The 72,089-nt window shown below is 45.4% G+C and overlaps 1 protein-coding gene across 1 annotated transcript; it reads right to left on the bottom strand.

The window, feature by feature from the left end:
• Window positions 1–15,984: 15,984 nt before the first annotated feature.
• Window positions 15,985–68,195, bottom strand: LOC147230219 (vasoactive intestinal polypeptide receptor 2-like). Its single transcript, XM_086153466.1, has 13 exons — window positions 68,022–68,195; window positions 60,798–60,906; window positions 52,485–52,598; window positions 44,743–44,834; window positions 29,332–29,429; window positions 26,672–26,804; window positions 26,076–26,226; window positions 25,518–25,578; window positions 23,998–24,067; window positions 23,275–23,366; window positions 21,346–21,475; window positions 21,217–21,258; window positions 15,985–21,137 (listed from the first exon to the last, which is right to left on the bottom strand). Exons 1-13 carry the CDS (start codon window positions 68,073–68,075, stop codon window positions 20,964–20,966), a joined length of 1,320 nt encoding a protein of 439 aa, XP_086009592.1. The 5' UTR covers window positions 68,076–68,195; the 3' UTR covers window positions 15,985–20,963.
• Window positions 68,196–72,089: the final 3,894 nt, after the last annotated feature.

Genomic DNA, 72,089 nt, shown 5'->3' with positions numbered 1-72,089 from the left:
AGGAGGGAGGCTACCCCCTCGTCCACCTGGTTAAACTCCAAAGTGCAGGCACTGAAACGGGAGAAATCTACATGGCCACACCTGGCCGGCACCTCTCACTGGGGGCAACTCCAGACTAAAAGAGAGTCCAGCCCCTCTTGAGAGGCCTGGTTCTGGACCCCACGCTGTGTGTCGAGGTGAGTGCGACTATATCTAGTCAGAATCTCTCAGCCTCACGTACCAGCTTGAGCTCCTTCCCCGGCAGACACGTGGCATCCAATTTTCCAAGAGCCATCTTCTGCAGCTGAGGATCGGACCGCCAAAGTCCCCCGCTCTGGCTAGCGCCTGGCTCACACTACACCCGACCCCCTTGGCCTTTCCTCTGGGTAGTGAGCTCAAGGGAACCCATGTTGTTCCTTCGGGCTGCCCCAAAGGGTGAAGGCCCGGCCACCAGGCGCTTGCCACCAAGCCCCGCCCCTGAGCCTGGCTCCTGCAGGGGACCCTGGTGACCCGGGCAAGGGAGCGCTGGGTCCAATGATCATCTTCTTCATGGGGGTCTTCTGAGCCACACTTTGTCTGGTCCCTCACCTGGGACCTGTTTGCCTTGGGTGCCCTTTCCAGGGCATAAAGCCCCCCGACAGCAGCCCAGGACCACTAGGATGCGCAAACCTGTCCACCACAGTAAGGTGTCTGCTCACGGAGGGGTACCAATACCAATATTAATATTTATGATCCAGTGGGTTCTTCTTGAAGGTGCTGGTCAGTGGGACAGCATCTGAGGACCATAGGGTTCCCCTTCCAGAACAGTGAGGCTGCAATGCACCTTACTGTCACTAGAGGGCAGCAACACTCAGCTTAAATCCCCATGCTACTTAGGTGCGACCACCACTCAACCTTCATCCATCCATCCATCCATCCATCCATCCATCCATCCATTCATTCATTCATTCATTCATTCATTCATTCATTCATTCATTCATTCATTCATTCATTCATCCATCTATTAATTCGTTAAGCTGACCCTGGCTGGGAGGCGAGGCTTCAACTGCGACCGTCACCTGTCAGTTATTCAAACATCAGCTCGTGTATCTGCACACAACTCGTCCTGAAGTGAAGTTCCAGAAAGGCCTTGGCGTTTTCGCGCTCCTCAGCGGACGTGCACGTTGAACCTTCTCAAACGCCGCTCCCCCCCCAGAAGAACCATGGTCCACGTCGCAGATTGAAATGTGAAATAAACCTCGCATTGAAGAATTCATTGGAATGCCCTTTTATACTTTTACACACAACACAGAAATGGATGTGGTTATTTGCTCGTTTAACGTAATATTTACTCGACACTAATAATGATAAATATCTGTCACAGCAGGAAAGCAGCAGTGAGACTGAATCCTGCCTCCTTTCTTCACCTCTTCAACGAGTCTATGATGCCATGAATTCATGAGAGGTTCAACAGCCGTGGCAGCAGGTCTGGATCTGGTTTCATCTGGTATTTCAGAGGTTGCGTGGAAACGAGGACGTCATTCTTATTTAGGTACTTCATTTATTCATTCAGTATCTGTAGCAGTTATGATGCTGTCAGGGTCATGGTGGGGCTGGAGCCTATCCCGTCTGTGATTGGGCGGGACTTAACTTGTGCTTGAGAAACCATCAAGAGACATACGACCGTTCACCCTCTCATTCACGTTATAAAGAAATACCGTAATTTCCGGACTATAAACCGTTACTTTTTTCACACGCTTTGAACACCGAGGCTTAAACGAAAAATTGGAATAGGACAAAGTGGGGATGAAAAATGGACAGATGGATGGACTTTTCCTTATGTTCTTTATTATTAATCTTTTTCATCAGTCGTCTTAAAGGCGCTGTTCGGATTTTTTTTTTCCAGTATCGCGTATGTTACCGGAATGTATCTATTTAAAAGTTGAAAAAATATGTTTGTGTGTGAATATCTCATGTTACAGCGTGGACAGCTGTGGCTTATAGACAAGTGCGGCTTATATATGTACACATATGACATATGTTTAGTTAGTTATTTTTAGCCAGCGCAGCCTATATTCAGATGTGCTCAATAGTCTGTAAATTACAATACCAGCATTCACCCTTTCATTTACATGGCATATACAGGACTGTCTCAGAAAATTAGAACATTGTGATAAAGTTCTTCATCTTCTCTAATGCAATTAAAAAAAACAAAAATTCCTTTTTCATGATATTCTAATATTTTGAGATAGGATTTTTGACTTTTCTCAAGATGTAAGCCATAATCAGCAATATTAAAATAATAAAAGGCTTTCAATATTTCAGTTGATTTGTAATGAATCCAGAATGTATGACATTTTTGTTTTTGTAATTGCATAGCAGAAGATAAAGAACTTTATCACAATTTTTCTGAGACAGTCCTATAGATATTCAGCCATTCACCTTGTCATTCACGTAATAGTGACATAAAACCATTCACATGTCTGGACAATGTAGTGTCCGCAGTGGACCTCCTGCATGTGTTTGGACTGTGGGAGGAACCCGGAGAACCCTGAGGAACCCTACACGGACACGTGGAGAACGTGGAGACTCCAAAAAGAAAGGCCTCCTGTGGGAATCCAACCCTGGACCTTCTGGCTGTGAGGTAGAAGCGATAACATCCGTGCCGTCCTTGAGTTCTTCATGGCTGTACTATCACGCCATCGCACAGCCTCAGCTTCCTCTTAGCGCAGAATACGCTCCACTTTTGAAAGTGTTACTCGGCGACGGCAGCCATCGACCACCCGCCTCCGACTCTGAACCTGTCCTTCAGAGGCGCCTTCAGAGCTTTCAGCGGGAACATGTTCCAGCACGTCCTTCGCGCTCCGCTCGCCATGGCCGCCAGCGGGAAGAGTCAGACAGTGATGTAACACCGACCTCTGAAGTCCTCCTCCGAAACCGGAAGCTTCCGGGCCTCTCGTCATGAGATGATGAAGAAGAAAAAAAAGGAAAGCGTCTTCCTCACTTCTTGGCTTCCTCTCATCCAGAAGCTCTCCAGAAGCCCACAGACGGATCAGAATCCCTGTAATTGTGGCTCTGGGCGCTGGCTCTTCAGTTGGAACGATGATGAGCCGCTACACTAACGAGCCCCGTGAAATCTATCTCGCTAACTTTCCCACAAAACTTCCTCTCGCCTCGACCGTGGCGACGTTCCCTGACTTCCTGGTGGCCTCTGGTCTCATCTGCTTTGACCTTACGGGTGGAAGTAAGACGAAGAATGTGGGCAGCCCTCAACCTCCCGCTGATCTGTTATGTCCTCGAGCAGTGGTCCCCAACCTTTTTATCACTACGTCTATTACGCCTATAATAATAATAAACGTTTATTTCCCCTTCGAAAAGAAACTTTCCGCCCGACGTCTAATTTTTACTCATTTTGCTAGCTTGTGGGTTACATTTTTGGCGTTCAAGTGACCGGGATGTAACCGAGAGATTCCGGTCTTTTTCCAAATAACAGATTTTTTTATTTCTTGTGCGGCAATTGATCCACGGACTGGTACTGGCCCTTGGCCCGGGGGTTGGGGAACACTGTCCTCGAGGGCATCGGTTGAACTCACTGAGAATCCCATTGCCATGAGGACAGAGACATAAGGAGGTTGATCCACAAGAGGCAGGGGGCCCTGGAGAAGAACAGGAGGAGGTGATGGGATGATCTGGGCACCAGAGGGGGACTTGTATGTCCATTCGGTCGAGGCAGAAGGCTGCCTATGTGGAGTCGGGATCTGTCCAAAGGTTTCTATGCCAGTAAAAGGCAGTTGTATGCTTCCGCCTGGGGGTAACATTGGGTTTTTGGAGAACATCTCAAGGAGTATGGTCCACATGGAAATGGTTATCAGACAACTGGGTTGGGATGGACCTCCTGAGCAGGTGGAGAAGCTGCTCCCCTGAGGGTATCTGCTGATGAAGCCCTGGGTTGATCTTTTAACGCTTCAAGAAGAAGACAGCATTTCATGAAGGTCGGAGAGCCTTGTAGGGCAGGAGTGTCAAACATACGGCCCGCGGGCCGGAAGCGGTCCGCACAGAGGTTTGATCAGGCCCTCAGGATAATTTGAAAGTGAAAAAATGCATAAAAGACAAGGATTCATTTTTTTTTAATTAAACCCAATTCAAGCATTATTTTGCACTACTTTGGTCAGAATAGAAGACAAGCCGCATCACTGAGACGGACCAATCAGCAGACGTTATCAATGCGCCATCTGCTGCTTGTTGCGACGTTGTTTCTAACCTGTTCTCTACCTCCCCGCTACTCCCTCATTAGCCAAAATGTCGTTATCAAAACAGAGAAAAGTAGATAAAGAGTGTAGAATTTTCAAGGAACGCACAGGAAACCTTTGTACTTGGTGCGTTTGTTTCGGTATTTAAGGAATATAATATTCGGCGCCACTACGAGACTCATCAAAGCGAAAAATATGACAGCTTGCAAGGACAACTGAGAAGAGATAAGATCAACCAATTGCTGGCGGGTCTGAGGAAACAGCGGTCCACTTTCACCCATAGCCGAGAAATCAGTGATGCAGCGGTAAAAGCCAGCGACCTAATTGCTAGCGAAAATGTGTAATTTAATGTTAGTCACCAGCTTCACTACAAAAGAGTATGGTTGAATTCTACTGATCATGCAACTCCATACATTTTCAGAATGTGTATGCATGTTTCATGTATGAAGTTTATACATGTACAGGACAGGTGAATACTTTTTTCCTTACACATTTAATAGCACTTTCTTTAATTTGTAAGGTGTAGGTAGAGATTCGATTTAGATTTCATATGCACATGTGTAAATGCTTTAAAAATCCCCTTCTTTATAAGTTCTTTATAATAAAGTGCATTACTGTATTTTTCGATACCAATTACCAATGTTAAAGTTTTGTGCCTTTGTACGATCAGTGGGATCAGTTTTCAATGCATACATGTGAATAAGAAAAGTAAATGACACGTTTGTCTAAGGCAGGGGTCGGCAACTCGCGGCTCTTTCATTTTTACACTGCGGCTCCGAGTGGCTTGGGAAAATAAATTATAAATATTTAATTGAAGTACATTTCATTTGTGTTAATTCCTTTTTTTTAACTTTTAGTTCTAAGTTGGAAGATTATTGTGATCTTGAAATATTAAATAAAATTATATTTATTATTTTTCGCCGCTCAAAATAACGTCACCCTTGCGGAAGCCGGTATACCCGCCAGCCGGTAAAGTCCCGATTTGCAGATGCTGTGCGCAGAAGTTCAGGAGCAGAAGTCCCATATATCAGGTAAAATAAATATTTATGAAGATAATTTGCAAATATTTATTTTTTATTGTTTACTTACACAGTGATTTTTTTTCCCAATTTATTTTTAAAATTCAGGTCAAGGCTCCGCTGCACGCTCTGAAAGCCCAAAGCTCAAAATGAGTTCAATACATAAATAAAATGTAATTTTCTCTGTAATACTTTGTGAATTTCAGAAGCAACACACTACTCACTTATTTATACAAAGTGTATAGGTAATAAAAAGCAATATATACAGTGGTACCTTAATTTTAGACGTCAAAAAGTAATTGCGGCTCCCAGTGTTTTCTTTTCCGAGGAAACCGGGTCCAAATGGCTCTTTGGGTGTTACGGGTTGCCGAACCCCTGGTCGAAGGAAATATGAGGTGTTTCATGAAATGTTTTATAAAAGGATTGTTCATTAATTCTTCACACCGAAACAGAGGAAAGACATGATATTTTGGTCATTTATTGCTGAGTATGCTATCATTTTAATGGTCCGGCCCACTTGACATCTACTTAGGCCGTATGTGGCCCGCGATGAGAAATGAGTTTGACGGGTATCTGGACATGAAGGGTAACCCTGTTACCCTTGGCAACCAGCTACAGGAGGGGGGTCAGGGTAGCACGTGTCCGTCCACGTGAAATCCTGCCTCGCCTCTGCTCCAATCATCACGGCGGCCTGAATCAAGCCATCCTCTGGTTGCCTCCGAGGGCGCCAAACGCTACTCCTGCCCTGACTTTTCAACGTGACCTGACCCTTTTTTTTTCCTGTCCAAAGCCAAAAGACTGTGACTCGGTGGCCCGTCAGCACCCCGGTTTGCCAACAAACACAGCCTGGGCTCGCGGGTTCCCACAGGAGCTCCAGTGTTTGCCCTGGCACGCCCACGGAATCAGCTCGCCAGCCGGCGGGACAAAGCGAGTGGCTCCGGCGGCCATTAATTGCCGGGCCAGGGGCATCGTTTCCTAGAATATGTCCGTTAAGGTCGTGACCCGTGGGCTTAATGACCCCCGAACCGCCACCCAACCCCACTGATGTCGCCTTGTTTCTGAACCTTCCTCTGACGTGAAGCGGCGTCTGCTCGCCGGATGGGGGGCTCACAATGGACCACCTGGGGGTGCCGGGCATCAGGGGGCCCAGCTGGTCAGTGGGTTAGTCACTGTATTTGACCAGGAATGAGAGGCTGAATGGTAGTTTGTCTCTAAATATGACCTGGGAATGATTGATTGCCTGTTATGAATGATTTTATGAATGAATGAGTGGTTGTATGTCTGTGTGACGCGTGAATGAGAGGGTGAATAATTATCTATATAGTACATATTAAATGGATGAGTGAGCGGTTGTATGTTTCTATATGGCATCTAAATGATTGATTGCCTGTTATGAATGATTTTATGAACAAATGAGTGGTTGTATGTCTGTGTGACGCGTGAATGAGAGGGTGAATAATTATCTATATAGTACATATTAAATGGATGAGTGAGCGGTTGTATGTTTCTATATGGCATCTAAATGAGAGGGTGAATAGTTTGTCTATGTATGACCTAGGAATGATTGTTTGCCTCTATATAACATGTTATATGAATGAGTGAGCGGTTGTATGTCTATCTCTGATGCATGAATGAGAGGGTGAATGGGTTTGTCTCTATATATAAACTCTTAATGATTGTTTGCCTCTATATTACATGTCAAAGGAATGAGTGAGTGTGTCTCTATATGTCTGTGTATAATACGTGAATGAGAGGGTGAATATAGTTAGCCTCTGTATAACATGTTAAATGAATAAGTGAATGGTTGTATGTCTCTAGATAACATTTCAATGAGAAGGTGAATGGTTGTGTGTGTCTGCGAGGTGTGAATAAGAGGGTTGTTTTATGTGTCTCTACATGTGGCCCTGTGATGGATGGTGTGAACCCCTCCTTATCCGCAGGATAAGCAATGTAGATTATGAATGACTGAATGAATGAATGGATGTATAAACCCGCAGCAGCTTGTTGAATTATTACGTGGCAAAATAACAGCATCATCCATAATAGAAACAACAAATCCCGGGTAATCAGCATGTATAAAAGTTAGGTTTGACCCTCCAGGCCAAATATGGCATCTGATCTCCAGAACGTTCAACAACCCTCTGACGACGGCTCTTGAAAACACACCAGCCCACGTAGGACACGGGCTTCATGGGGTCGGGAGGAGGTCTCGGTGCCGGGGCCCCCTCGCCAGAATGCCGAAGGTAACACGTGTCGGCGGAACATCAAAACAGCTGTTCACCCTGGGAGCGCTTGTAGTGGCGGGCAGGAGCCACAGGAAGTCTGGCCAACGAAGGCGTCCTTTTTTTCTTCTCCCTGGAAGGCGCCTGTCTGAGGGCTGTTTATGTTGAACGTGCCCGAGCCAGCAGGTAATAGAAACAGTTTGTGTCTGGGTTCTGTTCCGAGGGGCGGAGGTACGTGAAGATATCTGGGGGAGGCGGCGGGTCCTTCACTGAAAAGTACCGTTTACTGTAAGAAGGAAGACGTTCCTGCTGCGACGCACAGAGCTGTCCAGGAAGCTCCCTGGAGAATCTCTCAGGAAACAAATCCATCCATCCATCCATCCATCTTCTCAGCCTCGGCAGAGAGTCCTGGACTTCCCCCTTCCTGGCCACTTGGTCCAGCTCTTCTGGGGGAATCCTGAGGTGTTTCCAGTCCAGCCGAGAGATAAACAGACTCCGGCTTGTCCTGGATGTGTCTTGGAGGCATCCTGACCAGATGCCTCCTCCCCTGGCCCCTCTGGATACTGAGGAGCAGGGGCTCTCCTCCCAGATGGCGGAGCTCCTCACCCTACGTCTGAGGGAGACCCTGGACACCCTGAGAAGAAAACTCAATTTGGCATCTCGTATCTCTGATCTGGTTCATTTGGTCCCTCAGCCCCTGACCGGATCTAGATCCTTTTTCTTCCCCATGACCAACAGACGCAGAGTCTCCATCACTGCTGATGCCGCACCGATCCACCTGTTGCTCCATCCTTCCCTCACTCCCGAACAAGACCCTGAGATACTTGATCTCCTCCCCTTGGAGCAGGGTCTGATCCCCTGCTCGGACAATGCTGAGGACACATCCGGCATGGAAAACCGCTTGGGTGAGAGCTGGAGATCCCGGTGGGATGAAGGTAACAGATAGAATCACATCGTCTGCGAACAGGCGGATTTACGGATGTAAATAAAAACATGTGAATATAAACCCACAACTGTGGAGCAAGACTATATTATGGCCAGCAGAAAGTGGATTACATAATCTGGATGACGTGAAAGAGACAATTACAGGATTCCTGGATCTGTACCCCTTTGTAGACCTGCTTGCCGAGATGAATTCGTCAGGTGTCGCTGACATCAGGTTTCACCCTGGGTTCGCTGGGTTGTGAAGAACTAATGGAAACTTGTAGCTTTGTGAAAATATGCGTATGAAGGACATCCTGCCAGGATGTTTGGATGGGTCATCAAGCCCGAGGCTGATGGGAAATGTAGTTCTTTTGGTGCGCATGAATCCACCTGCCTCGTGACTTCAGGTCAAGACAAGCGGATGTTGACCTGGATATTTCCAGTCCACCGACTGACCACCTGAAAGGAGAAACCAGGTAGATCTACATGCGCTGCTTCAGCTGGCGGGTGCCCTCTAGTGGCAGCTGCGGAAACAAACTCATGGAGCACGTTTGAGTTTGTGTCAGGTTTGTTTCAGGAGAACAACAAAGCAGAAGACCTTTTCACATCTTAACAACAAACCAGTGAAGTTGCTGATCTCTATCAGTTAATGCTACTTTGTGCTCCTCGCGGCTGCTTTTCTTTCATGAGCGAAAGGAGGCCACGAGAAGAACGGACGGATTGGAGGGAGGTTTCGCACTAGTCAGGTTCCGCAGGTCTTCAGGATGCCACCACACTTCGTCTCAAAGGCTATTCACCATTTCATCTCCTGGAGGCGCCTGTCTTCTCTGCACCCACAAGACCGCGATCCTTGATCGGCCCCAGACCCCACAGCTGATGAAAGTACGCTATGGAGTTCTTCCACGTGCCCGCTTTCATTAAGAACCCAGTTAAATCCTACTCTAATGAACTGTAGATGCGCTTTGCCCGGTAATACTTCACCACCGGGTGGTAGCAGCTACAATTGCGATGGGGTTGCCATCGGCTTGCTCCTCATTGGAGCAAGAGAAATGGTTGCAGGGATCAGACTACCATCTGGTCAGAGGTTACCCTCTGACCAGATGGAGGAGGAGCTACGTGGACAATGTCACCAGCCTGCACTAGACAGCGCCATGTACAGCTCCATTGCTGAAAAGGAGTTGATGGCTCGGACAAGGATGAAGATCAAGCCAACCAAGTCATGCGGCCTGTCACGTAGCCTGTCACTCAGATGGAGGATCAGAGACAACTCCACCACATTTGTCAGCGGGGGAAAGGAAATCCCCCCTCTGTTGCAACAACCCGTCAAAACTCTGGGGAGGCAGTATAACGCTGAGCTGTCTCACAATCAGATGGGGAGAATTGATATGAAACAGCTAACGGGCGGCCTGGCAAGGATCGGCCAACACCACCTCCTTGGGAAGTACAAGGTGTGGTTTCACCAGTTCAGCTGCTCCAAAAGGATAATGTGACCGCTGAAAATGAGTGCCCAAACCGAAGCGAACATGCTATTGGCAGGGGCAGACATCCAAGATTATCAGAGAGCAAAAGAGAACATGTAGAGATTTCAGGTAGAACTTGATGACGCCACAAAGAGAACCCAGTCTTACAACCTACTGACTGTTTTTTGGACTGGGAAGAAGAAGGAGAACATGGACAGAACCAAGGTAGGAGAACATCGAGAAACTCTGGAATCCTACAGGAACCTTCTGGAACCACCCGGGGTTTCCTCGAGTGGAATCTACTTCCAGAATTTTTTGGGACTAAAAATTGTCCCACTGATGAACCGGATCTGTGGTGCAGGAAAACCCCTCAAGTTTGGTTCCTTCTCAGTTCTCTGTCCACAGAAAACAGTCCATGTTAATGGATGAATGGATTACCTGGGTGTTTGTCGGGCGGACAGGTCGCCGTGCGGAGGCTCGGAGAGACTCACTGTCCTTAATCACAAGACAGGGAATGAAAAAGCCTGCGAGTGTGACGAGGACAGTGAGTGGTGATGTTGCCTCCAGGACAGCAGCCAGCCATGTGTGTGTGTGTGTGTGTGTGTGTGTGTGTGTTTGTCATCCGAAGAGGACTTGACTCTAACGCGGAGTGACGTTGAAATCCAAAACGCCTCGTCGCCGCTGCAATGTAGAACCCCACCAAGACGAGCGGTAATCATCAGTGAAGATCAGATTTTTTTTTTTTTATTCTATCGAGACAGACATGTAAGACCCTTTATCTCAGTCCTTAACTCGTCCACGACTAAGGTCACAGCAAAAACCTCCTTTTATGGTTCGCCATCTCCAGACCTTCAACAGATCCGTGTAGACTAGGATAAGCTGCAAGATGGTTCACCAGATTTCACCAGTCAGCACTAGTTGGAGACAGTAGACATTGATTTTTGCGGATATTGGGTTTGGCTAGATGGGGACAGCCCGTGTGGCTCGTTCTATACAGTAAGCATGTCCAGATGTAGGCTGTAGGTGTAGCTAGTTGGGGATTGTGGAGGTGGCTAGTCGGGTGCAGGTGGTATGGCTATTTTGGAGACAGTGGGCGTGGCTACCCGGAGACAGTGGACATTGGTTGTTAGGGACATTGAGTTTGGTTATTTGGGACAGTGGGTGCGGTTAGCTGGGAACAGTGGACTTGGTTAGTAGAGGACAGTGGGCATGGCTAGTTACAAGCTGTGGTTGTTGCTAGTTGTTGATTGTGGAGGTGGCTAGTTTGGTACAGGTGGAATAGCTCGTTGAAGACAGTGGACTGGGTTGGGGACAGTGAGTTTGGCTAGTTTTGGACTGTGGGTGCAGCTAGCTGGGAACAGTGGACACGAATAGTGGGGGACTGTGGTTGGTTGGTTGGTTGATGTGGCTTGTTGTGGCTTTTGGGCGCGGTCAGTTGGGGGCTGTAGAGGTGGTTAGTTGGATACAGGTGGATTGGTTAGTTGAGGACAGTGGGTGTGGCTAGCTGGAGGCTGTGGGCATGGCTTGTTGGGGACTGGAGGTGGCTAGTTGCTTAAGGGGGGGAATTGATAGCTTGGAATAGTGTGCATGGCGTGTGCGCACAGAAACCTGTCAGTGTGTGTGAGGAACATACACGGCCTCAGTCGTTGTCAATCACATCGGATTTGCTACGCTAATGCTGTGACATGTTTATGACTTGCACTTGTAAGATCGTAATGCCTTCCAAGATGACGATCGATGGAAACGAAGCGACCGCCGGCGGTGTATTTCAGCTCTTTAGTGGTGACCATTGATGCCGAATGCGCCGCTGCTATCTGGGGTGCCAGCAAGCGTATCATATCAAACCCATGGCGTTTTCCCCCTTGAGAGACAACATCGGATAAGGAAAGCGAGGGAACGGCGTCTGACTTACGTCTGAATCGACTTCCCGGAACTCCCTCCTGCGTGACCGAGATTTACCAATAGCCGCGGGATTTACATCAAATTAGCGTCTCCGCCAAAGCAGAGGGGGTTCAGCCTTGCAGGCCTCTTCACTTGACATCCAATAACGCGCTCTGCCGGCGACCTCTGAACCCCTGTAACATCCGCCTTGACCCCGTGATGGGGGGAGGGGATGTCAAGGGAGCCACCCGCTCTTGCAAATTCACCCCGAAACATCATCATGAGTTTTGTCACCAACAACATCAAATCCTAATTCCACCGTATGATTAGCCAAAGTAGCATGGACTGAGCTCAGATACCAGCACGCCACCTTTCACTGGATGGACTACAAGTACCACTACAACAGTTCCTGCCGCGTCGATCCGGGGAGAAGATCCAATTAGAACTGTTCATCTGCAGATGTCAAACCACCGGCCTTTAATTTCTCTCCGATAATAATCTGATTTATATCGTTAAAAAAGAGTCAGACCCCCAAAGTATTGACTTTTACTGTTCAGTTAGATGAAGGTAAGTGAAGCCAATCCCTGCTGACACAAGACAAAGGGGCGGAGTTAAACCCAGACCGGTCATCTGTCAATCAAAGGGTCCACACCAAAAGACATCCAACTGTTTACGATCTGATTCAACTTACTGAGATACTGTAGCCAATCACAGCTGACAGACTCATTCACACTGACAGACAGTTTAGTCTTCCATGAACCTGCTGACTGCTTCTGAATGTTTGGGGGAAACTGGAAAACCTGGAGACCCAGACAGGAGAACATGGAGGACCAAGCTTGCATGAAGACTCCACACAGTGAGAACGCAGGGATAAGAGTGAGAACATGGATAACACTCAGGCAGGAGGACATAGAGGGAACCCAGGCAGGTAAACATGAAGAGAATCTAGGTAGGAGAACATGGAGAGAATCCAGAACACGGAGTGAACCTGGGCAGGAGAACCAAGTCTCTGAACCTACTGACTGGATTTGGACTGTGGTAGGAGGAAGGGAAGAACCATGAGAAGACCCAGGAAGGAGAGCATTAAAAGAACGCGGACATAACCCAGACAGGAGAGCATGAGGAAAACCTTAGAAGGAGAACATGGAGAACCTGAGAGACAGCCCAGTGGGAATCTGCCACCTTCTACACGATCATCAGTTTGGAACTCTGGGGGCCGGCGGTTCCTGGATGGAAGTCCCCTCCATGCTGTGAGAATCAGACTTCCACCTGACCTTCTGCCCCCTTGCGAGAAGACCGAGGCTTCACCTCCACATCTACCAGTTCCATCATCCCCCTCCCTCCCAATTAGCAGCGTCTTTGCCCCGGGTCCCTCCATCAGCTCCCATCAAGCCGTCTCTTCTTCCTGGAGATGACAGAACATCCATCTCTCCACCTCCAGGCCTCCTCCGACCCGGAGGAGGACGCCGAGCGAGGACACCAGAAGAAGCAAAACCAGGGGAGAAAAAAAGAAACCGAGGAGATCACAAGATAACTTTTAAAGATCCATTTCCTGATGATGGAGCTTGGAGCCGCACGTCGCCATGGAAACTGAAACTGAGACGCCATCAGCGACCACTGGAGGTGTAGAGTTCACTTCCAACAAAAGTCCTTTTCACTCTGTAGGAACTTCTTACATTTTCTAGAATGCTTTTTAGGAACTGGGTGTTTCTTGGTGTATGGGAACAGCAGAGGAACCAGGGACAGTGGACCTCAGCTCCTAGAGCCACCTTAGCTCCTTCTCCAAGGCAGGGTCTTCTCATGGAACTCATAGGTGCTTGGTGATTGGTGGAGCCCATAAGCCATTGCCATCACTGGACACTTCTTGCGGACTGTGGAGTGTCATTTTTAAAAACTACAGTGGTCACTAGCGAGATGTTTTCTTTCGACAAAATGGACAGAACCAAGAAACAGAGTTGGGTTTCAAGGGATCACAGAGGGACATTGACATTTTGGCCAAAATAAGCCCAATGTTAGCTAATTGCTAATGGGGTTTTCAAAACTTGTTCACTGGTCAGATGCTTTCTTGGGACAACAGAAGCAACTAGAAATGGTCGAAGAGGACGAAGAGGTCCAAGCTCTGCCTGCTATGCCTCAGAGGGGTTTCCAGGGCTCACAGAGGAACATCAACATTTTGGCCAGAAATGCAAAGCTAGCTAACAGGCTATCAGTTACGTGCTGTCAGTAGAGGCAGGGGAAGCCGGGCCTCACCTGTCTTCACGGAAAGAAAAAAATGCAAAATGAAAAAATAAATTAAAGGGTTATATTTATTCAGTGATTTGTACTGTAAAGTTATTTTCCATGTAGCTTCACCATTTTTAGTATTTTTTTTTTCAAAATCACTAAAAACAAATTCACATTTACTGTTCAAATATGAGGAAGAAACGTGCGGCAATGACGTCAGTGCCTCACGAGCCATGAACCTCACCGCCCGTCACCGTAATCCATGGCTATTATTCCATGAGCGTTGTAGCAGCTTCCACCTCCATCTTGTCCGAGTTGTCTTCTTCTTCTTCTTCTTCTTCTTCCGTGGTTTGTTTTTGAGTGTGGCATAAGGTGCAAATCACAGACCAAGTTCCTTCCGTGGTTCCTCACTGCCTGCGTGAATCCAAAACTGTAAAGTTCACCTGGAGGAAGCTACTTCCCGGAAATCTGAGCTCGAGAGGCCTTAGAACCTCTCTGTTGGAAAGTGGCTAACACTAAACACGGTGGCCGCGTAGCCAACGAGCCTGTTAACCCTCATATTATGTTAAGGGTCAATTTCACCCATTGGGTCAATGGGTGAAATAGGTCAAACTGATCCTTAACATAATATGAGGGTTAACCACAGATAGCGGAATGTGGATGGAGAATTCACCATGTTGGCTTTTACTTCTTCTTCACTGTTCCTTTTATTGGTCGCTCTTAAGCATACCACTCACTGTTGCCCCTCCGGACGTGCCGCTCCGTTTGCATTTGGCCATAAGCTCACCAAGAACCGATAGGATTATGCAGGAAATGAAGGTAAATATCTCTGAATTTTCACTATCACTGAAAAAAAACTTCTTCCCTCACATTTGTACATCAATCATTTCCACGCAGAAATGTAGAAATGGTTTTTAAGTGATGATAAATTCATCCCTAATGAGTTTTTTTTTTTTCAAAACTTGATGCACATGATTCAGCGCAAGAGCGGAAACCTCCCTCAGGCTCCGGAGCTGGAATTCATTATGCTTTTGTTTCCATCAGCACACACGTCTGAGTGTGAGTGTGTGTGTGTGTGTGTGTGTGTGCTTGTGCATTCCCTCCTGCAGTGACAGTTGTATGAACAGACTGAACTAAAACAGATTGCGGTTTCATTGTTGCTCCGCCATGAATGAAATCAGCTTAATTAGAGGATGCGGGGAAGGACTGGGGGACATTTGACAGACTGGGAGATGGCGGTGGCACTGACTCGCTCCCAAAGTGTTTGATTTGACCCAGTTTGATCATTTACAGCTTTATATTTAAATTTGTCACCAGCGTTCAAAGGCCCCAGCTTATTTTCGTTTTTCTTCCAGGGATTTCGGTGAAATGTCGGTCTCTGTGTTTGTCCAAAGATGCCGGTATCTGCCAATTTTAGCGCTACGTGTCGGTTAGCATTGAAACCTCAGGAAGTCAGGTATCTGTGCTGAGTTTGGACCTCAAAAACTGAAGTTTTCCCATTTTCAATTTGGCTTCTGATGCTGAAGAAAGACAGAACTGGAGTACATACTTCTTCTTCTTCTTCTTCTTCCTTACAGTTGCTCGCTTCAGGGCTTGCCACAGCGAATCATCTTCCTCCATCGAACCCAATTTTCTGCTTCCATTCCGCATGCCAGAGTCTACTTGCTCTGGTCCCAGGCCCAGATAAAAGCAAAGGGTTGTGTCAGGAAGGGCGTGCGGCATAAGACTTGTGCCAAAAAAAAAAAAAAAAGCGGTATGTACAGTAATTATGTTCTTTAAAAGTAGCTGCTAATGTGAGAATGCTATATTTTAACAAGCTGCCCCAAAGTTTAAGATTGTGAAATACAGTTTGTCTAGTTTTAGGTGGCTGGATCAACACTCTTTCGCAGCGTCTTCATGACGTTCCAGTTCCTGGGGGCGTCACAACTGCCCACAAGAAGGCGCAGGCATACTTAAGGTAGAGTCCAGCTCATGGGATTCAAAATCCGAAGGAGACAACGTGGGAGTCATAATTTTCACAGACGTAAATCCACACAGTGCAAGCTTACAAAGGTAGTCTTTATATGACATTCATGGAGTCGCTGTACAAACACACAGGTTCAATAGGGACCACGATGCCCTGCATCATATCCGCCGACAGGAAACACCAAAGCTACTGACAAGTGGTTGATTGACATGACATGCAAGCGAGCGATATTAGCATACTGTTTTCAGCGCATGTGCTAACACTTCTCTTAAGGCATACAGCATTGAGCATCAGGGCGTCCCACATTGGTATGTTTCGGATGTTTTAATTGGTCATTTTAGCTGTAAGCCTACAGGTTTCGGAGCCGGTTACATCTCACATGTTCAGGTTGACTACGACTGGTACCTTCAGGAAAACCATCTAAACTCCTTGTTTGTCCTTCACTGAGATCTTTCAGCTGGTTGTCTTTCCTCATCAGGCTCCTGTTTCCTGAAAATGCCTCTGTTTGCCATTCAAAGCAGAAGATGAGGTTTGATAGGCGGAGCTAAAACCGGGTCGGAGTCTAGTTTATTTGTGTTTGTCGCTTCACTTCTAAACGCCTGGCATATTTGTTCCGCAGTTTTTCTCTTCGGGCTCAGAACTATTTCTTGATCACCGCACTTCCGTTTCCTTTCAACTCCAGCGATGCGACTCGGTTGAAGCCCGAAGCCAGGGATTTTGTACATTGTACATTCACCGCGGGATCCGAAAGGCACGGCGTGTTCTCTCTGTGGGCTGGCCAAGTCGCTGTCGCACCCCGAGAACCCTAACCTACGTACATCGTGGTGCTCAGAACCCTCTGCCAAACCGTCCCGGGTTCCATGCCCCGAGGTCAGGTGGAAACACGGGAACAAAACTAACCACTGTGTCGCAGGTACTTCCAGCAGAACACATGGAGTTCTTGAAGAGCGCATGAAATTTTGTGTTCCGCATAGAACAAGCCCTGGGACCTTTGGGTCTCCGTGCAGGTGAGTAGAGAGCCACCCTGTGCAAATGCTAAGTCAAAGCCCTCATCTCTTCCTCAAAGCATGACATAAAGGAAGTGACCAAAGCAAATCAAGAAGAGAAGAGGAACTCGGACGAGACCACTTTTTGAGCGCATCTGTCTCTGCACGAATTTTGAAATCGCTCGAAAGTAGAACCTGCGATTGACATGTATCGCCTGTATATACATTCATTTGGCAACAACTGAACTCACCCTTCAAGTATTCCAAATTTAGAGGATTCTCCTAGCCTTCTGAGAACTTTGCAACTCCTCAATTCGGAAAACGTCTGTCTGCCTTCTGGCCCCCTATTCCCTCCACCCTGTGATTGGTTTCGTTTCTTAAAAAATTCCAAAGCACAAATTCCCCAAACTCAAGAGTATCCCTTGTGTCGTAGATGATACCGTGCTGCTTCCACAGAAGTGATTTCTTCTCCTGGAGACCAAACCGATGTTTGTTAACGGCCTCTCTTTAAGGCACTGCAGTTTTGGGTTGATGCTGAATTTACTTCTAAACGCCTTTTCAAAACAAAGGAATTACGGCTCCCTCTCGGTTGAGGGCGAATAAACCGGTTCGTGTTTTCCAAAATGCGGTCGCAAAAATAAACAGGTTTCCTGTATGCCTTAAGTCAGGTGTCTTCACAGCCCTCCCGCCCTGATGGCGACACTCAAACACAACACGTGGAGAGAGGAAGCACAACACACCACAGACGGCTGAGGTTTTTCTGCAATCTTGGTGCCTCTCAACCGATTTTTACAACAGATTTCACAAAAAAGAAAAAAAAAAAATCTGACAACCATTGATCAACAGCAAGTACAAAAGGCAAACACTGAAAAAATACCATGCAACTGACAAAGTATCGATCACAGCGTTCTTACTCACATTTACTTGGAGGTAAATGTGATTCACTCTCTATTTACAGTAAAAATCACCTTGCACCAATCGGGGTCGAGATATTTGGAAGTGAAGATTTAACAATTCTCTCTGCGTTTGCTGTTGTCGCTGGCTTCTTTTCCTGCGTAGCTTACCGAAACCGGGCTAAGCTAAGACTAGCAGCCCCCACGTGACTTTGTTCCCGTCGGAAGCTTCCCGGCCATTTCAAGCTTCACCAGGAAACTCGGGGTGCGGAGCTTTTGGGAGTCCTCATAGGCCCTTCCCACAACTCACAAAGCATGGCGGTAGTTTCACTATGTTTACCGTGGGTACCGATTTATTTGGGGCCAACTTCCCCCCCTCGCTCTTCTTCGCTGGTTGATCTTTATAAATCCATGGTGAATGTGTCGCACTCACTGGCCACTAGCCACTTTGAAGGCCTGACTGGATATTACAAAGATCTTCATAGGTCATCCTTTCGTCCTCCAAACTATTCATCATTGTACATCAGCAAACCCTTCTGCTTTTCAGCTTTTGACACACCGACTTCAAATTGACAGTCGTTTTAGAACACCCTGTTAGAAGAGAAGGTCTCCCCGGATGACATATGGAATAACTGCTTCATTGTCTTCTTGCAGCCCTGCGAGTGAGAACAGGGTTCTTGCTTCTCGCGGGGATGGAGAGGCTTTTACGTGCTTCGGTTATGTTGCCTTTTGTAGCTTGGTGCTACCTGATTCAGAGGAACCAGGGAGCCAGAGAGAGGCGGATCGTCATGGTATCCACCAGTCGTTACTCAAGTCCCTTCTGGATTGTGGCGTGGTTTGCATGCCCTTTTCTCAGTTACAGCTCAGCATGTTGAGAACATGTACAAAAGCAACTTTTTTTTGCTCCACAGGTCAAGACAACGATACAAACGTGTCCAACGATTTCCTTTAAAGCTCTAAGAATCAGCCGGAACCGGGAGCCCCAGGCGTGTCAATCGCTACGGTAAGGGTTTACTCTAATTCATGGTTGATCGGTCGGTCTTTACAGGGAAATGTACCATCTGAAGCCCCTCCTGAGGCCTAAGACGCCTCAGTTCTGGTGGGTGAACCCAACATTAATTCCCCTGGACCGGCTCCGTTGACATCAAACACTACTGACAGGGTCTGGCTCAGACACCTGGGCGGGAGGGTTTACATGTAAATCTGTGACTCATGGCCATCGGACGCCGGGGGAGTGCAAAGAATGGCTCTTAGTAATGGAAATATTTACTTGGGAAAGGCGGAGGAGTGAAGGAAGCCATCAAGACCAAGATCCTCTTGCTCGCCTCCTCAAAGGGCACAGCTGCGGAGGAACCTGCCATGATGGCGAGGCAGGGAACGACTCCCGACCCTTGGAAATGCAACCCTTTGGCCAAGAGGGGTGGCGCTTATGGCTGAGCGGCAGAAGGTCTTTGGTTGTGTTTGACATGCACGTTTTATCTCATTTCCACCTGCCGAACAGCTGGAGTTGGAGTTTTTTAGGCGTACGTGACCCTAATATGATAGTTCCTTGTTGTCATTCTTATTCTCAACATGGGAACCAGACAGAACAGTGCATCGGTTAGTGCGAGTCTTAGTTCATAAAGTTTAATACTAGTCTGAGTTAACCTTGTTAACTTCACCGGGTTGCGCAGGAGAGTTAACTTACCCACGGGGAGGCTAGCATTAGCATCATCAAAAGCTAAAGTCCACATCTACCGTGGCCAGTGCTGTTTGATACTGGTCCTCCTCCTTGGCTTCATCCATTATGCAAGACAAAAAAAGAAGTGGGGTCAGGTTCCCCTGTGGTATTATGGGATGTATTTTGCCATTTGTATTTCAAACGGTGAAGATCAAAGGTTGGTTTTGGGGCCCGAAACATCTGACGTGGCTTCGTCAGGCGGTTCAATTGTGATTGAAGAATCTTTTATTCTGATTTCAAGCGGAGCGGCGTCTGATTGCTTCAGTTGACCGCAATCACCGCCGCCTCTGATTGGCTCCTGCAACACGGCACACGGGAAATTACTTTTTCTTTTTCCCTCGTTTCACACAGTTTCTAATAGAGATGCCGCAGCTGATTTGGCTCTAACATCTGCCTAACGGGGTTGTTTGGGAGGCTGGCGTCGCCGAGGCGCGTCAAATAGATACTGTAGAAAACGCCTTGAGGTTCTTGGGCCGAGCTGCAGGATCGGCCACTACAGGATCATCGAACAGAACTGAACTCTCCCTGCTCCCCCCGCCTCGCTTACTTATTTTATTTATTTGTCAGGCTGCTCCCAGGGTTTTGGACAAAACAGATTGATTTTTTTTTCAAATCCCAGAAAATCCTTAATTCAATGGCCAAAGCTAGCATGAAAGAGAAAGCTAGAAAAGAAAGGACGTCTATTTTGTGAGTTTTCTCCGTCCTTGCTTTTGAAGCGCCAAGACGTTGGTTGCTTTCAAAGCAACAACACGCCAAGTTCTTTGCACAAAAAGCTGAGAAAACACTTTTTGCCAAATGGGGGATTCTGACAGGAACACTGGTTTCACTTTCACTATCATTTGTTTTTTTTCACGCTTGCTAACCAACATCGCTAATGGCAACCTACTTCTGCTGGACAAGGTTTTTGTAAACTCTCCTCAGAAATGGAACAACTGCTTGAAACAGAGTCATCGATTTAAAATCTCATCATCGGCATGGAGGACATCGTTCATTAATAGAGCGGGCACGTTAAGCTTCCTGATTGAATGCAAGGGACGTCCTGGGACACAATCCGAGCAGACGCTTACCAGGCGAGTAGCTTTTAAAGTCGATTAGCTTCCTGGAATATATACTTTGTACTCTTTTTAAATACCGTACTTGGAGAAGAGATACGCAGCTCTGGGGGGCTTCTCAGGCCACATGTTTACCCAAAAAACAATGGATTCAAAGTTGCGGAGCGTACACTAGTCAGGATCACACCTTGATACCTCATGCCTTCAATGAAACCCAATCTGTCCCAGCAAGAATGGCTTCACTGACAAGAAACCCCTTTGGACGGAATCAGAACAACTCCAGGTTAATTCAAAGGACACTGGCAAGGCTCTCAAGGCGTGTCTGAAAATGGCCACCTGGTTGAAATGTCGAAAACTTCTTTTTTGCAGAACTTTTTAAACCAGGATCCGTGCTCGGAGTAGGGGGCCGTCACATCACGGTGGTCTCCGACTGCAGGATGGACTGGGTTCGGGAGTTGCGGTGAAACTGCACCGTGTGCTCGGAGCCGTTGCGGGAGGTGAGGGTGCTGTTGAGATGCTGGGCTTGACTCAAGCGGCAGTCCAGGCAGAAGCTGCGCCACTTCCTCTTCAGTTCGCCCTGCACCTGAAACAGAGAGGGGTTTTCATCCCGAGTCCGGCTACCGTTGCGCCAAGCTTCTGCATAAGCATTTGTCATTTCATACCTCGCTGTTGAGGAAACAGTAGAGGATGGCGACTACCAGACCCTGCCAGAATAAATCACACATATTAATCTGAAAATAAAACGTGCGACAAAGTGTGGGGCGACAGAGGAGAGAGGAGGAACATGGCACCTGGAAGGAACCGAGCGCCAGGTCGAAAAATATCTTGTAGTCCTCTGCGATCGACTCGCTGGGGGATACAAACACCACGTAGTGGATCCCAAAGAGCGGGATGAGCAGGAGGGTGGATTTGGCCAGCCTCCTGGAAGACACACACATTACATGAGCTGATGAGTATGAAATCCAGGACTAGATATTTTACGTGGAGATGTTTCCAAAAAAGTTACTCCATTGTGAAAGGGGGCTACCGATAGGGCTTTTGCACCCGATTGTCACCTGCCAGGCAAAAGTAGAGCCGTTTGTTGACTCCGCCCCTCAGGATGGCTCGGCGAATCACCGAAAGGCAAGGCGGACGGGATCCGGGACCGTTTGGCAAAGGCTGCGTCACAAGAACTCCTGTAGTCCCGGTGTTAGCCCAGCTCTTATCTTTGCTGACAGCGACCACGGAGGGAATTAAAACGTGTTTTGCTAGATTTCCGAGCGTTCTGCTGCGTCATGTGTTCACTGCAGCTCAGGGCGTCCCAGGAAGGGGAGGCTTTTGCATCAGGATGACAATGATGTTGAGTGAATAAGTCAAACTGTGTTTAGAAGTGAGCGGTGAGGCCATACCGGAAGGAGGAGGAGGAGGCTACCTAGAGAGAGATAAAGTGAGTGCGGGATAGGACGAGATCGGGCCCTTACATAAGAAGGTCAGGAAGATCACGTCTGATGAAATGAAGTGTCTCGTAAATGATCTGTCTGGATATTTTGACCTTCAGTCCATGGGCTGATGGGTGGTGCCAAAATTGCTGAGTAGGACGGATGACAGATGAACCTATATTGGCTTTTAGGTTTGTACCTTAGTAGCTTCTGTGCAAGGGGCTTGTTGGTGTGTATGATTGGCATGTTCTTCCCCATGGCAGGAGGAGCTCCTTCCAAACCACAATGTGAGTTGGTGATTTACAGACAAGGAACCAGGTGCTCCGACCTGGCGTTGAAGGTGGTGAAATTCGTCAGAAGAACAAAGTGCAGTCAAGTGTCCTGGAAGATGAAATCCATATCGTTGTGAGAGGTGAGATCATCGCCTGAAACTGGTCACCACGAGTTTGTGTGGTGAGGGGGAAGGTAGAAGGTAGTGGATCCTCCACCACCTTGGTTCACTTGGATGGGGAACATGTGAAGCATACACTCTATATATCCGCAGAGGAACAATGGGTGTATTGGTGTAAGAGGGTTTGCCAGCAGGCAAAGGTTTGAGCTTGAAGTCTTCCCTTTGAGTCTATCAAGACCATGAGGCTTATGGAAAGCCTGGAGAGTTGTAATCTTGATTCTAAGGAGAAGATGGTCTTCACCATGGGAAAGAGGGTCCACTAGAGGTGAAGTGTTTCTTGCTTCTTTGACTGCATTTTTCAAATCAGACGGGTTTTGCAGAGCATTTGTGTGATTGTATCCTGGATGGACGGGTGCACATCTTTGTCTTTGTCCCCTTTGAGGGTCAGCGACGACGCCTGCGCCCTTCCACACCACTGATTGGCTTTTTGTTGGGAAACCCAATGGATATGCTGAATTGAATGAAAAAAAAAAATTTGGCTGATCAAGCTCCCTTGATGATAGTGACTGGAGACATCTTGTTTATGAATCTCCCAATCTTTCACTTCTGTCCGCACCTGTGTCCCTTCATCGATGCATGATAATCACTTGCATCATCACACCAGGTGCCAAACATTATTTCTTTTGCAGATATTCGAGCTATCATTGTATCATGTCTGCTGCTAGCATGTTACCATTAGCACTATTGTACCCCAGCTGTCCATCTGGTAAAAGGCAGTACTTGCTCCAGGGGGAAATTTGGGGTTTCTGCATATGATTTTGTCCAGACCTGCTCTACATGGAAAGTGTCACCACACAACTCCGTTGTGATTTGGCGCTGTGTAGATAAAATCCCGACTTCGCTGGACTTACCTGTACTGTGATTGGTCAGTGCCGCCCACGTCAGGACACCGCAGCTTCTGAACCAGGATGCGGATGATGTTGATGAACAGGATAAAGTTCACCTTAGACACAAGAGAGGGGGAAATGACAGTCAGATCACGCTTCCCGGGACTTTGGGAAAACTTTGGATACTATGACCGCAACTTGGAGCAAATCCGGGTGTACAAACACCCGTCTGTGAAACTGCAAACAAATAAAAAACTGAATTTGATTTAGACTTCAATAGAGGATACCACTGGATGAACTTTGCAAAGTGTTGCAGGGCGTTTAATCCCTCAGACTTTTTATGTTACGTTTATGCGCCACTGGGCGACACGTTTAATTGCGCGTATCATATTTCTGCCCTTCGTCCACACGTCCTCCAGCAGAAAAACCATCTGAGGTTGGAACAAATTACGCTGGGATGTAGCTCAGTGGGAGACTTGGAACTACTGTGAAGCCAATAGCCTTTGTTGGTCACCGCGGAGGAACGTGGCTTCCCTGTTACCGGCAACTGAATGCCGGCAAGAAGGCTTTCATGTCAGAACACAATTAATGAGGATTTTTTCTAATGTTTGATCGTTTTGCTGCATTTTACTATCAAATTATTACCTTTGAATTTAACTTCCTTTAAAGCGGGGTGAAACTACAAATAAAAAAAAAACTTTTCTTCAAAGCAGAGGGAAACCTCTGTGGAAAGCTAGGAGGACCTACCATGATAGAGAATCCAATTGGCCCATTGATCACCCAGTTGGGGATTGGGTTGTCGTTTCTTTCCCAGCATCTGACAGGACAGCAGAAGCAAAACGGTGAAAAAAGTAGCATTGAACATTTCCCGCGACGAATGGGGAATCTTCTCGGAAATCGGACGCTGAATTGGGACGTTTGGCACCAGACATCGTATCTTCACGCCATCGCCATTATGCAATTCATTTTTCGACAATGTGGGCTGCTGTGAAACATCCTGCCTCTGCAGAGGACACAGTGCAGGGGAACGGAGAGGAATCCCTGATGCTATCGCTAACTAATGCGCCTTTTCGCATGAAATACTGCAGCTCAACACTTTCAGGCTGTATGTGGAGGTTTTCAATCCTCCAGGTCACAGGAATTCTTGCCAAAATCTTCTTGCCCTGGCAAATGGACTTGAATTTCTTTACTTGAGCATGTTTCACCCCTCATCCGAGAAGCTTCTTCACTTCTTTTTGTAGGGTGCGTCAACCAATTTTTCGGAGCAACATTCAAGAGGTGTTGGATTCATTCATTCATTCATTGTATGTACCGCTTATCCAGAAGTCAGGGTTGCAAGGGGGCAGAAGCCTATCCCAACTGTCATTTGGCATCAGATGGATTTTTGGCCTTCGATCACAAGGCCACATAATGAGACGTACAACCATTCACTCTCTCATTTACCCGTTCGAACAAGTAAGTGTCTTCAATAAATCTCCAGCACGTGTTTGGACAGTGGTGGAAACCCTAAAAACACGGAGGAGCCCCATGCAGACACCATCATGGAGACTGCACATTACCAATTCGCAGCTAAAGTTAAAATTAAAAAAGGAGAATCTGCATCACAACACTACTTGCTTTACATTAGTTTTCATGAGAATGTCCAAACAGAAGAAGTGGCGGGTCTTCTACTGGCTGTTCCTTCAGCACTTTGGAGAAATTTATTCTGGATTCACAACCAGTATCTTACAAAGTTCCAGGTTTTCTGCTGGTGTTTTCAAACCCAAATGGCTGTGGCGTTGCTTTCAGGAGGTGAGAGGGGAACAGCAGAAGGGAACTCCAGGCATCGCATCCTTTCGTACATATGGTCACCCCAACGCGCCGTCCATTTTTAGAAAATGCCCACATGCATAGATTCTCTGGGTAATGACTTCCCATGTCAACTGACCTCTGCCTCGTATGCTTTGACAACAAAGATCCCTTTAATGACTTGTATGCTCATGCGATTATTCCATTAACCGAGCCCCCGGATCCCCTACGGATTGGCTCTCACTAGCGGAGTATAATTTGTGAAGTTTATTAGATAAACGGAAGCCTGATGGTGCATGGAAACCCCCCTCTTTATCGAACAAAGGTGAGAGAAAACCCTTACTGGGGTGCCATAATATCCCAGAAGGAACAAGGCGCGGTTATTAACAGCATGTGGCGTGCACGCTTTTTTTACGTAATGGTGAGTTGATGTGTGTTGACAGCGTTCACACGTGCGCGGAGGCTCAGGTCTGACTCACCCCGTGTCCTCCAGATAGAGCCTTGTCACCGCCCAGATGGAGACGAAGACCGTGGGGATTCCTGCCAAGGACCAGAGAGAACAACAATTTCATTTCATGTCCACCTTGAGGTCAGGTACCCTGCTCCTTTCTGGAGGTCAGTCATCTCCAGGATTCTTCAAATGGAGTCCAGAAGGACTCTTAAAGGCCTTCATCTTGAACCAATAGTCCATAATCACTTCAAATTACAATGCTATTGGTTTTGAGGACTCTGGACAGTGTCAGTGTCAGCTCCTGCCTGGATTTGTGGAGTTTGGAAGTTCTGCCTGTGCTTGTCTGGGTTCTCACTTCCTGGAGTCTTTATGTTCTCCCTGGCTACCTGGTTTCTCTACATGTTTATCTTTATCTTCAGTCCAGACTTCAGAAGATAAATTGGAAAGCACCGAATGGTCTGCAGGTGTGAATGAGGAGTTGAACGGCTGGGTGTCTGCACCTGCTAGAAGCCTAAATATTTGAAAATGCTGCGCAAGAAGTTCCACTAGGATCTGAAATGTCTACAATGACACGGTGAAGTCCTACCCCAGCCGATGAACATGTAGACAACGAAATGCCGATTCTCCGAGAAGATGACCACGAGCAGAGTGTGCAGGTAGAGCCCCTCCACCAGCAGCCAGAAGAAGTTGGCCATGATGAAATACTGGAAGAACACCAGGCTGACCTTGCAGCCCACCTGAGGAGAAAGTGCACCATCTCAATGTTCCCTGAAATGTCAGACCATGACGAACGTTCAGCGGAAACACCACATTAACCTTTTTTCTCACACATCCCATTGTTCGGTGCAGACCACGCATCTTCTGGGACATTGTGAGCTAATCTGGCAATTATGCTAATTAGCATAGCGCGGATAAACAACCCTCCCCAAAGATGAGCTTCCACTGAAGGGTATCGCAAAGGGCAGGGTGTCCTAACACAGATCCTTCGGTCACAACGCTGATGCCTGATGTCTGCTTGGCTTGATTAGGTCCAGTTACCCACTTCTCAGGTCACGGTGATTTGCAATATTTAGGTTTCCCCACCCACATTCAAAACCAAAAATTAATCCTGTCGTTATAACGTGGGAAATACCCCACGAGATGTTGGGAAATTAAACACCGCCGACACTTTTGGAACCTCACCAGCGATGGCTGGTTGGAGCACTGCGAGGAGCGGTTGAAGAGGATGGCGTCCTTCACCAGCACGGCCACGGCTCTCAGGATGAAGGAGAAGAAGAGGTTGAGGTGGATGTAGTTTCTGGTGCAGTGGAGCTTCCTGTCACGCAGAAGGACGGCAGGAAAACTAAATTATAGAACACCGGGATTCAAAGTTCAATTTCTACTGTTGATATTCCCAAAACTCAACAATCATCGTAACCACTTCTCAACGTCGTTTTTGTGCTTTTGTCCAGCCACTGAAAGCCCGAGAAGTGCGTCTCCAGCCATCTTGAAAAGGCAGACGAGGCCATTCATGCAGTCGGGTCTCTTTGTGCTCCTGATTTGGGCCGAGAGGCCGTCACTCTCCACCAAAGTGGGCCTTTAGAGGCTGTTTGGTCCGCTGAGGTTTGTGACAACACACAGCGAAGCGAGTCAGTCAGCGATCATGTTGATTTCAGGGACGCGATTTCAAAGACAGGAAAGGAATGAGTCAACTCAGTGCTCATCATTATTTCGATTTTATTCACTTATTATTATTTTTCATTCATGATTTACTTTAAGATGATTACGATAAGCAGCAGGAAAATGGAGATTTGGACCCACTTCTCTTCGGTTGTGCAGCACAATGGTCGATAATTTTAGCTTTGTACAGAACGCAGGCTGCACATGTTAGCTTTCAACAGCCTGCAGGTTGATGCTTTTAGCTTTGTACGAGTGTGCAGGTTGGTAATGTTAGCTTTGTAATAGCTCGCAGGTCGATAATTTTAGCTTCATAAAGCATGCATTTATGTCATGTTAGCTTTGTACAGCACGCAAATAGGTAATGTTAGCCCTATACACCCCTCAGGTTGATGTCATCACCCCCTGCATGCCACACTGACACCCTGTCAGAGCTCTTTCAGTCGTAGATTGACACCACCGAGGAGCTCCACTGAACGCCACAGGAGGTCTTTCCTACCTGAGGCTATCAGACTTTTTAATTCCTTTCCCTTCAGGCGCAGGGAATCTCAAAATCTTTGTACTTAAGACCTTAAAACACTTTATAGCCTTGATTTTGACACTTTATAGTTTTATTTGTATTTCTTATTCCCCCCCCTTTTTTTTTTTTACTGTTTATACAATTTCCCACTATTATTTATTATTATTATGTTTACTTGAAACTCTGGCACAACAGTTTCCTTTGGGATAGATAAAGTTGTTCTTATTCTTATTCTTATTTGAGTGCGCAGGCTGGTAATATTAGCTTTGTATGAACTCGCAGGTCAGTAATGTTAGCTTTATAACAGCTAGCAGGGTTGTAATGTTAGTTGCAGAAGAGCAAGCAGGTGGGTGTTGCTAACTTTGTATGAACTCGCAGGTTGGTAATGTTAGCTTTGTACAGCTTGTAGGTTGGTAATGTTAGCTTTGTACAGCTCGTAGGTTGGTAATATTAGCTTTGCACGAGTGGGCATGATAATAATGTTCGCTTTGTACAGCATGCAGGTTGGTAATGTAAGTTGTATACAGCATGGAGGTTGGTAAAGTTGATTTTGTGCGAGCGCGCAGATGGAAAATGTTAGCTTTCTAACATTTTGTGAAAGTCAGCAATGCTAGCTTTTACAGAGCAAGCTGGTTAGTAATGCTAACTTTGCCCATAAGATAGCCGCACTGTTACTATGCTCGATCGGGGTGTCGACCATATGGAGGGGTTGAAATCCAGAGAAAACAAATGTCAGATTTTAGAATGCCAATGTCTGGAAGCTCAAGCTCAGGTTTGTTCATCCCTTCATCAAACCGACCCCTAGCCAGAAACTGATAAATTTAGAAATCTCAAGAGTTTGAAAATGTTTCTCCGCCTGCGTCTCGTGACGCTGTGATTAGCCATAGCAAAGCGCAGAGTGAAGCCCCATCACGCGGCAAGCGACTTACACCCTAAATAGAAAATATGTGAAATGTGAGCAGGGATATAATGAGCTTTCTATCAGAGCAATAAAAAAAAACAAAACAACGGAAAATGAGAGGGGTGTTTATGGACACCCACGTAATAGAGAAGCTTTCAAGTGTGTTTGTGTGTTTGTGTGTATGTGCGGGGGGTTGGTGGTGTCCACCATTACAGCTCACTGCTAATCATTGCTGTCGTTGAAGGAAGAGGAGGTGCTGACAGACGGTTTCTTCACTTTCACTCAGAATAACATCATAATTGAGCATCTCGCGGAGGAGCGTGTCTTGACTGAAACATCACAAACCTGTGTGTGTGTGTGTGTTCATGCATATTTATGCCAAGCGTTTGTCTCATTCTCAAGGAGTCAAACCCAAAAAGTGAAAAAAAAAAAAAAAAAAAAAAACATTCATTGGAATGATTTTAATTATTCCAAATGAATAAATCTCAATCCAATTTATTGGTAAACCGAGAGCCTGTCACATGGCACCGATGAAGCCGCGGGAGTGAAAACACCTCAGATTGCCGGAGCGCCTTCGTTTAAAACCCAATTAAACCGACGGCTTATCCTCGCGATTGTGCTGACTCGACAACTGGGACGGGGAGATTATAGAAAAAGACATGAACAAAGCCCAGCAAGAGCCGAAAAAAACGCCCAAAACAAAACAATGAAAAAATGAGAGGCCAATGGTCGGCTTGAGGAGGAGAACGCTTAGGCGGAACTCACCGAAAGAGGCAGAGGATGGCGCTCCCTGTGGTGAGGGCTATCAGGGACAGACTGTGACCCAGAGTGTACAACGTCTGCACCACCATGTAGAACACCAGCTGTGGACACACAGGGGAGAGGGTTACATTCCTGTCTTTGTCAAAGGAGGGCGGGAAAAACGTTTCAAAAATGTTTGAAATTCACTTTAGGCTGGTTTGCCCAACTTCTGCGCAGTGGAGAATCTATTTGTGTACGGCAGGAGAGGTTATAGGAAAGGGCCTCTCTTGGAAAGTAAGCATTTGTAATGAGTTTACTTGTTTGCAGACGGGACCATGATATGTAGACAAATTTGATTTTGGGTAAAGACAAGATGGCGGCGCATTTAGCCAATGCAGAAGAAGTGGTCAACTAGTGCCGGACATCAGAACAAGACCAGAATCCACATGCACTGAAGAGATGCAAGAACTTCTGTCACTCAGCAGATCCAGAGTAGTCTCTTTTCCTTCCTTTCCATCAGAAGTACCGCTCATGTAAGGATGTTCTGGAGATAAAATGAAGGTGGAGATCTGGTTAGAAGGACACTGAGGTTGGAAGTGCCTCGGAGAAGGTGTGAAGACCTGAGAAGATTTTTACGGATTGGAGGGGAAGAGGACAGGAAGTTAGGCAACAAGACAACAACCGAAAGAACATTGTCATACCATATGTACTGTAGATGGTGTTTCAGAGAAACTCCGAAGGGTGTTCAACAAACACCATATAACGGCACACCTCAAACCCTGCAACACCCTGAGACAAAAACTGGTGCGCCTCAAGGACAAGACACCCAGGCAGATAGAGAATCTGATGTCTGCTGCCACTGCACAAATGGATGGCCCAACACAGGAGAGTCACCACTTCTAGACAGGTCTCTGTGGTCCACCTACATCTAAAGGATAAGGGCCTAGCATTTGAAGAAAGCAATGTCTGTATTCTGGCCAGGGACGGCAGATGGTTTGAGAGTGGAGTCAAAGAAGCCTCAGGCACGACCTTTCACAAACAAATGACCAAGAGCTTCTGCAGCCTCCTATCAACCAGGAAAGACTGACCGCCAGAACCGAGTTTCTGCCCATCAACTTTTACTCTCACATAACAAGCCACCATAACCAAGACCTGCCCAAAACCCTGGCAGTTATATTGGGGAACTCCCAATAGGTCATTAGAACCGAAGAGGCCTCTGGGACGAGGGCTGAAAACTCTTCAGGTGAAGAAATTCAAGTCCAGCTGCCAAGACAAGAAGATTTTGTCAAAACAGGAAGTGAGAGGCATGAGAGAGGAGAGGATGGAAGAAGATGATTGGCTGTGGAGACCCTTGAAGGGAGCAGGAAAAGAAGATTCTCTTCTTAACTCCCATAGCTTTTAGAGAAGTCCAAAGCATACGCGTCAGTGAAATATGTAAACACAGCATACTAAGCAGTTAGTTCAGTCCAAGGGTGCCATGACAAAAAGGCCACGAGGAGCAGGAGGATATCTAAACAACGTGCACAGCTTTGCACTCCATAAAACGTCCAGCCGTTTATATGAAACTAAAACAGAGCCAGGTCAGTTCCAACAGCACTTAACCGCTTCTGGTAACTGACGGTCGAGGATGGACCGCACATGTTCCATACCTTTGCAGCTTCGGGGCGGCCCTTGTGTGGGTGCTTTTGGACAATTTGTTTCACATGCCGATGGCGGAACAGGGTGGACGGGGTAGGGGTGCTTAATTTTTTGTAATGTTCCTTGCTGTTGACGGGTCCCTTGGTGGAAAAAGGGTGCCGTCAAGGAAAAGGGAACATTTGCTGTGTTCTAGCCTTATTTGGGCCGTCATGGGGATGATGGAGATAGACTTGATCAATCCCTTTACACATCTTTTAATATCCTTGGTGGCAGGCTGCTGTTTAAGTATTACCATCATTTCCGGACTATAAGCCATTACTTTTTTCAGACGCTTTGAACAAAAGGGTCATGTGGCTCCTGGTGTTTTCTTTACTGCGGTGAAACGGGGCCAAATGACTCTTTGAGTGGTAAAGCTTGCCGACCCTAGTGTAGTCGTATGTCCGGGGGACAGTTGGTTTGTGGAGTATTTGTCCTCGCTGCCTACTTGTTCTCTGTTTATATCGGAGACTTAGCAAGTTTTGTTTTTGGAATATGGTTTGTTTGACCTGGGTTTTCTGGTAATAAAACATTTTATAGAAATCACTCCTCTGCATTTTTGGCCTGATCCACCATCGCCTCAGTGTTTTGCCCATCCCATCACAGTAACCCAGCGAAATGTTAACTTGCAGGGTAGTGATGGCAGACCGAACCATTGCTCTTCACCAGTAAGGAAGACGTTAGCGCTGGACCAGATGAATCCAACTGGGATATTTGGGGAGATGATGAACAGGTAGAAAGATTATTAGAAATATTGGGTCATTAGCTGCCAACAGACACAACCAGGTCACAGTTCAACAAGTACTCTTCTGGAAGCTCAGGGAGAAAGGGCAGGGTCTCAGATCATCGCAGCCAGACGGTAGGATCAAGACCAGGGCAGATGTTTCTACTCAAGATTCTGATATTATTTTGAAATTATTACGGGGCTGCTGGAGCCCATCCCAGCGAGTCACTCACAAGCAACTTGTAGAGACATACAACCATCCATGCCTATGTCATCGAAGCATACAACAGTCACCCTCTCATTCACACATCTGGACAATGTAGGTTCTCCTAGACCTCCTGCAGGTGTTTGGACTATGGGAGGAACCTGGAGAACCCCGAGGAACCCAACGCAGACACGTGGAGATCATGGAGGCTTCACACAGAAAGGCCCCCTGTGGGAATCCAACCAGCGACCCTCCTGCTCTGAGGCAAAAGCGCTAACTGCTGAAGTTCCTCTTTGCAAGGTGTGACCCTTTTGGATATCATGTCCACTGCTTGTTAAACCTGGAGATCCGATAACAAGACCCAAAGAGTTGTAGGAGACACGTTCAAGGGAGCTCTTCACGAATCACAACCAGGCCAGTAAGTTGAAATGAGGACCTCAGAGGATGAGAGATTGTGAGTCGTACATTCTGGAGAGAAACTTTGTTTTCGTATTATAATATCGGGCGTTAAGACAAGTTCCCTTTTTTCCCTCCCCTTGGATAAAAGGGTTTGATGGCACTTGAACAAGTCGGTCAACTGAGTGCATACTGTCGAACGGCCGCCGCTAATAACACAGAACCGGGCTGGGACGGCTTGAGAAGAATAGGGTTGAAAGGTCACGTTTGTTGGAGCCTGGCGAGGAAACAGGCAGGGAAACGGATAAAACGGTTCTGTTTGCATAATCTCACGAATCCCTCTGCTGCGTCTTCTGCAGTAGCAAAAGACAGGAAACAAAAACATGAAAGTACCGACCGTGGTCCTCCCCACCTCCACAGACATCTTTGAGATGGTCCTCTATATCACCTTTGTTGCAATTTTAGCAAATTGACCAGAACAAGTTAGCTTTTCAATAGCAAAGGAAAATGTTCCGGCACACTAACCTGCTGATGTTCAGTTGCTAACGTTCACAGAAGATGTCTGGTATCCACATTCTTGTCCAGTTTGACTTTAACTTACACAACAGCGTTTTGTTTGTTTAAAATATTGGCGGGCGTAGAGACACTTCCTGTCTTGGTGTCAAAACAAACGCCAGAACTACGGCGAATGTGAGGTGTACAAGATGATGGTGAGAGCAGCCATTTTGTCTGGTTTGGAGACACTGGGCAGAAGGAGGTGGTGGAGATGAAGACGTGAAGGTTCACTGAGGAGGTTTAGGGATGAGTCCATCGGAGGGAAAGCACATTAGATGTTAGAGTCGGAGTGAGGCAGTTTGGACATTGACAGAGGAGAGATGGGGAAGAGAAGGATGCTGAGGTTTGAGCTGTCAAGCAGGAGGAAGACCAGAGAGGAGGTTTATGGATGAAGGGCAAGATGACAAGAAGTTAGATGGTGTGGGAGAGGGGAATACATGGAATATGGTTGGATGGAGGAAAATGTTTGGATCTGGTGACCCCTGGAGGGAGCAGCCGAAGAGAAAAGAAGAAGACAACAAGTGTGAACATCCACAATGGCAAGCAGACAATGGAGCTGAGGGGAAGTTACAACTTAGAGGAACCCTAAACTACAAGGGGGGTCAACTCCAAGGTAGACTAGGAGTCATGGCAGTCCAAGTACTACGGAGTACTCTGGAGTACTCTGGAGTACTCCGGAGTACCATTGAGTATTCCGGAGTTGGCCATTGTTGTTACGGTCTAACCACCATTGTGTTGCACCTAACTGCAACCCTAGTGAGCACACCTCTTATCAAAGTGTTGCGATTTCCCTGTCTCCATAGGGACAAAGGATGTTCTTTTCTACCATCTCCTCTTCTGCCATCAGTCATGGTACAGTGGTATTTGGACTTAATGACCGTCATGCGGGGAAAAGGTTGCCTCACATAAATAAGTGGGCAACTGTGGTTTGTGCTCCTTCACCCTTCTCCTCCTCCAAGCATCGCAGCTTTTAGGAACAGTCCGAAACTGCCACTCCACATTTACTCTCTTCTGTATAGCGATGGCAGACTGGCAGATGAGGCAAACGCACTTCGAAAATTACGGTGGAAGAAAGTCCTCCTCCCCCTCCCTATAGAAGCAATACGTTTTTGGCTTTCTCGGTCCAGCTCCCATACTCATCTTCTTAAGTTGAAAATTAATAAATCAGAGGATAACTTGGTAACTCGCCAGCTTGCTAGAGTTTTGTAGCACTTAGCGCTATTGAATGCCCATGCGCAGTGACCCATGCGCCAGAAAAGGTGAGATGTCAGACTGGCTGCCCTGTACGTCAATTAAGTGACAAATTTCATAGTGAGGACGGCTTTTTTTTTTTTAATACCATGCGATCTACCCACACTACCTTTGCGACCGGTAGATCGCGATCAATGTATTCCCCCCCCCCCCCCTCCCCCGCCTGGGGTTTGTTTGGCACCGCGCGAAACTGCAACCCTTGGCGCACCGGGAGAAACACCGCCGTACCATGCTTCCTGTCTTTGTTTACAAACCCAATGCCGTTGGGTTTGTATACAACTTCAAGCAAAGCACTTAGAGCGAAATGTGCATTGACTTCATCGCCTTCTTCTATTAGCCTTGTTAAAGTGACAATTAAATTCTAGTCAAAGAAAAACAGCTGTATTGAGCTGCCTCTTTTGAGAGCGCTCGAAAATTGTCTCCTCTGTCTGGGAGAACTGTTTTCCCCAAAATGCTCAGAGGAGGACTTTGTTTGCGGGGAGAGCTCTGCAACATTTGGTTTGATAACTTGACCGAGGTGTTTTCTCTTTGAGTGCCGAGTTTCCTTGTTTTTCCCACAATCTTTAATTGTTCAGGACATCTGCTTCGCCCCCTGGGCGACCCTCTGTCCTGTTTCCAGTCCATGTTGTGAAATGTCTTGTAATGTGTCGGCACCAATTAACCAGGTCAAATTCCTTTTTATCTGGGATATAAAAGCGGCTGTGAAAACAGCAGATGGGGGGGGTGATTGGAGTTTTTCAAATTTTTTTTTAATAATGTTTTATCCCGCGCAGTCGGCCGGAATGGGACGAATCAAGGCTGCGATCGATCAACTGGGTTTAAGAAAACATAGCGGCTTAAAATATTCCCAAATGACGGGCGAAGTATTTATTTCACCGAAATTTACAAACACTGAAGTCCAAATACAGCTGCTCTCACACATAAAAGTTCTTAGAAGTGTCCAGCTCAAATGTGACTCCAGGAAGTAGCCTCCTCCTGGAGAACTTTTCATTTGTGAATTCCCATGGGCAGTGAGGGACCACAGTAGGGACTGCCAAGTGTATGTGATGTGCACCTTTAGCTCCATGCTCAGAAACAAGAAGAAGAAGAAGACAACTCGGACACCATTGAGGTTGAAGCTAACTCTGTACTTATTTTGGTCCAAAATGTCGATGTTCTCCAAGAACCAAAAGGCCAGAAGAGCTTAAACCTTTGCGTCGCACCATTCCATTTTTTTTTTTTTTTTTTTTTGGCAAGATGGCGGGCGGGAGGACGCTGGCGCGTTTGGCTGCCGCTTCCCGCTCTCCAACCAATCAACCAAACCAAAGACAAAGGCTCACCTGGACAATCTCCAGCAAGCTACCAAACTAGCTTGCCGACCTGAGCAGGCTGCCTGGCGAGCTAGCCTCTCGAAACTCCAGATCCCAACGGCGACCTGAGCAGGCCAGCTGGCTGGCTAGCTAGCCGGCTAGCCTCTCAAAACTCTGGATCTCGACGGTGACCTGAGCTGGCTGGCTGGCTAGCTGGGCTCTCGAAACTCTGGATCCCGACGGTGACCTGAGCAGACAGGCTGGCTGGCTAACTAGCCTCTCGAAACTCCGGATCCCGATGGCGCCTAGCAAGACGGCGTTTCCATCGGCCGAAATCTTCTTGCTCCTCCTGCTCCACCATCTCTCCCTCCACCAAAAATCCATCTCCGACATCCAGCTCCAGCACTTGCCTCCTCACAGCAGTACGTCACTCAGCTGCACACCGGCGAAGCTCCTCCAGCTTGTCCCTGGACTGGCGCTCATCGCCACACTCTGCAATCATGGACTTCTTCCCAATAATTTTGTGTATGTTCTGTTCCTTCTGTTTTTTACTTGTGAAGAGTCTTTGAGTGTCATGAAAAGCGCTATAAAAATCCCATGTATTATTATTATTTATTATTATTATTCCTTGCTGGTTCTGGCCATTTGGTTGCAAGAAAATATCTGAGCAGAGCTCGGACCTCTTCATCGCTCGTAAGAAAACAGATGACCAGTGAATATTTTATGGCAGTGGTTTAGGATTTCCACCCATGGTTTTAGGAGCTGAGGTCTTCTGGTTCCGCTGCTGTCTCATTGCACCAAGAAACAACCTCCTTGAAAAGGCTGTAGGAACTTTTGCACAGTGTGATGAAGAGTACGTGATGATGGAAACGGGGGAGCGAGGGTTGGCGAGGCCTTGCTAACATTACGCCCCCCTGCCGCTGCTCCGGTCCGGTCACCGCAAGGTTGACACAAGTCGAATGTAATAAAAAAAAATGGTACTCCGCAGTCTGCAAGAAGTATCTGGTGATGGCCATGGCTTACAAGGTCAACCAATCACCTGTGAGTCCCTTACGAACCCTGCCTTGGAAGAGGAGTTCTAGGAGCTGAGGTCAGCGGCCTTGGTTCCTCTGCTGTCCCGACACACCAAGAAACAGACAAGTTCCTGAAAAGCTTCTAGAAATGGTCAACAGTTCCTTCAGTGCCAAAGGGGTTTGTGAAGTCATTGCTGTACAAACCTGACTTCAAGCTGCATCATGAGACTCCAAACGGCAAGAGAGAAGAAATCAAGAAACCTGCCAACCATCAGCGCATAAGCCGCTTCCAGATACAAGGAGTTTCCTCTGCCCTGTGATGCAGATGTAGCTGTTGTAGCAGACATCTGCTCTGCTCCCACAAGGATCGCTGCGCTCCTTTGCGCTAACAATCATCCATGATGTGTTGTGTGCTAATAAGTGTTGAAACGTTTGCCAAACATCATTCATCACCGTCCCGCGCGGAGGAACCCTGGCTAGTTGCTCCTCAGAGACAACCGCGGAATAATCGCAGCCGAACAGCATCGCGTTTACATGCCTCCCTACATGAGGCGGCGCAGCGTTAGCCGTTCACTTCAATTTACAATCTAATTATTTGGCGACAGGCACCTTTATCTCAAGGGGTCTGAACTGGGTTGGTTAACGGGCCTCAGAGGGGAAGGAGAAATCAAGGGTGACACTGGAGTTTTTGATTTTCCAGTCTTGCCTCGAGGGACCACTATGTTTTTTTTTAATCATGTAGTAATGGTTGGGCAGATTACAGAATCTGACACTAATAAAAAGAAATACAGGGTGTTTTTAAAGGCCATCAGAGGTGCCGGACCCTCCTGGGGAGAGAGAAGGATTGGGAGAAATTTACATTGAGAGCTTCAAAGTGGGCACTGATAAAGGTGTTTGTAAGGAAATGAGGAGAAGAGCGTCTCAGGCCTCCTGGACTCTCTGTAGTCAGGCAATTGTTCGGCCGCCTCTGATTGGCAGAGAAGAAATTAAAAACCCAGACATTAATGATCTTTATGCCAGGCTTTAATGAAAAGTTCCAATTAGACCACCACGGCAACACAATTCATCCATCGGGTTCAAACTTGGAGGCACAGAGGGGGGCAGCACCGCCCCCACGACCATTGACAGGGTGAACACTCATCTCTGTATGACATATGACTGAGAGGGTGGATGGTTGTATGCTTCAAGATGCCATGTGAATGAGTGAATAGTTGTATGCTCTTATATGGCATGCGAAAAAGTGAATAATTGTATGCCTTGTGAATGAGAGGGTGAATAGTTGTATGCTTCAAGTCGCCATGTGAATGGGTGAATAGTCGTGAATAGTCGTATGCTCCTATATGACATGTGAATGAGAGGGTGAATAGTTGTATGCTCCTATATGACATGTGAATCAGAGTGACTAGTTGTATTCTCTTATATGCCATGTGAATGAGTGAACCTGTGGCAGCTGGGAGTAACTGTAGCCTCCCCACCACCCTGACTGCAGGGCGAGCTGTATATATAATGAATGAATGAATGAATGAATAAATGAATGGACAACCCTCATCCTGCTTATGGGACTGCCAAATGAAGATGAAGGCTCATGTTTTTCATTTACAAACATTGCAAAACACAGCTGTGGGTGAGCTCACACAACCCAAACGCATATGTTGCATAAGCTAGCCGATGTTTTAAAATACATTTTTTTGGAAACTTTATGAGCTTGGAACGTTAAATTAATGAGGATGTAAACTGCTACTCGCGCTTCAACACGCGTGATGTAATCTGAGCGGCCTTTTACACTTTGAGTCCACGATTTGTTATTAAGGGAAAAGTGTTGTTTTTTCGGGGGGTTTTGTTTTGGGAGGCTGGCCGTGAAGAGCGTGATAATGTCCTGTTAGGAACGGCAACAATGAGATGGGGTTCCGCCGGAGAACACCACCTCTCCACGCGCCTCCTTCTATCTGGCTTCCTCACAGAGGGTTTGTTTGGTTTCCTCTCCTGCAAGAAGATCAACTGTTTCAGATGAGGAGCTAAAGGTTAGGTTCACCCTGATGAGTCAGCTGTCAATCACACATGTTGAGACATTCACCATCTCATGGCGACTTCAGTGGACCTACTGACTGCCTTTGGACTCTGGGTGGACGACAGAGAACCTGGAGAGAACCCAGGTAAGAGAACGTGGGGCGACTCCACGAAGAGTCCAAATCGGGACCTTCTGCTTTGAGGACAGAGTTCTACCCTCTAAACCACCATACCGTCCTAGCGGTGGCCAGTTGTGTCATGAATGGATGGATGGTGTCACGGAACTTCTTTTCTGGCTGCTCCCTCTCTGATTCCGTCCATAAATCTCCTCTCTGGTCTTCTTGCCTGCCAGCAGAGGAGAAGATGTGGTGGTTGCTAAGATCAGGAGTCCATCAGAGGGACGGCTGATGGAGATGGAGATGAATGTCAAGGCTGAGATGGTTTAGAGACGGACAGAGGAGGGGTGGAGAAGATCTGGGTAGAAGGATGCTGGGGTTGCAAGAGGAAGACCACAGAGGAGCTTCATGGATGGAGGGAAAGAGGACAGGAAAATCAGAGGAGAAGGTTATATGGAGGCAGATGATTGGCTCCTGTGGGGTTCCAGACTTCAATCAGGAAATAGGGGCCATATTTTTGCAGCAATAGATTTCAGATGACCTCTGCAGAACCTCTTTCTGGCACCAGCCAGAGCAAGAGCAGAGAGGAGGTTTATGAATGGAGTGATGGAGTGAGCGAGGACAGGAAACTAACTGAGATCCAACTTTGCTGTCATTACACAGGGCAACAAAATGCAGGTTGGCATCTGAGTAAAAGTGCCAAAGAGCAGCAGGTGCAGATAGATTAGACACATCAGGAGTTGGTGATGCAGAGCATAGGGCTGGACGGAGGCAGATGATTGGCTGTGGCGAGGACAAGAAGAACACCTCGAATCCCATTCATTTCCTCCATTTTTCAGGATAATTTAGCTCAGATTAGCATACACGGGTTCGCTCCATGTGAAAGCCGTTCCCAGTTCCTCAGTGTGAGTACCATCTTCAGAATGCTTCACATTTTCCTGGCCTGAAATTTCCCAAAAAACATCCTCATCGGCGGCGGTGGACGTTCTGCTGAAAGATGGCGCCCGCCTCTTTTCAAGCGAAAGGGACGTTTACATTTCCCTGCAGCGTGAGGAGGCTCCAATTTCAGGTCAGCTAATCCGCTTTGCCGGGGAACGGCGGCGCTGCCGTATCAGCCCACCGCAACCTCAGTTGTGATCTCGACTCAGGTAAAAGAAAAGGAGGGGATGCTTTTCGGTTTGGACTGAAATGTGTGAAAATCGCTCCTCTTGAATCCTTTCATGCAAATAGTTTCTGGTAGAAATAAATGCGCTCTTCTCTCCCTTTGTGTCGGGAAATACAAATTTTCACGGGTTACTTTGATCTGACGCTTTTTGGCTGATAGGTGCGGAGACCCAGTCGGGGAAAGACGAGCGGCGTATGAGTTAGAACTGCAAAGACAAAGCGGCAGAAACAGAGGAGAGACACGCAGATAGTTAGTTGAACAAACACAATGGTCAGTTCAGAATAGGAACCTCGGTGACCTAAACTGAACCCCAGCAGTGAAAGAGAGGAGCTGCAATGACCGTGATTGAAGCCAAGCACTGTCCCTAATGGGGTGGAAGCTAGTGTGAGAGGTTTATTGATCCCACGAGGCCACAATTCTGAAAACCCAGGACCCTGCAGGTCGTCTCGGAACCACTTTTTAAAACGGCATAATTGCACCTCTTAGTCGACATCTTTCCCTTTCCCTTGCTCTCGTTAGGGATTGATCCACCTCCTCAATCTAGCAATGCTCTCTGGATCCTCTTCTCTCACACCGACTAACTTCACATCCTCCTCTCCTTCATCCATCGACCCTCCCCTCAGGTCTGTCTCGAGACCTCCTGCCTGGCAGTTCCTCCTCCATCCATGTCCAAACCCTCGCAGAGGCTTAATCTCCAGAACATCTAATCCCTGCTGTCCCTTCCTGATCTTCATCACACCCAAGGAGGAACCTGAACATCTTCATCTCTGCTACCTCCAGCCCTGTTTCCTGTCCTTTACTCTATGCCACTGTCTCCAAGCCTCTTCTCCACCCTCTCCACGGCTCTGGACTATTGACCCTCGGTACTTAAAATCCTCCATACAATCTTCATCTCCACTCCCTGTAGCCTCACCATTCCTCTTGGTTCCGCGGCTAATGACAGGTCATACCTCCACCTCTTTAGACCTCCCTCCACCTGCTCACACCACAGATGGGGTATATGTTTCTTCTTTGGCCTCTTGTGCAGCCTGGATAGCCACTTTACTCAGCATCTTCAAGAGCAGTGGTAGTAGATGGTCTTGTGGTCTAATTTGACACAACACTTCAATCACATACAATTCAGTTCCTAGATTAGCTCCCGCTACTTGGAGTAGGAGGTGCACAGTTCACAGTAACAAACCCCAACTCAGGTGACCCAACCTTCTCCTCAAGGCACTTACAACTCACCCTGTGTACCGGGAGGGTCAAGGGGTATCTGGATGCTCTCATCAGAACCTTGGTTTGGGTGTAGTACCTTATTTTGCGGCAGACCGCATGATATCAACAGGTCTATTTTCATCCATAAGGCGCACTGGGTTATAAGGCGCATGATAAAATATATGGTATATAAAGCGAAACAAAACAGTCAGTTAGCCTTTAGCCTTGAGTAGCCTTGAGTTTGATTTACGTTTTGTGAGCATGTCTCTTAACGGGTGCCATTTTGGGGGGTCCTCATATACACAAGTTTACAGTAATATTCTATAATGTTCTTGTAATGTTCTCTGATTGGTTTATTGCCAGTGAAAGCTGAAGTTAGCGGACACCTGAAGGGTTGGAACAACGTTGAACTCCACTGCATAACACTGCATAATTAGTTATCTGATGTTGTCTGACATTGCAACCCATATTGAAGCAAGGACCGACTTTAATACAACGTCCCCGTGTCAGGTGGGAACGATCCAACAATCAATCAAGTGGAGCGGCTTCATCTTTTACCAAAGTCGCACTAAAACATTTTGATGGATGTTTGATTGCGGTGTACCACATAAAATTGATTCAAGGTCAGTAAGCACAACAAGAATTCATAAGGAAGGCGCACGGCCGATTTTTGAGAAAATTTAAGCGTGCCGTATTGCGCGAAAAATACGGTATTTAGTTTTAAATGTAGGTTTGCTACACCTCGGTACTTCATTGTAGTTATATGCTACATGCTTGTCAATGTTGTTTCTTCATTACCTGCATTTGCAAATCCGTGAAACATGGTCATAAATAAGCATACGTGATAAAGAAATCATGTTTGCTTTACCCTCGACAATGTAGCTGGGCAAAGGCCTATGTGGGCGGAGTCCAGGGCAGAGCTCTGTGGTACCCCATCTAACATCTCACCAACCATGACTGCGAAATTATACGTTGGAGATTTGGTTCAGCACCCCCTCACCCAGGCTTTTAGCTTTGCCAACAAGTTCCGGGGACCTGTTGTGTAAAATTTGGGGTTTCGGACTTTCCTTTTCAATGTTTATGCTCGTATTATTGGATTTCCTTTAGCTGTTTGACCTTGATGGACGGCAGAGCAACCCTGATCAAAAAAAAAAAAAAAAATGTTTTCTGTTGGCACGATCGAGCCAGACGCCTTGATTAACCAGGAAAAGGTGGCACGGAGCCAGATGGCAACTGGGGACATCAGAGGGGCGGCTGATGAGCTTACAATGGCGGAAAAGTGTTTGGGATCTTGCTCGTGTGTGTGGATAAAAACTGAAAAGTAATTCTATTGTGGTTCTGAGTCGGAGGGGCAACTTTCATAACCCCCATTACATCCGCCTTTTTCTAAAGCGTCTCTGGAGTTTTTTTTTTTCTTTGGATTCTCTGCATTTTTCTGAGGTACGTTTGAACTGCAGGATGGCCTCTTAGATCTACGGCGCGCAGCACAATTGATCCTGTCTGACAAAGGTGCCACGCTATGGCGCCACAACAGAATGTTAATAAGGTCCATTTTTCAATAGCATAGTATGATGTGAAAAAGAGTAAAAGTTGTAGTGCTCTTGGATTTCACCTCACCTGAAAGTTCCAGCTTGATCAACAGCACTTAATCACAAAATCAATACCCAGACGTGTCATTGCTCATTTTTTCTGATGTTTTCGGACAAAGGCAGCGGCAGAGCCTGTTCAGTTCCATTCCAGGAAGTAGCCTCCGCCAGGGGAACCTATGGTTTTGCATTCCCACAGGCAGTGAGGGTCAAGTAATCTAGTGAATTCCTAAGTCAAGGTAAGAGAAAAACAAATCACAGAAGAAGAAGAAGTGGAAGCTTCCGCAGTGTTCACGGAATAAATTCAACCGTTAGCCGTTAGCTAACTCCACGCTTATTTTGGCCATGATGTTCCTCTGCGAGTCCTGAAAAGCCCTTTGAGAAGCAGCCGACAAGAAGAGCTTGGACCTCTGCATCATACCATTTCTTGCTTGTTCTGTCCATTTTGTCACAAGGAAACATCCAAGCAGAGTTCGGACCTCTTTGTCGCTCGTAAAAAAACAGCTGACCAGTGAATATTTTAAAAGCGGGAAGAAGTAATGGCGGTAGTTTAGGATTTCCACCCATGGTTCTAGGAGCTGCGGTCTTCTGGTTCCTCTGCTGTATCAGTGCACCAAGAAACAACCTCCTTGAAAAGGCTCTAGGAACTTTCGCACAGTGTGATGAAGAGTACGTGGTGATGGTGACGGGGGAGTGAGGGTTGGCGAGGCCTTGCTAACATTACGCCCTCCTACCGCTGCTCCGGTTCGGTCGCCGCGAGGTTGACACAAGTCGAATTTAATCCAAGCGGTAATGCTTTCCGAACAAAGCGCATTTGTGCCGGCTCGGGTTGTTTTTTGAAATATATTTCTTTTTTTTTAACTGTATTCATGGAGGAAAAAAAGCAACATGGCTCCTATTCATAGACGTATCCGTGGGCTGTTCAGCTAACGACTGAACAGATCTCCGCTAAGAATGAAATACACATCATGTCATGGCAACAGAGGCATGCTTCTTCCATAGATTACACATTTTGTCACCATCCGACATCCATCCATTGTCTACCACTTAGCCATCTCAGGGTTGCAGAAGGTTGCTAGAGCCCTGCAGCCATTGGGCGAGAGGCGAGGTTGTAGCCGCCAGCCAATCACAGGGCCGTATACAGAGACATACATTAGGAGTGCATCGACTTGGGAGTTTCCTTGAATCCGAGTTAGGAGCAAGCCGGATGAGCCTTTGTCACTGAAGTGACCGTCACTACCTGTGAGGAGGCGTTTAAAAACAGTGGGACGCGCCACCGCGGCTTGCTAGCTCAGAGAAAATCATGGAAAAGCACAATGTGCATGTTGTTGAGATGGAGAAATTGTTGTTGGTGAGAAGGTGGGAGACACTTATGGGGATTCAGTGTGACGGATGAAGCACCGGAAGAGTCGTTCAAAGCCAGTCGGGGACGTATTGATGGTTTTAAAAATAGAAGCGGCTTCACTCCATCCATAAAAGAAGTTTAGACATAAAGTGTAGCAATTAGCATTGAGCATCACTTTGTGGCATTGTTAGCCATGAAGTTAAGATTAGGGATAAAACTCCCCCAGCCTCCTCTTCATCCCATCTTTACAGTAATACGCTTAAACAAACCACTTTTCACATTCTCTTTTATTACGTATTATTATTTGTATACATTATTTGTTATTTCTGAAGTACTTTTTTTTTTTCCTCAAAAACAAGTAACAAAACCAAGGGTCTGGAATGGATTAATAGCATTTACGTTATTTTAACAGGAATTGAGTGTGACATGCTAAGAAATTGAGTTCACATCCAACTCCTAAATCAAGGTATAACTATAAAACCATTGACGTTTTCAATTTATGTCACATCCTACACGGCTATGTAAATATCCACAAGCGGTCTTGACTGGCAGCGAGCCGTGAGGGAACAATCTGGAAGCAGCGCAGAATGTTTTTTGGCATTGATCGGCTGTTTAGAGAGGATAAGGTACTGATTTTTTCTCTCTACTCCATTAAGAGACATTACAACAAGCGGGAAAAGCTCGCACCCACAGGAAAACCATGTGTGGACGTATCCATTTTTGCCACACAGCACACTGACCTTTTAAAAGGAGGCCACCGAGCCCCGCCAACATGGCGTCAATTAACACCCAGGCCTGCAGGCTTCATTAATTACAGGCCAACAACGGTCCACTCGCATCTCCTCATCGGCACTCAGGTGGCACTGACATTTGCAATTCGAAATGTTAGCGGCGCGCTGGCGGTTAGCATACCTTCTCCTGGCTTGCGTCAGACCCACACACGCTGGTTATGTTGGGGAAAACCTCAGACCACCCGGCAGATGTACAGTTTCTGCTGATGTTTCCTGGCGGAAGAACGAGACAGAAGTTCATGTGATTCAGCTTCAGCCATCCAGAAGGCGGGAAAAAAAAACGTGCGTGCTAAATTTCCCCGAAATTTAAGCATGCGTTCCTGCTCGTTTGTCCGTCCAGGCGCTCGACTCATCCCTTTGGTGAGTTAGACGTTTACAGAAAGGCCGGAGCTCGGCAAAGCCCTACCACAATGACCCCTGGCTTACATCACCCTTTCATCCATGTGGCTCAGAGGCGGTGAAGACTCCTGCGGGCGTTTCCGAAGCAAAGAGCACTCATTCATAAACCCTTTTAAGCCAATAAGAGCGCAGCTCTTTTGTCCGTACAGGCAAGAACAACCCTGCCGCTTTTTCGCATTTGATGCGCCCTTCTGTGCTGGGTCAGCTTCTGGTCCCTTAACGCTGAGTAGGGACTGCAGGACACAAAAAACTATTTGCTACAACAATTATGTTTATTCTTTTGTTCTGAGTTTTTCTGCTTGATTGAATAGGTTTGAATGAACGAATGAATGAATGAATGTTTCCTTTTTTTTGTACTACAGTGGGGAAGGGTCTAATTTTCCACTTTTCCTGCACCTAGGGTCGTAGGGGGAGCCTATGGATGAGAGGCGGGGTTCAGTCTGGACCGGTCTACCTCGTGAAGAGACGTACAACTATTCACCCTCTCATTCACGTGTCATAGAGAAACAACTATCCACTCCTGTCATAAGAACATACGACCATTCACCTTCTCATTCATGTGACACTTAAAGGCATACAAGTACTGTTTCCGATGTCTTAAGGACATACAACCATTCACCCTCTCATTCAGGCTTCATAGTGTCATACAACTATTCACCCTCTCATGTCATAGAGACCCAACTATCCATTCATGTGACACTTAAAGGCATACAAGTATTGTCTCCGATGTCATGAGGGCATACAACTGTTCACCCTCTCATTTACATGTCATGGAGAGACAAAATTCCCCCTGTCATTCACACGTCATAAGGACATACAACTATTCACCTTCCCATTCACATGCCTCTTAAAAACAGACAAATATTCCCTCCTATGTCATGAGGACATACAACCATTCACCCTTTCATTCACACTTCATAGAAAAAGACAATATTTAACCCTTTCATTCACATGCCGTATCAAGACATACAACTATTCAATGCTATGTCATGAGGACAGACAACTATTGACCCTCTCATTCACGTCATAGAGACAACCAACATTCAGCCAATCATTCACACATCATAAGGACATACAAGTAGTCACCCTCTCATATCACATGCCATAAAGAGACATGCAAAAAATCATTCATATGTCATAGAAGCATTCAACATTCATATGTCTGGACAATGAAGGGTCTTCTAGACCTCATGCATGAGTTAAGACTGTGGGAGGAACTCAGAGAACCCTGAGGAACTCCACTCAGACATGTAGAGAACATCAAGATGCTTCACCCCTGCAGTAACTAACCAGGGACCTTCAAACGCTAGGTCTTGGTACACCAAAGATACTAACAAGTGAAACTTTTGTTAGCAAGAGTGCAGAACCTCCTGCTGTGAACCCAAAGTCCTTGGAAGTTTCCTGCAGAAGCAGACAGGCTGCACTGTAATGTCTGCAAACCCCGTGGGGGGAAACGGCGGACGGCGAGAAAAATAAGCCATAGACAAGTTTGATTTCGGGGGAAGAAGAATGACCGATTGATCCTGCCTCTGCCATCATCATCATCATCATCATCGTATTTATCATCATCTTCCCAGACACTGTGACCCACTGGAAGCTGTCACCACACAGCTGTTGGCGATGATTGAAAGCCCCCGACCGCGTTCGCGTCGCCGTGTCAATAAAAAGGTCAAACAACTTCCACAAAACGCTTCCTTCAAAATTCACCGCTGTTTATCTGTTTTATTCATTTTTTTTTCATCTCCAGAAGTCTGCCGCTGTCAGCTATCTCACATGGAGGTCAACTCAAAATACAATCCCGTCATCTTTGGCTCGGGAATAAATGATTTCTTTTGAAGTCGTCTTTGCATTTTTATTTTTTTTTGGCGGCAGGGTTGCGGTACGGAAGCCGAGAAGATAATCTATTACTTAAAATTGAGCAGAGGCCTTGAAGAGACGATGGCCGAGGGTGTGTTTTGAGGACGGGCTGAGGAATTTGCAGAATCCATCTCCTTCTAAAGTTTTTTTTTCTGCAGTTGGAAAGGATGCAGCTCGAAAGGAAGTTCTGAAATGTCGTGCTAACCCTTATTTGTCCGTTAGCAGAAGAAAGAGTTAAATTGAAGTTGAGTGCAAAATTGATGCTGGCGCTAGTGACCCAGTGTTAGCATGTGGCTATTAGTTACACTACGACGCTCACATTCTCTCGGAGCGAGAAGGTCCATGCTTGAATTCCCACCTGGGTTTGGAGTCTCCATGTTCTCGACGTGTCTAAGTGGGATTTCTTAGGGCTCTCTAGGTTCCTCAGACAGTCAAAACACATGCAGGAGGTTCGTGGAAACACTTCATTGTCCAGACGTGTGAATGAGAAGATGATTGGTTGCATATCTTCATATAACTTGTGAATCAATTAGAGGGTGAATGGTTATGTGTCTCAGTTTGATTTGTGAATGAGCAGGTGAATGTCATCTGAGATCAACCCGTGAGCGATCCAGGATGAGCCCCGCCTCTCACCCATCTGTCTATATCTGTTTATATGATGTGTGAATGAATAAATGAATGAATGAGGTGTTTCCATGTGTGAATAAAAAGGGTGAATGGATGAATGTCTATATGATTTGTGAATGAGATGGTGAACGCATGAGTGTCTATAGGACACGTGAATGACAGTGTGAACGGCCATGTATATGATTTGTGAATGAATGAATGAGTTGTTTATGCACGTGAATGACAGGGTGAATGATGAATTTCTCAACATTTGTGAATAAAAAGGGTGATCGGTCATGTGTTTATTTGATGAATGAATGAATGGATGAGTTGTTTATGAATATCAATGAAAGGTTGCATGGTTGAACGTCTATATGATGTGTGAATAACAGGGTGAATGTCATCTGTCTATAAGTGACAATGAAAGGGTGAAAGGACAGGTGTTTATGTGATGTGTGAGTGAATGAATGACTGAATGAGTTGTTTATGTGTGTGAATGAGAGGGTGAACAGGAGTGTCTATAGGCCATGTGAATGAGAGGGTGAATGGTTCTGTGTCCAAATGGGTTGTGTGAATGACAGGGTGAATGGTCATGTGCTTATATGATATGTCAGTAAATGAAGTAGTTGTTTATAGATTTAAAGTTTCAAATAGATTCAAAGCATTTATTGTCACATGTACAGCGCCGAAACATATTTTCCCATGCAATGAAATTCTTACTTTGCTGTCCAAGAACATTTGCATGCAACTGCGGCGTGAGCAAACATGTCTGCCACGGAGGGCGCCATGTATGTTTCTAAATAACATGCAAATGAGAGGATGAATGGTTGTATGTCTCTACATGTGTCCCTGTGATTGTTCCAGAGTGAATCGTCAGATCAAGATGAAGAATGAATGGATGAATATGTTTATACATTGCAGTGGGGCTGCAGCCAATCTCAGCTGGCTTTGAGAAAGAGGCAGAACCCTGCTGAGTGTCTAGTTTTTCGCAATGCTAATCATTTCTTTGCTAATTCCACCCCAGTTTATCTCTGATTGACGAGCTGTAGGATGAGGTTAGATGGTAATCTCCATGGACTGAGATGTTTGCAGATGACATGTCGGGACCGGTTGGAGGGGAGACTGAGAGCTGGAGGTATGAAGGTGAGCCACAGCCTGTACCCTCAGAGGAGCAGTGAAGGTCCAGGTGGTGGAGATGAAGAAGGTGGAGGATTTCAAGGTCCAGAGCATTGGAGAGGGTGAAGAAGAGGTGGAGGAAATGTCAAGAGTATGAGAATGTGGAGGTTCCTCTTCAGGAGTGAGGAGCATGGAGAGGTTCAGGAACTCCATCAGAGGGACAGCACATGGTAGATGTTCTGGAGAGAAAGTCACTGACATGGACAGAGGACGGTTCAGTGAAAGATGCTGAGGTTGGAGGAGGTCTGGAGGAAGACCAGAGAGCAGCTTCATGGCTGGAGATAAAGTGGACAGGAGGTTAGAGGAGAGAATTAGATGGAGGTAGATGTTTGGCTGTGGAGGACCTTGAAGAAGTTTTTTTTATCTTCAATTAAAAATGTTCAAAGATGTTTCCCTTGACCCCTTTCAAGAAAAAAAAGAAGCTAAAATTGAGAATTAAAAAGAAAAATATCCATGGAAACTAAACATTGACTTCAAATAGTCCCCTCAAGAACTAAAACACATTTTGCTATTGACAAAAAAAGGACTTATTTTTCAGAAAAGAATCCAAACCTTCTCCACATCCCTGATTTATCTGCTCCGGATGATTACATTGATCCATTTTTTGTGTGTTTGTCATCATTTTGCTTTGTTTAGATTACGATTTTTTTTTGTTTGCAAACCTGCTTTTTTGTCTTTTGTCTCGTTAAGACGCTTCTCGCTCGAGGGGGGGGGTAATCCTGCAAATCCATAATTAATCTCCACAACATCAGGACGCCTGATGTTCCGCTCAGATGTTTAAATGTTCGTCTTACGTAATGAGTCCTACTTTTTTTTTGTAAATTGTTGTAACTTTAGGGGTTCTGGACTCATCCCAGAAAGGGAATCATCAGCATGAGCTTTGGCTCCGAACAGGCTGCCGGGCTCTTATGCAACGTTTAGTCATCAATGAAAACCCGAGCACGGCTCCAAGTGGAAGCCGCCATCTGGTCGCCGGCTGGAAGAAAAAAAAAACAAAATCATGCGTATTTTTTCGAGTAGGAAGGGGAAACCGCTGCACGGCGCCTCACAAGAGGTGGACCAGAGGGGGGGGGATCCAACCGACCCTCTCCTCTCGCGCTGTCCAAATCACCTCTGGTCTTGGTGGTGAAGGAGGTTCTGTAGAGGTTGGTTTGAATCTACGGCAGCATTTTTTGGTCTTCTTCGTCATCCTTTGGTCTGCTCCCTTCCAGGGGAGCCAATCAGCAGCCTCCGTCCAACCCGCAGCCAGTCATCTGCCTCTCCTCTCTTTAGCCAATCGACTTCCTGTCCTCCCTCCCATCACCCATGAACCTCCTCTCTGGTCTTCCTGTAGAGCAGGCATGGGCAAACTACGGCCCGCGGGCCATGTATGTCCTGTTGGGCATTTTAATCCGGCCTGCTGAACTTTAAATTTTATACAATTAAATCTAATTTACACATGTAAAAAGTAAATAGACTCTGAAGTGTCAAAGTACAACATAAAAAAAGTCTCATATTTACCATATTTATTTGTTTGGGTGTTGGGGTGTAGTATGTTACTCTTGATTTCACTTTTTCGCTTTCTCATGTTTTTAGTGTGCAGTCAACACAAGAACGGGTTCCAACGACTCAGGGATTGACGGCTAATTTACAGACTCGGCAAAAGTTTTTCACAGATGAACCGCAATTAAAGAGTTGAGTAACAAAGCAAGTTTAATGCTGGCCCTCAAATTAGCGATTAGCCATGTTTGTCAACCTCCAGAGGCCGCCACATATGATGCTGACGGTATGGTTTGACCTACAAACACAAAACTAAGCCCGTCACAGATCCAGTTTACCTGACCAACATCCTCGGATCCATCTTGAAAATAGCAACAACAAATCCACGATAAATTCTCGACTATGAGCAGCAACTTTTTCCACACGGTTATACAACGATGCGGCTAATTTATGGAATTTTTAAGGCTTATGATCTTCACGCTAACAAAAAAATTTAGCCTTGTCCCATCAGACCAATGAAATGAAATGAAATTCTGAGGTTGTTCAATACCGACGCTGAAGAAGATGACTTAATGGTTTTGCTGCGCAGGAAGAAGATGAAGATCAGCCAGTCTAGGACAAAGCGGGGATAGAAAATAGATCGATGGACTTTTCCTTGTGTTATTTTCTATTAATATTTTTCATCAGCGGTGTTACAGGCACTCTTTGGAAGAAACCATTTCAAGTGCGTCTTTATGGATGTTACTGATATGTATTAAAGTTTTAAAAAATGTTTCTGTGTAAATATCTCATGTTACAACGTGGACACCTATGGCTTATGGATAAGTGCAGCCTATATATGGACACAGATATTTATTTTTTTCTATTTTTTTATATATTCAGGTGCGTTCAATTAACCGGAAATTATGGTAACTCTGATACACTAGAAAAAATGTCCAAATCCTTTTACTTATTGGATTTTACATGGAATTATTCTATTCTATCTTTGTCATGAATATTAGCTCCCACGAATACTCTAAATATAGAGTAAATATAGAGTAAATATATTTACACCGCAACATTGGTGTAACCCTAACCCGAACTGCATTTCACACGGCGTGGATTAGCGATTAAAAGGATGGCGTTTTGCTCGACTGCACTTCGACAGTCCAGCTGTCACTTGGGAATTGAACTGGGAGCATCCGGTAAATACCCAAAGGCGTTAAATTTCTGCTGTGGACTAATTTGTAACATCTATAAGGGTAGAAATGAACTGAAAATGTCATTGTAAATTGGGAAATAAATGAATGAATGAATGGGAAGTACACTCAATAAATCAATCAATCAATCTTCTCAATAATCGTGTGTGTGTGTGTGTGTGTGTGTACGTTTGTGTATGTCTTTGTCAAAAAAAAAAAAAAAAAAAAAAAACTCACTAACCCAAGCTTACTGTTCTGTATATTTCCTGTGCATCATGTATTTGCAAGTGTATTTGCAGTCCCTATGTCCTCTTTTGTAAGTCGCTTTGGATAAAAGCGTCTGCCAAATGCAATGTAATGTAATGTAATGTAATAATCAATGCATTTGCATCATGCTGCATACTGTGAGAGAGTTGGTCGGTACAAAAGATGCATGAGATTATATTTCAAATCAAAATATAAAAAACTCAAATAATAATAAGAGCTGCTTTAGACATTAGCTGTTTTACCTTCACACCACTGCGGTTTTATGATTTAATATTTAATCAACCGCCACAAATAAAGCATTGTGCGATTATTAACACCTCTCCTTCTTTTCTCTATTAACATATAAATCTTAAAAATGTAGAAATGAACACTAACCAGCCTTAAGGCAGCAGATTCCCTTTCGGGTTAGGGTCGTAAGTGATGCTTACCAGCTTAAAAACATCCAATTAACACCTACAAAATAATCGTTTCCACCTTTTTCATTCACACCCTTCGACCTGGAGCTTATTCTACACTTAAACAAAAGGCGGACACCATATTCATAATTTAAAGTGGCCTTTTATGCACTCTCAGAGCATTTTTCTGTATTTTCCATGTGTTCCGCTGTAGCCGTCATGCTAAATGTGCTCGAACTCAGCATCTAGCAGTTGAAGATATTCTAATGAGGCATGAAAGCTAAGCAAAATTAATTAACGTAAATAATTATATTTTTAAAAATACATTTTAATTTAATTAAATTTACATATATCTTATTTTATTTTATTTTATTTTATTTTATTAGTAGAGGCTACCTTTTCCTCACCCTGAACTCCTGCAATTGATCACCACTGAGAACATAAAAATTAAAAATTGAAATTGGAAAATAAAAGAAAAGGAGGAAAAAAAATAAAAAAGAACCCACCATTTCTTCCAAAGACAGTCCTGAGGACTCTCGGGCAGGGGATGGTGACCGTCTCCCCCACCTTGGTCCGCTCCCAGCAGGAGATGTTGTCCCAGGTCCCGTTGCATCCCGGCTCTGTCCAAAACAAAACAAGATCTTTGTTCAGATACTTATCTTTCAAAGAAACAGCACGCCTTGCAGCTGCTGATACCAACATTGACCTGCACATTTCTTGAGACATTCAGATCCTCCTGAAGGTCTGGAGATTTTCTTCCAGCCATTCAATTTGTGCTCATCTGTCCACCGTCATGTTTTCACAGCGCTGATTGACACATTCTAGATATAATCAGGTTCGGCATGTTCTGAGAATTATTTATCTGTGCTAAACTTTTATAATTTGTGTGTGGGCATGTGTGTGTGTGTGTGTGTGTGTGTGTGTGTGTGTGTGTGTGTGTGTGTGTGTGTGTGTGTGTGTGTGTGTGTGTGTGTGTGTGAGTGTGTGTGTGTATGTATTTGTGTATGTGTGCGGCTGGTTCACATCCTTTTATGGATCGTTATTGTTTACTTTCTGCGTTGTCGAGCTCATGAAGTCTCCCAGCTTGGGCGTCTGTTTGCTGACGCCATTGGCTAACATCTGGCACGTTTTGCAACATTTCCCAGTATCTGCTGACCCCTTCACTGCAGTGTTTTCCCCTCTCCTGTCCAAATTTGGATGGAAAGTGCCCTCCAGGCTAATGCTAACTACGTTAAAAGACCTCATCAGACCCTATGGTAAATGTAACCATTAGTGTCAAATGCAGGTGCTAGCTTGCGTTTGTTGGCCAAATTAGCCTCCTAGCTGCTACCTCCCCCCCTGGCACAAATGTATAATTTATTGAGGATTTGTTTGGTTAACCATTTTGGGGGTTTGTTACGCGTGTTTAACTTTGCTAACTCAGTGACCCTGATTTTGATTGTTTACTTATGCGAACAAGGAACATCTGCTATGTGCTACTACTTCTCAAGGACTACATTTCCCAGAATCTTGCCCCCGAGAGAGGGGAAATAAAGCAGGAGGATTTCCTTTACATTACGTTATATTATGATTTCTCTCATTTTATATGAGAAAATATATCTTTAAGAATATCTTTGCCGATATAGATGGGAAGCTCACGGTCAGGTTTGTTTATTCATTCATTCATTCATTATCTGTACCACTCATGCTGCACTAAAGGTCATTGGGCGAGAGGCCAGGCTGAGACATGAAACCATTCACCCTCTCATTCACACGTCGGGACAATGGAGGGTCTCCAGCATGTTTTTGTACCGTGTGAGGAACCCTGAGGAACCCCATGCAGACCGTTGGAGAACATGGAGACTCCACACCCCTGTGGGAATTGAACCAGGTACCCTCTCGCTGTGTTGTAGTGTAACTGATAGAAACACTAGTGCTTGCATCAATTTTGCGCTCAACTTAAAATTAACTCTTTTTTCCACACAGAAAGAACGCCAGTGGGAATCCACCCTGAGACCTTCTGGCTTTGAGGTGGAAGTGTTAACCATGCTGCTACCAATCTTGTTTTTCTGTACCTCACTAACCACCAGGTACTGTAGAACCTGAGCTTTCAAACGCCCTTAATTACAAACAAACCGGCCAGTGAATAGAGTTTTCCATCAAATTTCGAATCGAGCGACAACAAGCCTTAGTGTACGGACTCACAAACAAACTTTATGTATTGTGGCGTTGTAGCATAGCGGCGTTCATGCATGCTACTCCACGTTATTTACATCGCTCATCATTGTGCTGTCCTGTTATGATGCTTTTTTCAGTAAGCTAGCCTCATTATGGCTCCTAAAAAAGCTAAAAGTGCTAGTGCAAGTGGTGTTAAGAACATGTTAAGAGTTCCAGTGTATCTGGAGAAGGAAATAATCCTGAAGGACAAAGATGCACTAAAGACAGCTAATGTGGCTAAAGGGGTGACTATGCTAACAAAGCAAAGGCCTCAAGTCTTGTAAGAAGAAGAAAAAGTTTGTAAAAGATTGTTAGCTTGGTTGAATGAAAGACAGCTTGCAAGAAATAGCGTTTGCATTTGCGAGAAGGCTTTACTTTCGCACTTGATCCAGTTCACGGACATTTTGGAGTCAAAGAACAATTCGTCGGCCTAGGTTCTGTAGCATGAGGATGGAGACCTCAAGCCTTCGGCCTTCCGGACACAAAACAAACACCCAGCGGACCAAAATAGCCGCCCATCCAGATCTCCTGGATGGGCCACTAATGGCTGCCAAAGTGCTGGTGGCAAACCGAGCGTTCAACCCGGGCCTTTTAACAACAGATGAGCGGACAGAGTAAAAACACAGCCCTCCTTCCTGGAGCAGATGGATGGCCGGAAGGGGGAGTGGGCTCACAAAAGGAAACCCATACGTCGGACAGCGGGGATGAAGCGCCCGGTTCAGGTTCGGGGGGGTTATAGCCTCCCATCTGAGCCGGGGAAGGGACTCTGCTTGACAGGAAATAAGGCTGGAGGAGCGGGACTTAACCTGGACCAGGTCAACTGTCTATTAGTGACAGTTTAGTCTTCAGCGAACTGGTTGGGTTTGTTTAATGACGGGAGAACCCATGACTGGCGAACTTGGAGAGAACCGGAATTTAACCAACAACCTTCCTGCTGTGAGGCTGCAGCGCAGCATATTTCAAGGGCGATGAAGAGATGGCATTATTAATCAATTAATTCATTCATTCATTTATTTTCCTGCATTAAGGTTCGTGTGCTCCAGCACACCTGTGCACACTTGCACAGGTCGTGCACATCTGTGTAGCCCATTCCCCCTTTCATTCACATGTCCTTTAGAGACGTACAGCAGTTGCAACCATTCACCCTCCCCTCTCATATATATTCATATATGAAACATATATATTCATATGAAACATATATATATATATGTTCATATAAAGACATCTAACCATTCACTCACTCATTCACATGTAAGAGACAATCACCCTCTCATTCACATGGTGGGACAAATCGGGGTCTTCAGCCATTCACTCGCTCATTCACATGTCATAGAAACATTCACCCTATCATTCATTTAGAGACATCTGACCATTCTCTCACTCATTCAAGTATCATATAGAGAAATTCACCCTCTCATGCTTATATAGACGTCCAGCCTCTCACCTCTTCATTCACATAGAGATATACGTTCACCTCTCATTCACATGTTGGGACAAATCATGGTCTCAGCCATTCACCCTCTGATTCAGATGTCGTATAGAGACATTCACCCTCTCATTTATAAAGAGGCATCCAACCATTCACTCCGTCATTCACATGTTGGGATAAATCAGGGTCTTCAGCCATTCACTCATTCATTCACATGTCATAGAGACATTCCACTATTCACCCCTTCATTCACATAAAGACATACATTCACCCTCTTAGTCGCGTGTTATATAGAGACATTTACCCTCTCATTCATATGGACATCCAGTGATTAACTCCTTCATTCACATGTCACATGGAGACCTCCAACCATTCGCCCTCTCATCCACACGTCTGGACAATGCAGGGTCCTCCGTGAATCTCTGTGAACTATATGAGGAACCTGGAGAACCCTGAGGAACTCCACGCAGACATGGGGAGAACATGGAGATCCACACAGAAAGACCTCCTTGTTGGGAATTGAACCAAGGACCTTCTTGCTGTGAAGCACTGACTGTTACACCTCCTAGCAGTGCATTTAGCATTCGCTAACATTAGCCTTCTGGCTAACTTTGTCTGGAGCAGTTTGGAAGAACATCATTACAATGGAGGGAATGCTAACCGCTAAGCTACCTTCAACCCCTCTCCTCCTTCATCTGCTTTTGGAGGACCTCCTCTCATTTTTATTCCAGGCTCTGCTCTTCTACCTCCCCGTCTCTGAGGACCGTCCTCCGAGCTCCGTGCGGTGACTCCAAGGATAAAGGTCAGCGGATAAATTCCCCCCTTCTGCCGTCTAGATTAAGCTGGTCTGACATTCAAGGCTTCCTCCAACCTTTCTTTCTTTCTTTTTTTAATTTTTGTCTAATTTAGGGAACCGAAGCCTGTTTTCGACTTGACCCCCTGAAATGTCCTGAACTGTGAAAATGGCCACTTCGCTCAATAAGAGGACTCTCTGGGACGCGGTGGAGGAGGCTAATGGATTCCAAAAAGAAGGAAACAGAAAAAGAGGAGGAGGAAGAGGGTGAAAAGATGTCTTGAGGGTGAAAAAAAAGGCGCACAGTTAGCGGTACATAAAGAAAAGGCTAAGTTCTTCTGCCTCATCAGGAGAACAACGGCTAAAGGAGCAACACGTCTGGAGGGGAGTCCTCTTCCTCATCCTCCTCCTTCTCTTCCATTTCCTTTTTCCTCTTCTTCCTCCCCCTATTCCTCTTCCTCCTCTGTGAACCACAACACCACCAACCTCCTCCTTAGAGGTTTCAATGCACTGGCTGCACTTTGTCCTGCATTCCACCAATAATATAGTGTATATACATATATAGTGAAGTGAGTCACGAATGTTGAGGTTTATGTTGATGCTTGTTTTCTGTGTGATTCTGGGGTTGCTGGGAATGATGTGGGTGCGGTTTGGGGTGCAATGAATTTTTATTTTTTTTTACCTGGAACAGTTAGTTGTATTGCAGGCTTGTATGGAGTGGCTGTAGCTGTGGCCGACAACAGCTATTGCTCATTAGACAGACATTTTACCATCGCCCGTGTGTTTCTCTGACTAAAACGCTACAATAGATAGATAGATAGATAGATAGATAGATAGATAGATAGATAGATAGATAGATAGATAGATAGATAGATAGATAGATAGATAGATAGATAGATAGATAGATAGATAGAAAGATAGACATACAAATATGGACGGCCAAAGTTAACACATTACTCCTGATAGACGCTAGCTCAGTGCATGTTCTCCCCATAATCTGGAAGAATCCTCCGAAGCTCCAAGAGTCTACTCCAGATGAACATGCCAAAACTACAAGGAATAAAACATAATCTACAAGAACCTCTCTGGAATTACAAGAAGTAAAGAATAATCTGGAAAAATGCCCCTCTCCTCAACTTTTAGAAACAATTTGGAGGAACCTCCTTGAAAATTGAAGGAATAAAATATGATCTAGAAGAACCTCCCTGGAACTACAAGAAGTAAAGAATAGTTTGGAACCCCCCCACACAATTTCTAGAAATAATCTGGAGGAACCTCCTTGAAGCTACCAGAATAAAATGTAAAAACACACCAAAACTACAAAAGGCATAATCTGGAAGAACCCAACAGTACTATGTGGAATAAAGTATAATGTAGAAGGAATAAAGTATACTCTAGAAGAACCCTCACAAAAACTACAAGGACTAAAGTATAATCTGGAATATGAGGAATAATCTTGAACAACCCAGGGATAATGTATGATCCAAATAAAACGACAAGGACTAAAGTATAATCTTGAAGCACCTGAAAGGAATAAAGTATAATCGAGAAGTACCAGAAACTGCTAAAAAAAGGAAAATGTAGAAGTCTTTCCCTTCAGGGGTCGCCACAGTGAATCCATCTTCTCCATCTAACCCTATCCTCTGTATCCTCCTTTCTCACACCAACTACCTTCATATCCTCTCTCACTACGTCCATAAGTCTTGTCTTTGGTCTTCCTCGAGACCTCTTGCCTGGCTGCTCCAATTCCAGCATCCGTCTACCAATATATTCACTATCCCTCCTCTGTGCATGACCGAACCATCTCAGTCTGACTTCTCTGACCTTCTCTCCAAAACATCTATCAGGTGCTGTTCCTCTGATGGACTCATCCCTGATCCTATCCATCCTGGTCACTCCCAAAGAGAACCTCAACATCTTTCCTCTGCCACTGCTAGCTCTGCCTCCTGTCTTTTTGTCATTGGAACTGTTTCTAGTCCATACAGCATCACCGGTGTCATCGCTGTCTTGTGCACCTTTCCTTTCCTTCTGGTCGATAGTCTTCTATCGCATGGTACCCCTTTCTCCACCTATTCCAACCTGCATGAACCCGTCCCTTCACCTCTTTTCCACACTCTCCATTGCAAACATCTGCAAACATCATGGTCCATGGAGATTCCGTCTAACCTCATCTGCCAGCCTGTCCATCACCACTGCAACAGCCCCCAGAATAAAGTTATTTTGCACATTGGACTGTGTACTTGTACATCAGTACTATCACTACTTGTAGTAGTAACAGCTGTAGCACTGGTAGTAGTAGTAGTAGTAGTCTCTGTATTTATATACTTAAAGCGAGCCAATCCGATGTACAAGCACAAACAAAGCCCCCGCTTTGCATGATCTGACCTCCACGTGGACCTTGTAGAGCCTCCAGATGGAAGCCCAGGAGGTGCTGTTTGCTCAGAGCCTCGACAAAGTGCCTATCTGGGATCTAAAAACAACAAAGAACGCCAGCAGCACGATATTATTTCCATCCAAATCCGCTCAGGCAGGGAATAATCTCATCTTTCAACATGAGACCTAATCTGTTTAGTCCAGCGGCCAGGTCACATCAGGAGTGGGATTAAGTACCGATTCCGCTGGGGGTTGTGATTCAGCCAGGCCGCGATCCAGACCGCAGGATGCAGGTTCTTGGCAAAGGGGGGGTCATTCTGTTTAGCGTGACCTCAAATGCACGCTGAATCCGAACACACCCCAGGCTACAATCTTGCCAAGTTGCGGATGGTTCCGCCAACTCGGCTCTGCTGCGTTTCTACAAATCCCGGCTTTACCGGAAAGGAACACGTGTTGGATTTCTGTCACCGCATACCGAGTCCCGAAACAAAAAAGACAGCACGGGAATGGGATGACATTGCGGTATGGCTCGATGTAGCCCAGCAGCCGGGTCACCCAAGAGGTGCTGATGAAGCCTTCTGACTCAGTAGGTAACTGACCCCTTGGGTGAGGACCAGGCGACTGACTCCTGAGCTGTGAAGACTTGTCCAACAGGAATAGCTATGCTACTCAATATTAGCACCTCGAAAAAATGAACAGGTGACCTAGAGGGGACGAATGTAGACTGACTATCAATTGAGAGGCAAAAGGCTATCATCTTCTGAGGTGAGAAGACTTGACTTGACCTCCACCACACAGTACATCCAGAGGGGGCAAGTGTAGCCTACTGATTCAGGTATGAGTAAGTAGGTTACCGTTCCCCGAGGCTAGAGGACATGTCCAGCAGGGATATATATCATACTAGACTAATTTATCTTGACCCTCACCACCACCACCACTACCCAGACACCTAGAGGGTGCTAATGTAGCCTACTGACTCACATAAGAGTCTATAGGCTACCGACTCCTAAGGTGAGAAGACTTGACCAGTAGCAATATACGTGTTACTGACTACCATCAAGACCCACACACACATGCACCAGACACCCTGAAAGGGCTAATGTAGCCTACTGACTCACACAAGGGTCAATAGGCTACTGACCTATGAGGAGAGAACGTGTAGCTCAGTGGTAGAGCACATGCTTCGTATGTTTGAAGTCCAGGGTTAAATCCCCGGCATCTCAACTGTAAGTTGCTTTGGATAAAAGCATCTGCCAAATGACTATATTCTGTATTCTGTATTCTGTATTCTGAGAAGACTTGTCCAGCAAGAGTAAACATAAAGACTGAATTACCACCACACAAACCTGCACGAGAGGAGCAGAAGGGACCTTCTGGGACATACAGAAGGTGCTAAAGAAGCCACCACCCCACACACGCATGCACAGAACACCCTGAAGGTGCTATTGTAGCCTACTGACTCTCATGTGAGAGTCAGTAGGCTACCGACTCCTGAGGTGAGAAGACTCTTCCAGCAGGGCATGTTACTGAAATCCTTTATCCTGACCTCCACCACCAACACCACCACCAGCCGCACCACCACACACACACACGCTTGCACAAAAGATGCTAATGTAGCTTACTTACTCCAACGTAAGGCTTAGTAAGCTACAATAAAAAGACTTGTCCTACAGGATTATACATTTCTAGTGAACTCATTTATCTTTTCCCCTCCCACCTGCCGCCACCACCATCTCTACCACTGCAACCACACACACCTATGCATGAGGATGCTAACGCTGCCACACACACTCACAGCACAAAGCTAGCTCACACTGCGTCATCAGAATTAGCCTCATTGACCTTGACTGCGTGTTTTGTCATTGCCAACAGCAGGGATGAACCATCCTGGGTGACATTATTTGAGGGCTGAGAAATCATGACGTGGCTAATTTAGGAGCAAAAAATGAATTTGCGGACTCTTCCACCTTTCAAGCACCCTGGCCCCCAGTTCTCCACTTCATACTGCCGTTTGACAAGGATCATAACCTTTGTGGCCGCCGCCGCCTCCTGCAGCCTCCCGCAGCCTCTTCAGGCATTCACCGTGGTCCTTCTCTACCTCCAGCAGGAAGTTACAGGTCGGGTGTCGGCCGTCAACCTGGAGAGGGAGAAAAAACAAAGAGCAGGATCCAGTTAAACCTGCCTCCCTGCTCTGAATCCAGATGAGATGATTTGTAGACTGGGGAGCAACTCAGATGGAGGAAATTCAACATGATGATGGTTCTCTGCAGGTTCTAAATCGGTGAGAACCGATGTTTCCCAGGGGATCGTTAGCAATGTCCTAATATGTCATGCAAACGGCTACAACGCTAGTAAAGTATCACGCAACCATAAAGAAATCCAGACAACAGCCATTTTCTGGGATTAAACATGACACTTTTTTTATGATATTTAGGCTCCCACTATATAACAGGTACCAACTTCAGTTCATCTCACCAGGTACATTTTCTTCAAGGAGAAGGAGAAGGAAGAAAACTTCTGAAGGTGCTCATTTATCTATTTCTCAATAGTTTTCTCAAAGGTCGCTCATTGGAGATAGATATTTCAAGATGGTTCACAGGGCGTTAAAAGCAAGGGGGTGATTTGCACGTTCGTGGAGATCATCTGCGTGACCTGACCTGTTGTCCACTGTGTGCGTGTTTTAAAGTTAATGAGCCCAAAAGAGTCTGCGGCGAAAACACAGGGTCCACAGCTGTTGGACAAAACAGTTCTAAGAACTGTCTTGCTTGAATGCCGTTCCAGGAAGTAGCCTCCTCCAGGGGAACCAGTGACACTTAAGCCACACTCCAAAACAAACCACAAAAGAAGAAGAGGAAGACAACACGGACAACATGGAGGTGACGCTGCCACGGCATTCATAAACAACAACCACGAACTATCAGATGGTTGAAGTGTTTTCATCTCCTTGCACCCACTTCACCGTGTGAAGAACCATGTTAGCCGTTAACCAACTCCGCATTTATTTGGGTCCTAAATGTAGATGTTCCTCTGTGAGCACTGGAAACCCCTCTGAGGCGGAGCAGAGCTAGAAGACCTTGGACCTCTTTGTGGGTCCATTTCTAGTTGCTTCTGCTGTTCCAACAAAACATCTGATAAGTGACCAGTGCTCCACAGTCTACAAGAAGTATCTGCTCATGGACTTATGACCTCCACCAATTACCAAGCACCTATGAGTTCCTATGAAACCATAAAAAGACCCTGCCTGCCTCAGAGCAGGAGCTAAGATGGTTCTTGGAGCTGAAGGTTCATAATCGCTGGTTCCTCTGCTGTCCAAACGCACCAAGAAACACTCCTGAAAGGGTTCCAGGAGTTGCAAAAAGTTCCAGCAGTGAAGTGAAAGCTTCAGTCTGGTTGCAAAGGGTTCATCCAGGAGGTCCAGGGAAGGGCACCGAGTGCCCGGGTCAAGGATTGACCTGGAAACCTCTTTCCTCACTCTCCATAGGAAATGATAGACGTTGATGTAGTAAGAGGTTACTGGAAGATAAAGGACCCATCAGACCTCCAGGCTTGAAGCATAGAACAAACTAACAAACAAACAATAGTAAGTCAGCGAAGCATCACAATAATCTGTGTATCATGAGTACCAAAACCTGGACATCAGCTTAATCTGAAAATCAGAAGCAAACAAAACAGATACAAACGTAGAAAGGAATTGTCAAGAGAGCTTTCACAAGGTGGTGGATGGAGAAGGAGGAGGGGGGTCTTCTTATGATTTTGCAGGATACACTCACATTCGTCCAGCACAGCTGGCGCTCAACATTTCCAACTTCGTATTCTCTGATCCCAGAGGCTCAACCTGACCAGAAGCCTATCTGATAGACGGCTAGAGACATACATTGTTCACCCTCTCATTCACTCATCATATTGAAGCATACAACACTCACCCTCGCATTCTTGGAAGTCCATCAAGTCACCAGACATTCACGTACAATAGACAATATCCATTAATCCACATGCTGAGCTAATAGCTAAACAACAATTAGCCTGACCTGTTGATCGGACCTGTTGATGTTGCTGCTGGGTTATCTCACACGCACACACACACACACACACACATACCTTGTGGTCCCTTTACATCGAGGCACCAGCAGGAAGGGTGTTTGTGTGTGTGTGTGGGGGGGGGGGGGTTTGTGTGTGTGTGTGTGTGTGTGATCATGTGATCATCTGGAAGCCTATCAACAGGTGATTGACAGGCAACCCTCTGATTGACAGCTGGCTCATCCGGGTCAAACCCTGGCTCTCGCCCCAGTGAAAACTGGGATTGGCTGATTAACACCATCTTTAACCCGGCTTCTATGACGCTGTGAAATACTGCACTCTGATTGGACATAATATGGAGGGGGCGGGGCTAGAGCAGCTCTGCAATTAGCCAGCTGAATCAAGAGGGTGGTTACTTTCCAGGGCGAACTACGATCTGACGCCACACACACACACACACACAGACACACACACACACACACACCTGGAGATTATAGGTTTGTTTGGTTCTCCAGGATCACACGTTCTCTAACCATGAAACGAGATGCATGGTTGTGACCCAGGGAGGAGAAAGAACAGGTAAAGAAGAAGGAAGAGGAGGAGGTGATTCATTTACTTTATGCTCCATCGTGCCATACGAGGTGTCGACCCACGAGTCAGAGACCTCTCATTCATTCATTCATTCATTCATTCATGCATTCATGGTGAAGGGAGCCAATCCTGGCTGATATTAGTGCGAGAGGTGGGGTTTGGCGTGGTGCAGCCCAGCTGTCAATCACAGGGCTGCAACCATTCACCCTCTCATAGAAACGTACGACCATTCACTCTGTCATTCACGTCATGTCGAGAAATAAAACCATTCACCCTCTCATTCGCATGTCCTGCACTTCTTGTCTTCTCGTCGGTGTCTCTAACCCGGACGACATGGTTGTTTAGCATATTATGCTAACACCACTCATGTACGTCGGCGTGCATGCAGAGCGCCGACCGGTACGTCTCCAGCTAAGCGAGATGTTAGCAGCTCCGCCTCCACGCGTCGCTTTGAGTTTGCAAAGGGGCCACGGCTGCAGAGAGGATGAGAAGAGACGGCGCGAAGGCGTAGCTTTGCTCTTCTCCGCCCGGACGGTTGCAGTAGCGATGGATACCCGCCATTTAGTGGGCCGGATGAAAGAAAAATCACCCTTTCCCTTTGAAAGGGAAACATCTCTGTGTGATCCCACCAAGATGAACCCTCTGAGGTCATCGGCAATGGAGGCGGAGATGGAGGTGGAGGTCTGCTCATCCAGCAGGCTGACACTTTGAAATCCCGGCTTTGTAAACGCAAACAGGCGCATTGTTAGCAGGGGAACTAGTTACTGCAGACTCAGAGCGCAGCAGCTTCAGGACTGCAGTTTCAAGACCCTCGGTTTAGCGAAAACGCAGGCCTTTCACAGTTTGTGCGGCTATTGCTTCATGGAGCGGAGTCTAAATCTCCACCGGAGTGTGTGTGTGTGTGTGTGTGTGTGTGTGCGCGGGTCCGATTGTCGGTAGCTAATATTTGATCTGGTTCCATCCCGCTGCCCCGGCGCCTCATTGTTGAAAAACGATGCAAACACGAAGGAGGATAATGAGCACATGATGTGATGAAGAATCGTTACCACAGCCACCCCCCTTCCATTTCCTGCTGATCCCTCTGGAGGTGGACACACCTGCTCTCACCCACCCTTCTGAGTCCCCTATCAGCCCTGCCAGCTCTCTACGTGGGTGCTCCTGATGATTAAATATCGCAGGCGATGCTTCCTGTTGTCGGCAGTTGCCCCCCCTCCCTCCCCCCACTGTCGATGATTCATTCCCGAAACCCGCCACCCCCTGGAAGTGGCGTTTCATTTTGTCTGAATTCCAGCACCGGGACAAGTTGGTCGTCAAAGCCAAGCTCAGGTTGTCGGATCACTTCTTGTCGCGTCCCCTTGTCAATGAGGTCCTTCCCGATGTTGCCTTGACGGTGTCGGTCTGTCCTCAGCCGCCAAACAAGGGAACCCCCATCTTGAGAGGAAGCGGGACCTTCAGGCCTCCTTTTCTGCGGTTCTACCTGCATGAGCACCGATGTTCTATGAAAACGTTCTCCACTCATATGTAGCGTTCAACGCCTTGGTGTCCAACCACCACAGCCTGGATCACAATCACCCATTCACACACTCATGGCGGCAGAGCTGCATACCGTCGGGAGCGACTTGGGGTTCACTGTCTTGACAAAGGACACTTAAGGATGCAGACAAGGGGGGAGTCAGGAATTGAACCACCAACCTTCTGACAGGAGGGATGTCTGTTCAACCAGCTGAGCAACGGAGGGATGTGTCATGGTGAGTGATGTTAGGACTTGAAGACCACAGGAGCATTCCAAATGTCTTATTGGTTGATGGTACAAACAGATACCTGCAAAGTCCAACCAGGTGAGGAGCCAGTCACTGGAGAAGCTGAAGGTCCAAGAGCTCCAACCAACGAGGTGGCAGATTTGGGGTGAGACACTGAACAATGTTGGCAATGAGGAAGATACTGGCAATACCAAGATGGCACTGACAGGAGATGCTAGCAAAGATGAGTTCCTGACCTTGCATCACAATGTTTCCTGGAGTGAACAGGCAAATGATATTTTATTTGTATACTTCATATAAATATCTTAGTATAAATATTTTACTAGTATACTATTATATATCAAATGTTTACTAATATTTACTACTACTAATGATAAAAATTAATAATAATTATAATAATACTAATATTTAAAATATTTACAAATCCATGTTTTACTTGTAAACCCAGTATAAAATATTTTTCTCTCTATATAGGGATCGCATATATATGTATACATATGTCTTTGTGTGTGTGAAAATATAAATATATATGATATATAAATATCACACACACACACATATATATACGCCCCCTCTATAGACGTAGAAATAAATTATATATATAATATATATGTGTGTATGTGTATGTATGTATATATATATATGAACATATATACACACACACACGCACACACACACACACGCACACATATATATATATATTTGTGTCTATACACACACATATATACTTATGTGTATCTGGAATTTGATATAAATATTTTATCATATATTTTACTAGTATACTTACTAGGAATATTTTTCTCACTAGGGAGCTGTATATATATATGTACATATGTATGTATATATATGCATGTGTGTGTGTGTGTGTGTATACGCGCACACATATATATATATGTGTGCGATATATATATCTTTGAGAAGATCAGAAGAATCCCCTCCCTTTCAGTTCCTGGCCAGGATCAGGACGCTCCCTAACAAGGAGGTCAGTGGATCACGGTGGTGATCCAGTCTGATCCTGGGATCCAACCGGGCGCAGAAGAGGCGCCGGGGCAGGGGGCGTCAGGGCGCCGGGGCGTCAGGGCGCCGGGGCGCCGGGGCGGGGGTTACATAATGACTGGAATGGTCACATTTAGTTTGGCATACAGATTGGGGGGGGGGGGGCAGCTGTCAATCAAATCTGTGATGGAGCCTCAGTGGATGAATGACAAGTTTGACTGAAACCCCTCCCTCACCGAAGGAGTTCAACCAAACACAGGCAACTTTCACTCTCCATTAGTTGGTTTTTAAGGGAGATGGAATAAAAAGAAAAGGCAGCGATATCATTCATTCATTCATTCATTCTAACTTATTCTGCACTCAGGTGGGCTGGTCCTGGAGCCCGTCCCTGCTGGCATTGGGCGACAGGTGGGGTTTTCTACATGTGTAGACTTCCACCCGTTCACCCTTTCATTCACATCATAGATGTAAACAACTACTCACCCTTTCATTCACTCACCGTATAAAGGCATCCAAACATTCAGCCTCATATTCACACGTCATATAGAAATACAACATTCTCCTTTTCATTCACATAGACGCAGTCAGTCATGTGGAGACATACAACCATTCACCCTTAAATTCACACCTCACATAGACATACAACATTCACCCTTTCGTTCATGTGGAATAATTCTGTCACTCATTCATATGGAGACATAGAATAATTCATCCTTTTAATCCAAGTCATATAGATGCAAAAAACCATTCACCCTTTCACTCACACTGCATATAGAGACCTGCAATGTTCACCCTCTGTATGACCAAGTCCAAATGGCCTCCTGGTCTCCAGTGAAGCTCCTGCATGTGTTTTTACTCTGCAGGCGGAACCCAGAGAACATGATAGAACCCAGGCGGGACCCCGGTCTCTGCAAATGCTTTGACTTCAGGGTCATCACAGCAGCGCGTGATCTTCCAGAGGTTCACATCCACCACCTCTGCTCATATGTAACGGTAACTTTTTATACATTTCCTCCTATATAGTATAAATGCACTGGTAAAACAAACATAAATATACCAGCTTAAAAATAAATAGATTAATGTTTTTTTCAAACATTTAATAGATGTTTTAATATTTTTGTGTTACGAACAACACACTTCTTGTGAGTGAAGCTTTTCATTTTTATCACAAAAATAATTTATTGGCATGCAGTAACCTTCGTGATATTTGAACACGCAGCGTTTGGTTGTGGTATCGAGTTTTCTTTGGGTTCTAATATATAATGAAAAAGATAATAATAATAATTATCAGTATCATTATTAATATTATAATATATGAAACTAGTCCGGAACCCTATGTCTTTTTTTCTGTAAAATATACTATGTTATATTATATTATATATAAAACAGTTCTGAAACCCTATGTCTTGCTCTCTATCGTATAATGATTATTATTATTATATAATTAGTATTACAATAAGTATATAGTAGCATTATTAGTATGTATAATGATGATCATCATTATCATTATTATTATTTGTGTTGTTATTGTTATCATTTGAATTATATAATTAGTAATAAAATTATTATTATAATAAATTATATTGCAGTATATAATAATGGTTATGATTATTATCATGATTATACAATTTTTGTTAACATTACTATGTATACAACTGTTCTGCAAACTGAAACTCTATGTTTTTATATACACTAATTATCATTATATAATGAATAATAAAATTATCATGCTCATAATATATTTCTTTATACTGCGTATATAGTAATTGTTAGGGTTATCATGATTATTATAGTATTAGTCGTACAAGTGTCTGCCGGTGCAGCAGGCGTACTGAGAGCACTACGAGTCCACCAAGTCATGTGCAAGCAGAGAGTAGAGCGGACTCACCGTCAGCAGCCAGGTTTGGAGACAGAAGCTGATGATGAAGAGCAAACTTTTCATCCTCTCTCCAGCTCAAGGGTCAAAGTGCACTCAGGCCTGGGGTCCCGGGGTCTCAGGCTCCGGCCCCATGATGGGGCTTTGGATGCAGCCGGGGAAGCGGAGGAAAGAGTTGGCGATGAAGAAGAGGGAGAGAAGGATGAAGAGGAGGAGGGAGGAATCAGTGATGCGCCCGTATCCGCGTCCACGGAGCGCAGTGAGCGCGGCGAGCGCTTTCCCCCGCAGGTGACTTTTATCCATCAAGCTAGATGTCAACCAGCAAAGCACATCCGGTTTAGCCCTTCAAAATAAAAGCGGCGGCGGAGGCGGGGATAGCTGTGGGCGAGTGCCGCTTAGTGATTTTTATCACCCGTGAAATGTGTCCTCAGTGGTATCCATTTAAGTTTTAAAGGGCGCTGAGTTGCGTGGGCCTTCATCTCCAGTGAAATAAAGCGTGCCCCCCACTTCCTCTTCCTCCTCCTCCTTCTTCTTCAGCTACTGACAGGAGCCTCATTTTGCTTATCAGAGCTGCTGCTGATCTAAAATACAGTGTCTCATCAGGACACACACACACACACACACGCACACACACACACACACACACACACACACACACGCACACGCACACACACACGCACAGCTCTGATAATTGCATTAAAGTTCACAAATTAAATAATGACACAGGAAGTGTGAAAGAGCTGCTGCTTCTGTGCTGGCTTTTACTCAAGTGAGTGAATGGTAATTAGTGTATTTGATAAGTGAATGGTCATTCTTATATATAAGTGAATAAGAGTGTGAATGTTTGCTAGTCTCTAGGGTGAGTGAATGAGAGGGTGAATGTTTTACGTCTCTCTTTGAGGCTCATGCATGAGTGAGTGAATGGTCGTATGTCTACATGATGTGTGAATGAGAGGTGAATGGTTTTTAGTGCATATGGGATGTGAATGAGAGTGAATGTTTATTATATATGAAAGAATGGGAGCGTGAATGTTGTTTGTCTTTCTGTGACCTGTGACTGAGTGAGTGAACGGTTGTGTCTATGTGTTCCCGCCTCGTGTGATGTGTCCAGCTGGGGGTTGTGGACTCCCAGGTCCTCCAGGAGGAGGTCCATCAGCCCGACAGACAGCAGACGGGTAGATTTGTGCTCCTGACGCCGAAACAAGCCGTTCCTTTAATTAGTACCTCGGGATTGGATCTTCCACCTCCCCCTCCACCTTCTCCACCTCCACCTTCTCCAGAGCTGGACTCCTTCCCTCCCCTCCTTGTGTCTGATCCCTTCAGCCCGGGTCTTTGTGGCAAACAAAACAAAAGCAACGTTGCCCCGTCCTCTTCCGGAGCTCCTCAGAGCTCCACCACACATAAACCCGTTGATGTCGGAAAATCCCCTGATCCTCCAGGTCCCCGAACGCGTCCTGAGGGTCTCCGCCTGAAACACTTTTTTCTTAATAAGTTTTACCCTTCTTCATTTTACAAGGTCAAAAAAAAAACTACAATTCATTCATTCATTCATTCATTGTCTATTCTGATTATTCTACCAAGGAAGCCTATAAATGACCCTGGACACAAATAGACGTACGAACATTCACCCTCTCATTCACACATTATTTACACATTAATATTCGCCTTTCACACGTCATATAAAGAAAAAAAACTATTCACCCTCTCATTCATGTCATGTAGAGACAAATAAGTTTTCGCTCATCCACACGTCATATACAGGAGTGTCTCAGAAACTTAGAATATTGTGATAAAGTTCTTTATCTTCTGTAATGCAATTACAAAAACAAAAATGTCTTACATTCTGGATTCATTACAAATCAACTGAAATATTGCAAGCCTATTTTGATATTGCTGATTATGGCTTAAATCTTGAGAAAACTCAAAAATCCTATCTCAAAATATTAGAATATCATGAAAAAGTAATTTTTGTTTTCTTAATCACTTTTTATCACCTTTTTCAAATTTTCTGAGACAGTCCTGTAGAGACAGTCAAGCATTCACCCTCTCACTCACATGGTATATAGGGACAAACAAATACACTCCTTCTCAGTTTATATAGGGACAAATACTATTTACTCTCTCATTCGCCTGTCAAATAAACAAACAAGCAGTCACTCACTCACACGTCATTTACACGTATAAATAGTCACCCTCTCATTCATTTCATATCGACATACCAGCATTCACTCGTTCACTGTTTGTAGAGATACATTGAACTATTCATCCTCTCGTTCATATGTAAAATAGATATAAACAACCATTCGCCCTCTCATTCACAAGCAAGATACAGACTTACAACCATTCATTCACACATCATATATAGTCATACAACTATTCACTCGTTCATTCACTTCATTCACCAACCATTCACCCTCTCATTTACATGTCTGGCCAGCGTAGGGTCTCCACCCCTGCATGTGTTTGGACTGTGTGAGGAACCCTGAGGAACCCCACGCAGACACATGGAGAACATGAAGACTCCTCACAGAAAGGCCTCCTGGTGGAATCAAGTCTCCAGTCGCCTCCTCGAATTTATTGGAGTTCACATATAAGCAGGAGCTTTCTCTGAAGCTCCTCGTCCAGATGAGACGCTTTCCAAACACCACCATGACACCTAGTGGCCAAACATCTGACGGGACGGTGGGGGGGTTGAAATCCGGTGGCGATGCCATGCGATCGTGAAGATCGAGGAGCACCTTTGTGTAATAACATGTATATAAACATGTTATTACACAAATTCACTTATTTCCCATCAACCAAATTCACTTTTAAGATAAGATAAGATAAACTTTATTGATCCCCATGGGTGGGAATTCCTTTGTCACAGCAGTGTTATAGTTATAATGTCAAAAATGAGAAAAAGTTAAATAAATATGAATATAAATAACTTTAGATAGAGAGATATTAGAAGACAAGATAAAACAAAAGACATCCATGAAAAACTAGACAGAAGGGAGAACAATAACAGCAACAGTAACAACATCAGGGATAATAACGGACAACAAAAGCAAACTCCTCTTCTTTATAAATACTGTATATTTCTTATAGATCACATATTTAAAAACTTGAATTTACATTTGAATGTGAATGTATTTATGTAATTTATTTAATTTTTTTTTAAACGTATTTGATCATTTTTTAAAACCTGCTTATTTTTAAATAATGTAATAATGATAATAAGAATAATTTTCCTTTTTTTCTCATATTTTTTCCCAATAAACTTCGGTACCAAAACAATAGAAACAAATCCAAATTAAGGTAAATGATAATATTGACATAGAAGGAGTTATTGTTAATATTTTTAGGACTTATTTTAGATGAGCTGAGCTGGAAACCAGATATAAATCATGGGAAGAATATGAAATATCATTAAACATGAAACAATATATAACAGAAAAAACATTATTAAAACAAGAACTCAAATAAAACATGAAACATATTCAATAGATTCAAAAAACCTTTTTAGAAATATTATAATTTATAAATATCATAAATATATTTCATTAATAATCAGTCTATTTATTGTGTGTATAGTTGTTGTTTTTTTATTCATGAAATATAGAAGAAGAGTGGAAGAGACATTTCAAGAAAGTGTACAGTTTGGTAGAGGAAGTTAAAAATAATGAAAATTAATACAAACAAGAAATAAATACAAACAATATATAGGATGTATAAAAGTGCAAAAGTGGCAACCAGACACATACACCAACGCTTACAGCATGTAAGCATGTAATATGAAACAATATTAAGCGCAAATAAAACATTGATCAAAGCACAGAATCTAATAATAGATTCAAAAGACAAATTCAAAAATAATAACATTCATAATGTGTGTAAGCGCCCAATAACGGTTCAGTTCACCCACCCTTCTTGCGCTCCTGGGGGACTCCTTCTTTTTGCTGCGAGACTTCAACGCTCACGGTGCGAGTTGGAAGGGCGTGACTGGGAGGAACAGCCCATCCGATCTGAACGCAAGCTGCGTTTAGTTATCGGACTTCTGCGCCATGGATTTCTACCATGTTCGGACATTAAGGTGTC

This window comes from Fistularia commersonii, chromosome 10 (genome assembly GCF_037954325.1).
Source record: "Fistularia commersonii isolate RoL2024-O1a breed Wild chromosome 10, RoL_Fcom_v1.0, whole genome shotgun sequence".
Lineage (NCBI taxonomy): Eukaryota > Metazoa > Chordata > Actinopteri > Syngnathiformes > Fistulariidae > Fistularia > Fistularia commersonii.
This window is presented reverse-complemented; position numbering and strand designations above follow the sequence as displayed.

Coding starts and splice junctions, on each gene's coding strand:
- LOC147230219 (XM_086153466.1), bottom strand. CDS start 68,075: ATGAAAAGTTTGCTCTTCATCATCAGCTTCTGTCTCCAAACCTGGCTG. Junction 29,430..44,742: donor CTGACGCAAGCCAGGAGAAG/GTATGCTAACCG, acceptor GTGTGTCCACAG/CTGGTGTTCTACATGGTGGT. Junction 23,367..23,997: donor CAATTGGATTCTCTATCATG/GTAGGTCCTCCT, acceptor CTTGTGTCTAAG/GTGAACTTTATCCTGTTCAT.